The sequence below is a fragment of the Pyrgilauda ruficollis genome, unplaced genomic scaffold (assembly GCF_017590135.1).
Source record: "Pyrgilauda ruficollis isolate IOZ18807 unplaced genomic scaffold, ASM1759013v1 scaffold164, whole genome shotgun sequence".
NCBI lineage: Eukaryota > Metazoa > Chordata > Aves > Passeriformes > Passeridae > Pyrgilauda > Pyrgilauda ruficollis.
The window spans coordinates 1,780,120-1,852,208 of record NW_024515209.1 but is presented as its reverse complement, the minus strand read 5'-3'; the positions used below and the strand labels follow the sequence as shown (position 1 = coordinate 1,852,208).

Here is a 72,089-nt window from a genome sequence, read left to right as displayed (position 1 = left end):
ACTGATGGTCACCCACACAATTTAGATAGAGGCACATTCCTAATTTGCCTCTGGCTTCCTGTGCTGGGATCCTCTCTTGCCTGCTCAGAGGTCCATGTACTCTTGGCTGATTAACGCTGTTGACACCCAACAAAACCTAAATTAATAATTTAAGAAGAAAAATTTGGCTATCCAAAAGAGAAGTACCAAGGATTTGGGTGAAAATTGCAATCCCAAAATTATCCATTGCTCTAAATCAAAAAGAACTGTGGTATCCATATTTTTACTGTGTGTATCCCCAGTGAAGACTCTAGGTGAATTTAGCCACCTAGAGTGTTGGGTGGTGAAACAGTTGAATGCAACATCGAATGACATAAGCAACCGCCTAGCAGACAAGGAGATTACTAGGCAGGCCACCCTTCAAAATTGGGCAGTCATTGACTTCTTGCTGCTGCTGGAATCATGACTGCAATGAATTCAAGGGTCTTGGCTGTTTAAACTTGACATCTAAGAGTGTGGATGTCCATGTCACCCTGAAACTAATTAAAGGGCCGATTTATAGCATCCAACAAGAATCTGAGGACTGGCTCAACATCTTCCCAGGACAGGGACTCTCTGGGTGGCTGTCTTCCATGATAAGGTCTATTCTTCTGTTCACCTTAGTTATCATTATAGTTTTGCCTATGTCTTCCATTCTGAAAAGACTTTTTGCTTATCCCCAGTTATGAAGATCACCTCTCCCAAAATCAATGTGACTGAAACCCATGCCTCCCAACTCCCTCCATCCTGGTTTCATGATGTTTACCCCAACTACAAACACTGCCCTGATCCCTCTTTTTGAAAAAGAAATGGGGAGATGTTGTGGTTCGTATTTTATTTAATTTATTGTTAAATGGTTTGTTCTATTGATCCCCTGTGTTCTCCCCAAAGTTGGTTTATCCCTAAGTCATACCCTCTCTCAAAACTGTACCTCAAGCCATTCCCCTCCCTTTGTTCCAGCCCCTTCCATGCCTGTCAAGGTAACTCTGCCCCTATTTCCTGAACCTTGCCTGACACTCTTTCCCTGGCCAATCTCTGAATTAAACACCCATTTGGAAATCCCCTAATCTAGGATGTGCCATTGGTTCATGTGACCATTCCCTCTCCTCCCCCTACCCTCACCATTCCCTCTCCTTCCCCCTACCCTGACTGGTCCCATGTTACTGATGTAATCCCTTTGCTCCACCCATGAAGTTTCCCTATTGGTTGTTCTTTTGTATCCACCCCCTGGTTTGTGACAGTATTTAATCCCATGCACTGAGGTGCTCGGGGGTCTTTGGCTCTGAACTCTTAACTCAGAATAAACCTTTCCCTGTGGAACCTTGCCATCAAAGAGCCTCCTCCTTCTCCTTCGCCCAGTTCCTGACATTGCCGGTTCTGCACCATATAGCATCTGGTTCTTCAGGTTCATCTGTGGGCAGAACGCAGTCCCCACTTGTTCCCCACTCCTGGCACAGCACCGGAGTGCCAGCAAAGCTAGCTGAGGCTCTGGTGGGCTGTGTCACTACCCCTTTTGGTCATGTATGTCCCAGTTCTGGAAAGTTCCTAATTCCCTGTTTGCTTATTGGCCCTCATTCCTCTGCATTTCCACTCTGGCATTCCCTATTGGTTGTTGCCCTTTTCCCCACCTCTGTACTGCCCCTGTGCCCTCATCCATTGGCCTTGATGCTCTGTACCGCCCTTGCTTGCCCTATACTTACACCTGGACCCTCCTGTGCTGTGGCAGATGCAGCAATGATAAGAGAGCCACCACCTTTTTGAAGAAGCGTCCTGAGAAGGAAGGCTGAATGGCACAGGCATGTCCTTTGCTCAGCCCGGCGAGTGATCTTCAGCTCTTCTAGGCAAAGGAAGAGACGAGAGCCTTGTATGGCATTCCACAGAGGTCAAGCCTTTATTATGAGCAGGGGCACTCTGTGAAGGATGCCAGGGACATGGGCTCCAGAGAGTCAGAGTGAAAGCAGGGGTTTAGATAGGAATAGCAAGAGGTGGGGCAGAACACTGGAACAAGTACGGTGAGGGCACAGGGGTTGAGCAAAGGAGACTGGCCAATGGGGTGTAAAGGATTAACATAATACAACAAATGATTCTGGGGCTGATTTTTTTGGCTCATCACAACCGAAAGGGTTGTGGCTTAGGGGTCAGGCCTCCAAGAGACAGCAACAAGCTCCTCCCCTAGTTCTCAGGACCCCACACTCCTGAACTCCTTGTCTTCTATCCCTGGACCCCTTAGACGTGTAGATGAAATAAACCCAATCAGAACTCCATATAGAACACCCTTCCTACCTTTTTTTTGCCATGGCGTATGTGTGTGGAATGTGTGACTGTTTGTGTGCCTACCTAAATGCCTTCTGGTGGAGATGCTTTTGAGAAGGTAGTGGCAATTCACCATCTACCCATGCTGATACAGCTGGTCACAGTTTTGGAGACAGACACATGACAAGACAAACGGTGCTCATGCAGCAACAGCTCACTTTATTGAGATCTTACTTCCTTATATGCCTAAGAAGCCCATAAGGTTAGTCCTCATTGGCTGAACCAGTTACCTCCTGAGTCCCCAACTGCCTGGACCTGCTCTTACTGGCTGAATTATATAAGGTAATAATGTAATTGATCACATATTTCTGTTACAAATTTGTAATTATTTATACTTTGAAGCTTACAGGCCAGCTGTAGGCCACCACAGTTACCCCTTTTTTGTTTTTAAATACAAAAGCAGTGTCTGTCATCCTTTGCAGGGCCCTTGCAGACAAGATGACAGACATGGCTTTGTGTAAAAACCTCAACCTAAGTCTTGAATGAGGCCTTCAACTCATTTCAACAGGCCCAGGCCCCTTTTTAGGTGGTGATGTATCCTATATATATTCCTGAATTTGTAACAGTCACTCTAGGGAGCTGTCAGGTGGGACCACTAGCATTACAAGGTATCAATACAGCATGATGCGGGTTTATTGTTTAGCAGTTACAAACTTACAGCTTAACTCTAACAATAGGAAACAGCTCAACAGTTACAAATTTACAACTTAACTCTGAAAAGAAGAAACAACTCAACAGTTACAAATTTACAACTTAACTACAAACAAGAAACAGCTCAGTCTAAAAACAGGAAAACCAACAAGAAAAAACAATGTCTCAAAATCTTGAAAAAAAACTCCTCACATTCAAATATATATCAAACCTTGATGTTCCTGAATACATAAAACTTCTTAAATAGATTTGTCATTTCAAGAAATTCCAGTCTCTGTGTGGCACATGTGCAAGTTGTTTTAGTCACTGCTCCTCCAGTTGTTTTAGTCACTGCTGAAGGATCATCATGAGAATATTGTCTCTGGTTCTGAGCACTATGTAGAGCAGGACGGGCACACCTGGCAGGAATCCACTGTGTTCCAGTGTCTGCAGAAACACATGCATACCCACATCCCCATGTAATGTGGTCCCATGAACCTTCCCACGTCTTTGTCATAAAGTTGTTTATCATTACCTTAGGTTTGGGTGAATGGACATCACCAGACAATTGCAGTGACAGAAAATTATTTTAAATTATTGGATTTTGAGATTGCTCAGGTATTATTATATGATTTAATGTGTAAACAGCCTGGGCCACTTTTCTTTGTATGATTTCGCCAAACATTTCCCCTTCCTGTTTTTCTAACATACGTTTTAAAGTGCCATGTGCCCTTTCTACAATGGCCTGTCCAGTTGCTTCTTGGGGAATACCATTTTGGTGGGCCACACCCCAGAACTGTAAAAATTGTTTAGTTTTATGTGATGTGTATGCAGGTCCATTATCTTTTTTTTATGTTAGGAGGGATACCCAAAGCAGCAAAGGCTAATCGCCAATGTGCAATAGCATTCGGACCTTTCTCTCCTGAATGTCCTGATGCCCATATGGCAGAAGAAAAAGTATCAATTGACACATGCATATATTTTAATTTTCCAAATTCTTGAATATATGTGACATCAGTTTGCCATATTTGTAGTACTTTTAATCCTCAGGGATTAACCCTCATCTGTAATGGAGCAGTGTGACCCTGGCAATCAGCATGTGTTTACTATGCTATGAGCCTCTGAGGGGAAAGCAGAAATTGTGTCTGTAGGGCTTGAATGCCTTGCTGGAAGAAGGCATCTGATGCCTTTGCCTGAGCCAGCATATCTGGCTGTGGTGCTGTCCAGGCAGGCCCAGCCAGATGGTCTGCTCGTGCATTGTCCTCTGTAATAGAACCTGGGAGATTTGTATGACTTTCAATATGGACAATATAATAAGGACAAGGTCTAGCTTGAATAGTATGCCACAAGATTTTTAGCAAGCCAAATAATTGTGTGTTGTTAACTTCCTTTAATAGAGCTCAGTCCATTTTTTTGCATTATATCTGCAACATATGCAGAGTCAGTAACTATATTCAAAGGACTATGGGGAAAATGCCGAAAAGCCATGGTTACAGCATATAGTTCTACAAACTGAGGTGACCCATTCTCTTGTCCTTCCAATATTTGCCAGTCATCTCCTTCCTTCCATGTTACAATGGCCTTTACCATTTTCCGAGATCCATCAGTTAATACAGTAATTCTCTTTAAAGGTGTTTGACTGTTCAGCAGTTTTAGGGATAGCTCAGTGGTCTTACTCATTTGCAGCAATATATGACTCGGTAAATAGTAGCCAATTTGCCCCTTGAAATTTTGTAAAGCACTTTGTAAAGATGTGCTGTTTCCATAGCACCATTGAAATTCCCCTTGCTTTACAGGCAAAATTATTTTGAAGGGATCTTTTGCATTCAATTGCAAACATCTTTGGTGGCATTTAATAATTATTTAATCCATTAATCTATTATTTCATAGATGGTAGGGGCTGTCTTTTTTGGTTGATGGGGCAAAAACATCCACTCTAAAACACGTATAGGGTCAGACCACTGGGTATGCTGTTGTCCAATGATAGTGGTAGGATGGGAATTGGCATTGGAAAAAAGCACAGTAATACACACTTCTGGGCACACCAGGTGGACCTGTCTGTTTGTTAGAGCCTGCTCTGCTATTTCAAGAGCAGCTTTTGCCTCTGAGGTCAGTGTCCTGGAAGAAGTTAAATCAGGATCATCTTTTAGAAGGTTAAACAAGGGTACTAATTGCTGAGTGGTCAATCTGAGACAAGGTCTGAGCCAGTTTATGGTACCCAAATGTTGTAGTGTGCTTTTATACTTTGTAATAGTTTTGGCTTTGTATCCCTTTATTTTCCCCAAATGGTGTACCCCTGATTGTACGCCCTCCCTTTACCTGTGTAATCTTTCTCCTTTGTTGAGATCATCCCCAAATCCCCACCCTGGCTCTCTGTCAATCACTCAGCATCCCATCCTCTCTATCTAGAACTTTCGGTCCAAGTTGTCAAGTGATTAGTCCGAGGCCAGGAGTCAACTCCCCAAGTGTTATTCTATACACTATCCCTAATGTCCATCCCTAAGGTTGCATCCTTGGAGGGCCTTTATTGGTCAACAAATGTATCTACCTTTGGTTTCCTCCCCCTCTTTAAATGTAACCTTGAGATTCCTTTTGTTTTACTCTGGGCAAGGCACACCACTGAGGTGTGGGGCACCTGAGGAGCTCTGAATAAATCTTGGACTGGCCCCCTGCTGAGAGTTGGCCTTTTATCATCTACTGATGTCTCCAGTGTCTCTTCTGATGCTAAGTCAACTAGCCTAGCTGCCATCAGTACCCTCGGGGCACCAGAGAGTGTCCCCCGCTGTCAGCTGCTTTGGGGTTGCCCCCCCATTGTCTGCAACCCAGGGCTTGCTGGGGTTCACTGAGAGGCTCCCAAAGAGATGGAGACACCCAAAAGTTTTTAAGCATCATTTAAATTTTTAATTTTTGTTGAAAATTGAATTGTCTGGTACCGTATTCATGATTCATGATTTTGAGTCCAAGGTATTTCCAAAGCGGTTGCTGCTGTACATTTTCTGGCGTCACTTGTAGTCCAAATGCTTTTAAAGCTTGCATCAGGCTTGGCCAAATTAGTGAAAGATCTTCTTTAGTTGGGGCCGCTATTAAAATATCATCCATTTAGTGGTAACAGTATGCCCCTAGGAATTTTTCCCTTATTGATGAAAGAGCCTGTGCAACATACCATTGGCAAATTGTGGGGTTGTTTATCATTCCTTGAGAAGTACTTTCCATTGATAACACTCTACTGGTGCAGCATTATTAATGGAAGGCACAGTGAAGATAAACTTCGGGGTATCATTTGGATGCAGTGGGATGGCAAAGAAGCCATCTTTGAGATCCACAATTAAGATATCCCAGTTGGCAGGAATCATTGTAGAAGATGGCATACCTGACTGTAAGGCTCCCATGCTCTCCATGACTGCATTGATTTTTCTTAAATCATGAAGCAGCCTCCATTTTCCAGATTTCTTTTTTATAACAAACACAGGGGTGTTACAGATGGCTCTATGTGCCCTTGAGCCAGTTGTTCCTGCACCAAGGACTTGAGGGCATGTAGCTTCTGTTTCTCGAGGGGCCACTGTGGCACCCACATAGGCTGAGTGGTAAGCCATTTAAAGGCTAGTGTGGGATATTTCATGCCCCTTAGGACAGTGACCTCCATTACAAATCCGTCCCCACCTGGACTCCCCAAGCAGATAAAACATCCCTTCCCCAAAGGTTAAGTGGTGCTGCCATGATGTAAGGTCTAATGGTAGCTGTTTGACACTCAGGATTTTTTACTAAGACAGGCTTACTGCTCAAATGGCTCTGTATGATCCCTCAGAGGCCACCAACAGTGGATCTTGCAGGCTCAGTGGTCCATGGTCAAGGCTAATTGCAGGTAGAGATGACATGACGTCTGCTCCCGTACCAGTCAGCCCACTAGATTTCATCTGGGAGGGCCTTGCCTGTGGCGTTGTGATGATACATTCCATGTTGGGCCTCTGCTCACCTACAACCTGGGTCCAAAATACCTGGGGTTTCCCTGTCAATCTGAAACCCTGGCCTCCTCCCACCTTGGGATCTGTACGCGGGACGCAAGACTTAAATGGGATAAGCTTAAACGAGATAACCAATTCTGGTTTTCTCAGGGACAGTCATGGGTGGAGTGGGGGTGGAAACCATAGCATACATTTGTCCGGTAAAGTCTGAATCAATAACACCAGGGTTCACAGATACCTTGCATCACAGCAGTAGACCTTCCAATCAATAGTGCACTTAATCTTTTCCCAATAGGTCCTTGAGCTTCAAGAGGAATCTTATGCACCTTTGGGTTGCATATGGTTATTTTGTTGGATGTGAATACATCCATTCCAGATGCTCCTGAAGTCCTTCTTGTGTGCTGGTCACATAAGCCTGCACAGGAAGGCGAGGAGAAGCTTTTGTTTTTGCACTGAGTCTTTCATTTCCCTGGTCTTTGAGAGAATGTCTGTTAGCATGAAATTTTTATCTCCATTGTTTAGCCACATGACCACATTTTCCACACCAGTTGCAATTTATGTTCATATTCCTGTGTCTGGAAATTGTCTCTGTTAAGATGGGTTTACAGGAACAATTTGATTTCAAATGGCCTTGCTGTTCATATCTACAATACTGAAGTGACACTTACAGCGCCGCTATTGAATTGCCTAGTAAGGTCATACTGTGGGAATAAGAACCTACTTTAGCACAGGCATTTATTAATTCATTTAGTGATGGATTTCCACTGGTTAGTAGTTTTATGATTTTTCTTCAGTCCTCGTTGGCGTTATCTTTCACCAATTGTAAAATTAGGTGATTTCAGATCTCTGCATTAACAATTTGTTTCTCCATTGCATCTTGCAATCTCTCAATAAACTGCAGATATGGTTCATTAACTCTCTGCTTAATCTTTGAATATGTTTGGGTCCGATTTGCCATATTTGCTTCTTTAAATAAAGTACTCAATTCCCTGACCTGTGCTAGCACCAGTGGGTGTAGCCTAGCCTGGAGTCGTGGATCACCCACTGGTGGCAGCCCAGAAGTTGTGAGATCCCTGCCTCATAAGGTAGATCTTCATTTGGGAAATCCAGATTTTTAATTGCTGTTTTTCCACCCTGCTTTTCCATGCCAATTCAAACACCATATATTGGATCATTGAAAACATTAATTTCACAAGCTACTTTATATCAAATGGAGTTACCTCCTCTGTTGTTAAGGAATGTACCATATTAGCAACGGCAGGCTAATATAGTTTGGTAACGAGCTGATGCAGCTCAGAAAGGGAAAGGGGTGTATTTGTCTAGAGCAGTTCTGCTGCCTCTTACTATGGGGAAAACTGCTAATGTCCCATCCTCCATTTCCCAGCCCCTGGACACAGGCACATCAATGAGTTCTGCCCCTTCAAAGTCCTGACCGACAATAGCGGCTTGTTTCACCTTCTGCCAAACAGACACAGGATCAAACAAGGTTTTTGGCAGTAAGGCAAGGGTAGTGCTATCACAGTGTCCCACAGAGGGACCCAGCCATTCTCGGTCTCTTTGTGAGCATCCCTTGCTGGTATACATTCAAGGGCCAGCTCCAGCTCCAGTGAACTCTTGGCAGCGGCAGCATCAATTTGGGGGTTGCCGGACTCTCTGCTGCTTCCGCACATGATGTTTGGTTGGGACTCGGGTCTGGGAGGAAGCAGTTCTGGTGTGCTTGGGGTCTGTGCAGGCACTGTTAGAACTGTAAAGTGCTCCATCGCCATGGGAATCGTGCGGCCAGCACAACAAAGTGCTGCCTCAGAATGTCCACTTGTGACAGCTGCAGAGCATGGCTCAGTGGCAGGCAGGGCTTGGTGGCAGTCACGCACCTGGCAACAGCCAGTGACAGGCACCATGTCACCGCAGTTGACAGCAGGGCACAGAATGGCAGATACGGCTTTATCGTAGCCAGGCATCCTGCAGCGGCTAGGGGTCTTACTGTGGCTGGCCATTGCCCAGCAACAGGCTTGGGCAGATTTATAGAGGCCAAGAATAGTTCCACAGCCAGGCACTCCCCCACAGGGGCAGGGCAAGGTCTCACTGCGGCTAGGTACGGATGTAGGGGGGTTTTCAGGCACGGCAAAGCACGGAGAGGTAGTGTGCCTTAGGCAGATACAGATACAGAGACTTCAACCAGTGCATCATGGTACAGAGGAGCTGGAATCTCACAGGGGCCAGGCGCCGCTTCTGTTATCTCAGCCAGGGTGGCAGGGCACTATTGGAGTGTACCAATATTACTGACGGGACTGCCTTGGTCTGTCTGGCCTCGGCTGCTGACCAAATAGCAGCACCTGTGGTCCTTCCTCCCCAGAGACACTATTCAGTTACCTGAGACACGTGGAGACAAGTCCAGGCATGCCCTGAGCTCCAGTGCTTGCGGGCTGGAGCTTGCTGTTGAGGGGGTCACTCCTCAGGCCTTCTTGAGCTGGAGAAACCTTTGAAGCGAGGTGAGGAAAGGAGTGGGTCCTGATGGAGAGTTTTTAATCCAGAGTTTTTATTTTGGTGGCACGGCCTCTGAATCTTGCAACAACTCCAACAGCACTCTCCAACCGAACTCTCCAACAGAACCCCGACTGTGTGGTCTGCTTGCCCTTTTACCTGGGCACGACAGAGCGGCAGCAACCCCTGCTTTGCAGCCATGCACCATCCCACAGAGGCAAGGCATCTTGCAGTGGTGGTGGTTGGGTGCCCTGCAGTGGCACCCCTGCAGCAGTGATGCACCTCCCCTACCAAGTGCCACTTCTGGGGACTCAGCCCAGTTAGCAGGGTACAGTGGAGTGGCAGAGTGCCTGTTCAATGAGGCTTTGTAGCATGGCATCTCTCCACCCTCTGAACTGGCAGCAGCGCACTCTGCTGACAACACACACTGCTCTTTGGTGGCTATGAAGGCTTCTGCCAGCATGGCAGAACAAGGGGCAATAGCACGGGGTGTGGGAAAGTGGCCAGTTGTTTCAGAGGTCTTGGCAGCTGCACCAGGGCACAGAGTGGCTGTAGAATGCCCATTTAACACAGCATGGATGCTTGGGGCGGTTCCACTGACAGCCCCAGGGATCCTAGTCCCAGAGGGTGTCAGGGTGCTCCCCAGGTAGGTCACCCTCACCTGGGAGGCTCCATGGCTCCGCCCGTAGGCCTCCTGGCACGTTGTGCTTTCTGGACCCAGTCTTTTCTTTCGTGCACCCAGCACAGCGTCTGCCTACCCCACTGCCTTCCTTGGTGCCCTGCTTTTGCCATTTGCCTCAGCGGACAGTACCAGCTGCAATCCCTCTGCAGTCCTCACCACCCATTCGGTCTGCAATAGTTTTATCATGTTCATTATGAGTCTCCAAGGTTTAATACCATAAATGGCAGAGTCATCTCCTGTAGAGGCAGCTGTGAGGATATGTTGGCCAGCCCGCTCCCAGGTTTTTAAATTTAGAGTGGCCCCTTCTGACATGTCCAGTCCTTGGCTCTCACACCATGTCATTAGGGCTAATAAAGCCCCTTCCTCTTACTTTTCAAATATTTTCTTTAAAATGGGAGTCCATACCTTCAGGAGGGGGTCCTCTGGTGTTGAAGCTCCTGCTCCCATGCTGGTGGTGCCTTCCACTTACAAAAAGAAAAAAGTGAAAAAAAAAATAAAGACCAATCCAGACCAATCACGGCTCTATACGCCATTCTTTGAAGCTCAAAGGCTGTGGGCAACTCTTCCTGGTTGCCCCACAGTGCTGTGAACGCCGCTCTTTGCAGCTTGAAGGCTGTAGGCAACTCTTCCTGGTTGCCCCGTCTGTCTCCCCACTCTATTGGTAGCAGCTGTTGTGGTCACTCTGGGGTCCACCAATTGTCATAGTTTCAGAGACAGACACATGACAAAACACACTGAGTTCATGCAGCAACAGCTCACTTTATTGAGATCTTACTTCCTTATATGCCTAAGAAGCCCATGAGGTTAGTCCTCATTGGCTGAGCCAGTTACGTCCTTGTCAACCACTCAATAGAAGCCTGAGTCCCCAGCGGCCTGGGCCTGCTCTTACCGGTTGAATTATATAAGTAAGGTAATAATGTAATTGATCACACATTTCCGTTATAAATTTGTAATTATTTACACTTTGAGGCCTACAGGCCAGCTGTAGGCCACCACAACAGCTAGCTAATCAAAATACAGAAAAGGATTACAAGAGAAATCTTCCGTCCTTGGAGAACCAGTCGATCATACATCCAGAGGTAGTCACAGGTCTGTTAACTTTCTTTCCCTGATTGGCCTGTCACACAGGGGATCATCAAGTGTGGACTCGGAGTGTCAAAGATGTGGTATTAATACTTTGGTATTGTTCATCTCATAAAAGAAGAGCTGATTCCCAGCATTGAGACCCTTTAAGGAACAGTCAGAATAATATACAAATTAAACAGGCAATGTGTAGGCATCATTATGGCTTGCCCAAACATCAGGAATTATGAAGTGAGCAGTGGCTTGCTGTTGTTAATAAGTTTTGCAGTGTTAGTTCCAACTCTTCCTGTAGTAAATAATGGGGAGCCTTCTATTGCCATTGCCTCAAAGTAATATTTGGCTTACACTAATAAATGCTTTTTTATTATTTCTTCTTCCTCCTGTTACTTCTACTTGGCATGTTAATCAGCCAAAACCAAATTTATGGATAACTTTTGCCAATTTAACAAGACAAGATACTTTATGCTTGGTTATGGCCTCTCCCGAAAACCCATTTTCTACTTGTCTTGTTGGGTTACCTTTAGATACATGGCCACATATCCCTTCAGCTCATGTTCTTAATTTTAAAAATCATGCCAAAGCCTGGGATCAATGGGTTCCATATCTCCCTCATGGAACCCTTGAGCCCCATGAATTAGAATTTTTGGGATCTGTAAAAACGAACTTCTGTGTTAAGTTTAATTATTCTGGGGTCAACCAATCTAAAGCATGAGATGTTTCTTTGAGGCAACCCATACTCAGAAATAAAACTGACTGGTATAATTACACTTCCACCAACATCTCTCGCTGTTGTAGTGTGTTGTTAAATTTAATTGAAGTTGGCATGTTCCGTTTCCCCCATGATGTCAAATGGTTCGGTCTTGAGATCCTCCTCCCTCCCCATTTGGTCCCTCCCCTAGTTACAAGAGCTGTCAGTTTATTGCCTCCTCCCCTGTTTCTATGGATTTATGTTGGGGCATTCTGTTGACCCCTCCTTGAGTACCTGTCCATCACCCAATGACTCCTCCCTTTGTTCTGGAAAGTTCTCCTCCCTTCAGTAAGTGATTGGACCAGGAACTAAAGTCCCTCCCTATTATGTTTCCCATTAGCTAGCCGATGTTTTAATCACAAGTATGTTCCCTCCCAAGTTCCTCCTCATTGGTTGTAGTATTGTACCCACCCGATTGACCCACCCTCTTTATATAGCACTGTATCTTGTTGCTCTGGGTCTTCTCTTGGCTAGCCTCCCTGGAAGCAATAAATCTCTGGAGTTTGCCCCCAAGAGGAGTCCCTCTTTTCCTTTCTGCTTCGCCTCTCTTGCCATACACAGCTGCCTCTTGCAGAGGCATTCCCAGGATGCCCCCAGCGCATCTGGGTAGTGCCCCCCCCTGCTGCTAGCTGCTGTGCCTCAGCCTAGCAGGTGTGACCTTCTCCCCTAGCCTGGGGGAGTAGAGGATTTCAGACAGCAGCGCAGCATCTTGCTCTACTAATGATCCATTATCATCACCAGAAGCGGTGGTTTTTATTTGTGGAGACAGAGCTTGGGCTGGTATTCCGTCGCGTATTAAGGGAGGCCCCTGCAGTCTAGGACGACTCTGTCAGTACCCAACACATCCATGATTTCACAACATAGACTTCCACAGAGAGGGAAATATAGTATTCATGTGTTTACCCCTGACTGCAATAATAACCTCTGACTTTACGGTCCCTAATGTGGTGTGGGGCTGCCTCCTTCTTTGTTCCAGTAGTGTCCAGAAAGGCACTGGGATTGTTAAACAGACTAGGCTGCTGGTTAGCTCACCAATCTAATGCTGCTTAGCTTGCTTTAAGAGGATTGTTAACCATTGTTAATTCACTTAAGACAAGCTACACTGCAGAATCGAGCTGCTATTGTGGTGTAGTTTTATCCTCAATGGTTTGTTCCTTTCCCCCTGCATTGTTGGTTTAGTCCGAGTTGCACCCTCCCACCTAGTTGTCTTACCCTAAGGATTGCCCCTAGTTGTAGAATGTTCCCTGTCCCTCCTCCTACTCAGTTGTCAATCACCCCTTGTACCTGCCCCCAGCTCTGGAAATCCCCTTGGAAATCACCTAATATTCAAAGCCCTATTGGTTTATTTAAACTGTTCCCCTCCCCCTGCATGATCCTATTGGTCTGAGTGTTATAAACCTTGCCTGCTGCTCCTCCCCAATCCTTTTCCTATTGGTTGAAAATTTGTACCCTCCCCTGGATCCTCCCTTGTATAAAACATCCTGCACACGTGATCTAATGGTCTTTTGTCCCCGGATCCTCCATAGAATAAACCTCTTTGGAACCCATACAAAAGACCTCTGCCTCATTCTCGCCCTTGTCTTCAACCATAAATACTGGTGACTAGTGTAATAAACTGGCTTTGCTTGTATAGCATGGTCTGTGTCTCTCAATCTTTGCAGGGACCCAGGGCTGGGTGACCGGAACCGGTCAGGTCCAGGTCCAGGTCTAGTTATGGGCACTGGTGACATATGGGGCTGGGTGACAGACACAGGGGCGTCTGGGACTAGGTGACAAGAGTTTATCAGCTCCAGATCAAGTTGACAGCAACTGAAAGAGGGTGTCACTTCACACTTCCTGCCCTTTCTTCCCTGGTTTCCAACACTTCTCCCTTAATCATATTCAGATGAACAGTCTGGTACTGCCCCATCTGTACCAGGAAGAGACAGCCCATCTGTCAGCAATATAGGTAGCAGCACTCCTGCACACACAAGGGACCAATGTACCGGCAAGCTGCCTCCTCTGACAGCAGCAGCCAGAAGCTGACTGCTTCTGCCAGGGGCAAGAGAACGGCCAGCACCACAGACAGCAACAGCCACCCACTGCTTGTTCACACTGCTCAGGGTATCCACAGTGAGCAGGATACAGCTACAGATGTTCAGAACTTGAGGAGTGCACCATACCACCATGAAGTCTGTGTTGCAGGTGTGAAGGACAAGAACCAGATCCCTATGCATGACATTCTGCACAAGAACTAAATATGGAACCAGAGAACTGGCCAGCATCCAGCACAACAGTGCGATTGGGCAGACAACATGGCTTCATCAGCTTCCTTGGGCAGAGATGCAGGGACATGGCACTGGACAGAGCAGTATTGTTAAATGCAACCTCAGCAGCAGGTCTCTGCTGGTACACCACAAGACTGCCAAGGATCTGAGCATTGTGTCCAAGAGAGAGCCTTCACAGGACATTTTTCACACTTTTCCCTTCATATTTCTTGCACTTCACTTCTTTTTTTTTCCTCACACCTTCCCCTTAGTGTTTCTCATGCTTTCCCCTTTTTTCACTTTCCCCTTTACATTTCTTGCATGTTACCCCTTTTTTTTCTCACACCTTCCCCTTAGTGTTTCTCATGCTTTCCCCTTACTTTTTTCACACCTTCCCTCTCACATATCTTACACTTCTTCCATCACATTTCTTTGCCCTTTTCTCTCCTCAGTTTCCTGCTCTTTCCCTTCTCACATTTCCAACACTTTTCTCTCACGTTTGTCCCACTTTGCCCTCCACATTGGCAACCCTTTTTCTGCCTTCACCTACCCTTTCTCCTTATATTTCTCACACATTTCCCCTTGTCTTTCTTTCCTGTGACATTTTCCATGGCACATTTCTTGCCCTTTCCTCTCCTAAGGTTTCCTGTCCTTTCCCACCTCACATTGTCCAGCATTTCCCTTCATCCTTCTCCCACTCTGCCTGTCAAAATTCCTACCCTCTTTTTCCCTCATGTTTCCTCCTTCACCCTCACACTTCCCACACTTCTCCCCTCAAATGTTTCCCACATTTGTCCCCTCACACTTCTCAAAATTTCCCACTCAAGTTTCTCATACTTTTTTCATGTTTCATGCTCTTTTCCTCTCCCATTTCCTGACCTTCTTGTCCTCTCACATTTCTTACTCTTTCCTCCTCATGTTTCCTGCCCTTTTCTCCCCTCATGCTTTCCTCCCCTTTTTCACTCCTGTGTCCTGCCCTGTCCCCCTCACATTTCCTCCTTTTTAAATAACTGGCAGATGAGGTTACGAATTGCCTTGTGTTATCTGTGTATACAGAACAAAGCTGCAATACGCATTAATGAACCTATTGTCTATTCATCATTTAAACATACACCCACACTGCTCCAGGGCAGAGAGACACAGGATCTTGGGCAGGATGGCCCCATGGTGGTTCTGGGGACAGCAACCCCAGGAGGCTGAGGCCAGGACAGGAGCAGCTGCAGGGAGCACTTGGAGGCACCACCTCTCTGGAACAGCATCCAGGCTGGCGTAGCATCAGCCCCTGTATGGCAGGTCTCACACTGGTCCCAGTGGCTGCAAGTGGGGACACCCTTCCCAGATGGGGCTGACATAAATACTCCAAAGTCATATTGCTTACAGTATCTCAACTGGATCAAGAAAAACTGAGTCACATTGTTTAAACTTTTAAAAACCATAAACAAGTTGCCTAACCAAGGCAAGAGGCAGGGCAAGCCAGCAGGGCAGGAGACAATGCTTGAGTCCTGTTCTCAGGTAACGTGATGATGAATGGAAAAAGTAAGGTGGGGGAAGTTCCCAAAACCAGACCATTTCCCAAACTGCATGTGCATGCTCCACTTTAAGGTGTACACCTCTGCATATGTAAATGGCTTCTGAGAAGCAGAGAATTCTGGGAATTTAGACATTACATACGCTTTGTATATAACTGATAATTTTGGAACTTCACATGTGTTGTATACATCAGGAGGAGCAGTGTCCGCCACAACGGACACCAAAATAATATCTGCTTCCTAATACTGAAATTACAGTGTTAGAGAGTTTTATTCTTCCTGGCATTTCAGTGACATGACAGGCCCTGTTTCTCATGTCTTGGTTTCCCAGACTGGGATTTGGAAATGTTTCTTTGCTGTGTTACACTGCTTCCTCCTTGTACATAACATGAGTTGCCTTCTCATTCATTTTATTCTAAGAAATGGAACTAAGAGTGTTCAGATGAGCATTCAAATGTTCTCTTGGTATCATCCTGCAGAGATTCCAAGCCTCAGGCAGCAGACACAGTGAAGTGTGGAAGATCTGTTTGTTGGGGGGCTCCAAGGTGACAAGCTGACACTATGGCAGGAGCTGGTTCCTGAATGGTTGCCATGACCTTTGGCAGCCTCTCCATCTGATCCAGCCTGAGGATGCCTGAAGAAAACTGGCCAGTCACGGCTGCTACTGCACATGGCACAGGCTGGGCATTTCCTGGATAAGGTCACAAGGGTTGTGGAGCCATGGGGCCACTATCCCCTCAGGAGCTTACCAGCCAGAGCCTGTACTGTGGTAAGGTAAGATGGAAAACACCTTATGGGTCAAGATGGTGGCAGTTTTTTAAAAGAAATGCAAAGGTCACACGTGCAAAGAAGAAAAGCACTGCAAAAAGGGCTGACGTGCCACATGTGTGACTGGGAGGAATGACTGATGTCCCTGTGGGTCCCAAAACTCCCTCCAACCCCATAAGGGACACTGGGGACATGGGAGACAAGGGGGATGTTTGGAACATGGGGATCAGGCGTCCTGATGGGTCCTCATGAGGACACAGGGACAAAGGGAGCTGGTGGATCCCCATGGAGACAAAGAATTAGGGGGGCTGGTCGGTCCTTCATGAGGATGCAGGGACAAGGATGGCTGATGGATCCCCATGGGGACATGGAACTGGGGGCAGAAGGGCAGGATGCCTGGGTGAGGAATGGTGCCCCTAGCCACTGGGAGGCCTCACCCCAGAGATTTTTCTGTAATGTCACAATCATGGCTACAAGCCCTGTTCTGAGGCATGAAAAAACAGAAGAGCAGGATGCCTGGGTAATGGGCACATGTATCTTGGTCTTTGAGCTGAATAGAGGTGTTTCTGAGCTCAGGAACATCTGAGCATCAGCTCCAAGCTTCACCAGGACTTGGCAGCCTTCAGCAGGCACCAGATGAGGAGGGACCAGTGCAAGGGGCATCCGAAGGATATTTAAACAGCTCTAGGAAGTCTGAGTGACCTGGAGTGAGGCGAACAGGAGTGCATAACCCAGAGCATGGCATGGAATGGCAGTGAGTGCCTGGCATGGCAGCTTGCACAGCGGTTCACCCAGGCAGGGCAGGCAGTGGGGCAAGCAGGAAGAACTCCTCTGTGATCATCTGAGAGCAGCCAATAGTCAGCAACAGACTCAGTAGCTGGTAAGGAAAAGCATGAAGAGATCCTTTCATCCCCAGTCTTACTAGCTTACCAGTTATGGTACTGACATACCCAACCTCTGTGGATTCCTTCCAACTCAGAATATTTTGTGATTCTGCATGTCATAGGCACCACATGGGGATGGATGACATTAGGGACTGCAATGGGCTGGGGGGAGATCTGATGGCATACAAGGGGGACCCTATGGGGCTGACAGTGGCTATGAGGCTTGAAAGTCTGTATGTGGCTGCAATGTGGGGTGCCAGCTGAGTTTGGGGGGACATAGGGGACCAGGGGAGCCATATAAGAGCAAGGGGACATATGGGGGAACTAGTAATGACCTTCGGGTTCAGTGTGTCCCCTGGTGTCACCACATCCTGAAGAAAGCATTTTATGCAGACCCTGGTCTGAGAGGCCTGCTTTAGAGGCTTGCTAAAAAGGGAAAACCATCAAGTGAAAGTTTTGGCCATGCTAGACACAGGTGCAGATATAACTATTTTCAGCACCCATTTATGGCCAAAAGGATGGCCTTTGGTAAATGCTATTGATACTGTTCAGGGGGTTGGGGGTGGCATGGCACCACAGCAAAGTCTGTCTGTTATTCAAATACAGCTTCCTGAAGGCCAGTGCATCACTTCAAAACCATATGTGATGCCGTTACCTGGTAACCTACAAGGTTTAATTGGTCGTGATGTTCTCTCACAAGTAGGTGCAACTTTAAACATCCCTCAATCACAGTTTTTATCCTAAAGGTCACTGCTGAGCAGCCACCCATTCCACACATTCAATGGAAAACTGATAAACCTGTATGGGTTGAGCAGTGGCCTCTTACAGAGTAACGGCTGCGCATTGCACATCATTTAGTGGATGAACAACTTAAAGCTGGTCATATCAAACCCTCTATCAGCCCCTGGAACACTCCTATATTTGTTATCCCCAAGAAATCTGGGAAATGGCGTCTTTTGCATGACCTTCGCAAAGTCAATGATCAGATGTGGCCAATGGGAGCTTTGCAACCAGGTATGCCTTTACCTACTATGTTAGGATACAGATCCCCAAAATAGGTTAAATAAAGCCCTATTTACACTAAATTATTTAAGTTTAGCCACTGGAGCAGAACAGCCTCCTGTTGTAATACATAATAGTGGCACAAAGATGCAAGCCATTCCTGAAATTCAACTGCGATATAAAAATCCCTCTACAGGTCAGTGGGAAGGGCCAAGTCCATTGTTGTTTACTGGTCGAGGTTACAGTTGTGTCTCTACAGATCACGGACCATTATGGGTACCAAGTAAATGGACTCGCCCAGCACCAGTTTCAGACCAAAAGACCTACGAGACCCTTCTGAGTGATGACAGTGAGTAATCCTGAGTTCAATTCTAGGTTGTTAGCAAATTTGCCTGCCCTGCATGTCATCCCCAGAAGAACAACGAAAATATAGAACACAACGTTCGCTAGCAACAATATTAACAAATCAGCCATTTAGACTATGAGCTTTTAACCCTGTGCTAAGACAGCTATGTAAAGTAAAAAAAAATACTGCCTGTGTAAATTGTAAAGAGTTAACAAAAATATTATTAAGTTGTGGCAATTGTAAACAATCGTTTGTTATTCATTGTAACAACTTGCAAAATAGTCATGCTTTATGCGTAGAATGTCAGAATAAGTTTGCTGATATTACTTTTGAAAATACTTGCAAAAAAATTGTTAAACCTTCAGCCAGACCAGCATTTTCCAGAAATCTGATTATCAGAAAGTATTTGCTTGCTGGTGGGCATTGACAAAAGGATTGATTATTATTTTAGCTACTAAGAAAACATCATTCTGAATCTATTCACAAAAAACTTTCTCAGCTGCAAGACAACTTGAAAAAACTTACTATTGTGGAAAATCCTTTTGACAAATGGCTCAAAGATTTAAGAATCACTGGCTGGCTGAAAACTTTATTAATATAAGGTATTTGTTTTATTGCAATTGTTTTTTCTGTAATTGTAATACTTTGTTGCATTCTTTCTTGTATGAAATTTTAACATCCTCCACGCCTCTGACGCCATCAAAGCCATTTCCTTGTTTAACTTCATTTTCAGGAGTGTGACTCCGTAACGATCCATCATCAACTGATGGGAGCTCAGCCACAAGGCCAAGTGTGGGGTATCCCCCCAGCACACTCCTCCAGCAGCTGTCACCCCAAATCTGTTTAAGGGCCATGGGGAAGGATTAAAGTTCATAAGGAGCAGACAGGGAAGGGCATGGGGAATTGTGGAGCTCGCAGGGGGAGTACAGGACTCAGTGGGTGGCAGGAGTGCTGGACTGGGGGTGTGCCCAGGTTGAGTAGCAGGTGTGTCTGAGGTTTCTCCCTCAATGCATGCAGTGTGGGGTGCATTAGATGCCACTCCATGGACTGTGAAGTAGGGGCGTGAAAGCTACCTCAGGAATGCCCTGGGAAAGTATCATTGTCTAAGTCAGGGAAAATTCATTCCTCTCCCAGTACTCGAATGCTGTACTCCCTTTCACATCCCACTCATCCTGTACCCTTTGTATCTTTCAATGGTTACTCCTGTGAAAACTTTAAAACTTTTCCCCTCCCATCCCCCTCAACATGTAGTTGTGCACAAAACTGTAACTTCCCCTAAAGACAGGGCACTTGCCCTGGTGTCCTTCTGCTGGTTGCTACCCGTCCCTGCTGCCCCTCCGACTCACCGTCTGTCCCTCAGCCTACCCTCTGTGTTTTTCTATCCCTTTTGGACCCTGCAATAAATCAGTTGAAATTGTCCAGGACTCGAGTTGCCCTCCTTCTATCTGGTGAAGAAAAACATCTAGCCGGGGTCCAGCAGGTGAAAATCCTGACCCCAGCAGGGCATCATTCCGCTCATGAAGACTGAGGCACGATTCAGAACACTGCATGTGTGACGTTTCTGGTGCTAAGGATGCTGGGACATTTGGAGTTCCTGGGAGCCAAGGGCTGGGGCCTAGGTGCTTGCTGGGTCCAGAGATGGGTGATGGGAGCTGACTGGGTCCTGATGGGAGCTAAAGGGAGCTGAAAGAAGCACCAGGGTCCAGGGTTGCATGACAGAAGCTGGGCAGGTCCAGGACTGTTGGTGGATGCTGGCAATATCCAAGGCTGAGTGATAGCTGGAGGTCTGGGGCTGCGGTGAAGTCCAGAGTCGGTGATGGGACCTGGAGTGGGAAGTTCACGTTTTATGACCCTTCTTCAGTCATATTTTCACTTTTCTTTTCATATTCCCCACAATTTTCCCCTATGTTTCTCACAATTTTCTTCTCACATGTCCCAACCTTTTCCCCCTACATTTTCTAGGCCTTTTTCTTTCCTCATGTTTCTTACAATTTGCTCCTCCTGTTTCCTGCACTTTTCTTCCTTCACATTTCCCTCCCTTTTTTACCTCAGGTTTCCTGTCCTTTTCCTCATATATTCCCCACCTTTTAAATAACTTGACAGATTGCAGAAGAAGCAGCCTGCTTGGGCCATCCTGACCTTGATTAACAGCTCTTCTCCCATGGGACAGTGCATACCAAAGGATCAAATACAGCCATAAATACCTGTGCTTTGACATACAGCCCTGAAAACTGGGCTGTGAATGTCTGTGGGATTAATTTTAAGAGCTATAAACATCAGCTCTACTCTTCTTTATCTTGTGTGGTTCCTTTCTCTCTCCTACCGGCTGACTGTGTAATTGATCCTAAAACTAGTACACAGAAGAAACATATAAATACCCAAGTGTGTTTAATAAAGACAATCCTGCTTGATGACAAAATGGTGGTCTATTATTCTCAATTGCTACACAGACAAGGATAAAAACTGACTTCTGTATCTTTGTACACACTGGGCATCATGAAGCCGTCTCAGGGCTCTGCTCTGGCCAAGGCAGCCACTTCCATCCCATGCTTCCACCTTCCTACAGGTGGACCTGAGGCAGATGCAGTTGAACCACAGGCAGATGCAGTCTACACTGCAAGGCAGCCAGAGCCAGGTTTTATCTCTCTGTGGGGGCAGGGTGTTGAGGCGAACACTCTGTGTGTGGAGACACAAGGCTTGACTTCATTTTTCTCAGAAGGCTGATTTATTATGTTATATATTATGCTAAAATACTACATTATACTAAAAGAACAAAGAGAAAAGAAAGATCAGAAGGTTACAAAGAACAGGAATAGAATAGAATGCATAACAAAAATCTTGCGACTGCTCACAGCCTCGGCACAGGCGGCTGTGATTGGTCATCAATTGAAAACAATCCACATGAACCAATGGAAGATGCACTTGTTGCATTCCACAGCAGCAGATAGTTATTGTTTACATTTCTTTCCTGGGGCTCCCAGCTCCTCAGGAGAGGAAAAATCCTAGGAAAGGATTTTTAATAAAATATCATAAGAACAGCAGGGTGCCAGGGAACATCACACCAATGGATACTGAGTGAAATAGGACTGAACATCTTCCCACCCCAAGTAACTGCTGACAGGCAGGTAGGAGGAGCAGGCAGGAGCAAGGGCCACCTTCAGGCAGCCTCTCTCTGCAGATTCTCTTGCAGATGAACAGTCTAGTGCAGTGTGTCACTGCCTTGTCACTGCCTTGTCCTGGAGTGACACTGGAAGAGACAGCCCATCTGCCAGCAATACAGGCGGCAGCACTTCTGCACACACAAGCTGCCTCCTCTGACAGCAGAATCCAGTAGCTGATTGCTTCTGCCAGGGTAGGAGAACAGCCATCACCACGGCCAGCAACAGCCACCTACTTGTTCCCATTGCTCAGGGCATCCACACTGAGCAGAGCACAACCACAGATATTCAGAGCTTGTGGGCTGCACCACACCATCAAGAAGCCTATGTTGCAGGTGCAAACAACAAGAACCGGATCCCTATGCATGACATCCCTCACAAGAAATGCATGTGAAGCCAGAGACACAGAGACAGAGCAGAATGGTGAGACTGGGCACACAGCATGGCTTCATCAGCTTCCCCTGGGCAGAGATGCAGGGACATGGTACTGGAAAGAGCAGCATCATTAAATGCAACCTCAGCAGCAGGTCTCTGCTGGTGTACCACAAGACTGCAAAGGATCTGAGCATTGTGTTCAAGACAGAGCCTTCACAGGAAGTGGAGATGAGAAGCCCAGCCTGTGCAGAGCACAGACTGCCCCTGCTTAGGAAAGCCAGACAAATTTTTCAGTATTTTGAAAAAATCATGAGAGGGTGCTAGAGCTTCTGAAACCAAATTTTCCAATCATGCCACTTTATCTGAGGAAGAGAAATAGTGGGAAAATGATGGATAGCACAAGCTGTGCCGAGTGAAGATATCAAGGACAAAGAGCTGTCCCAAAATGAAGACAAAAGATCAAGAACTGGCTGAAAGGCAATAAAACAATGAGAAAGATCTGTCTCAAGGTGAATACAGGAGATGAAGAGTTGGCACAGTGAGAAAAATATAGTGATAAAGAGCTGTCATAATGGGAATACAACAATGACAAAAACATTTCCCAGGAGGAAGATGGGAATGACAGAGATATCCCAAGGCAAACACAGGAAAGACAAAGATCTGTCCAAAAGGGAAGAGGTCAATTTACCCAGCAGGAAGATAACAAAGACATGTCCCAAGATGAAGATCATTTTGACAAAGGCATACCCTAGTAGGAAAATGACAAGGACATAGAGGTCTCCCATAGGAAAGACAATGTCCTAACAGGAACAGGAGAAAGACCAAGACCTTCCCAAGAGGAAGGCAGCAATGACAAAGAGCTCTCCCAAAGGGAAGATGACAATGAACAAAAACTGTCTCATTGACAAGACAAGAAAGACCAAGATCTTTCCTAATTGGAAGATGATGTCAGCTACAGCACCTGGCACAACTCCTTGGGACCAGTGAACAATAAGGACCCTCACACTGCTTCCCAGAGGAGGCCTAACTGTCTCAGCAGCATGGTCACAGAGGTAGCAGGAGAGGCAGCTAGTGAGCTAGTGACCTGAGCACCTCTTGTCCCAGTGGGTGCCACATCCTCTGAGCCAGCTCTGGTCTGAGCTCCTGAGGAAGGGGAGCACCATGCATCTCTTGCTGCTGAGGCATAAGAGGCAGCAGTAACAGCTTCTCCCTTCAGTGTGCAGGTGACAGGTGCAGGGGCAGAGCCAGGCAGCTGCACTGCACAGCACCTGCTGCTCACCCAGTCCTTTACCTTGCTTGTTGGAAGCCCATGCCCACAGCAGGCAGTGGGCAGGGACAGTTGGAGGTATCAGTCCTGTTAGTGCCAAAGACCAAGGATGGAGCCTTTGCTAATGAGGAGGAAGAGTGGAAAGACTACATCAACTAAGATCTGTCCCTAGAGGAAATCTACAGTGTCTAGGGCCTGTCCCAAGTGATAAAAGGTATCCCAAGAGAACAAGACTATGAACTTCTACTGAAAAGGGACTCCCTAATCCTGTCCCCTAGAGACACAGGCATTTTGCCTGCATAGCCACATACCAGTCCAAGCTTTGCCTTACCAGATGGAAGTCTATGCCCTCAGCAAGCAGTGTGCTCTTTGCTGGTAACAGTCATCCCGCTTCAGGAGGGCATTCCAGGCTCTGCACAGACTGTTCGATGGCTCTGTATAGTAGCACAAGGATGGGACAGAGGATTAGCACCCTACTGCCAGGGCCAGGCTAGTCTCTAGAGATATGGCTGGCCCAGAGCCTGTGCAGCACCCTGAGGGAGCCACGCAGGCTAATTTTGCTGTGAGTATTTTGATAAAAGTTGATGACTTTGCAACCCAATTTCCCCCCATGTTTCCTGCCCGTTTCCCCTCACATGTGCCATACTTCCCTCACACATACTTCTTGCATTTTCCCCGTACTGTTTCCCTGCCCTTTCTTCTCCTCAGATATCCTGTCATTTTTCCCCTCATGTTTCCCACTCTTTTCCCCTCATGCTTCTCACACTTTTCCCCTCATATTTCCTGTCCTTATTCTAGTCATGTTTCCCACTCGCTTCCTGTAAAGTTTCCTGCCCTTTCTCCTCTCATGCTTTCCTCCAACCACGTCACCCTCATATTTCCTGCCTCTTTAAATAGCTGGTAGACGGGGGTAAAAACTGTCTTGTGTTTCTTCGCGTGCACACAGGAAAGCTACAATACTGCATTAATGAACTTATTTTCTATTAATAGTCATCTAAACATATACCTCACAATGGAGACTCCCGCCTGCCCCGCGCTGCTCCGGCCCGGAGAAACACCGTGTCTCGGGCAGGCCAGCCCCAGGACGCCCAGGAGCGGTGCTGGGAACGGCAGGCACGGCCGGCCAGGGCTTTGGCCGGAAAGTCCGCGGGGAGCGGCGGCAGGCACCACCTCCTCGGAGCAACGGCCTCACCCGCCATCTTCTGCCTGGCGCCAGCCTCTGCAGCGCGGACCCGACTCCAGTCCCGACCGCTGCTCCTGGGTACGCGCTTTCTGGGAGAAGCAAACGCTCTTTTCTGTCTCCGTAGGGATTGGTCTCGGCTGAGACCGCCCCCGTTAGCAGCCAGCCGGCAGCAGACACCTTCCCACTCCGGCAGCCCCCAATCCCTGTCTCCCTCCCTCACGGGATAGCCGTGCCTTCCACGCCCGTTCCGGTTTGGCGGCGCGCGGAGATTGGCTTTTCGATCCCGGCGGCCGGAAGCGGGACATTTGAACGGTAACGGACTCTCTAAGCTGCTCCGCTGTGGGGTCTCTGCCTCGGGAAGGAGTAACACTCGGGACGGCTCCTGCCGGCAGCGCCCCAAGGAGCGGGGTGGGACTCGAGGGTCTTCTGGCCGCTGCGATTTGGGATCGCCGCGCTCCCGCGCCTTTCTCCGGGGAGCCGTGACAGGTCTGTAGGAATAGCAGCCGCTCCGCCTTCCCCGGGGGCTGCTGCTGAGTCGGTTCCTGTGCCCGAAAGCATGCATGAGCGCAATCTGCGGTCTCCCCTTGTAGGTGCTGAGAAGAGCTGCCCGCGTCCTACGGGTCGCAGAATGGCCGGAGATGACTATGAGGAAATTCTCAAGTACTATGAATTACACGGAACAGTCGGCACAGGTGGGCTCAGTCTGTGAATGTAAATAAGTGTATGTGATGTGTCCACTCATCTCGATGTTTGAGAGATTAACTGTTATTTCAGAGTCCGTGGTTCACGTTTTCTCGGTGTATTTTGTGGGCCACAACTGTGGAAGTGTAACTGGAAGGTGGTGGCAGCAATTGGTTCTTCCTCTAGCAATGATGCTACATGCTGTGCATACGGTATTTGCTTCAGGGCGACTGAGATCAGGGTGAGAAATCTTGTCATCATGCAAAGTTTTATACATTTCTGTTTCAAATTCTAGGTGGGTTTGCAAAGGTAAAACTTGCGCGACATCGTCTCACTGGTGAAAAAGTTGCAATAAAAATCATGGACAAGCTTGCTTTACAGGTAATCCAAAAGATACTTCAGAGGTGGTAATGTGCTGCTCCTATGGAGCTCTCAGGAGCACGGGTGCAACCTGTGTCACTGTCAGCTAGTGGTAGATGCTGTAAACTTGAAAGAATTTTAATGGCGCCACAAATCCTGTGCCTTCATGTGAAGAGGGTAATATTCCCTGGCTGTAAAACTGAAGCAGTTACAGCTTTAAATATTAAGTAATTAAATAAACTACTGTAAGTCAAACGGAGTGCTGATGAGAACAGTAGCAATGTATATCTGCCTCTTTGGGTTTTACTGACCAGTGTGTGAGGAGAGCAGGTGAGCTGTGAGAGAGCTGGTGCTGGTTTGAGTTTGAGCAGTTCTGATGTGTGGGCTTACTTTGAGGTATAAGCTGTCAAACTCCTTGGCAATTTCATACCTTGCTGTTGTGATCTTTTAGGATGACTTGCCTCGTGTCAAATTAGAAATCGATGCCATGAAGGACTTGAGTCACCAGCACATTTGCCGGTTGTATCATGTGATTGAGACACCCAAGAAAATATTCATGGTTTTAGAGGTAACGAATGGTGTTTCTGCTATGGCAAAAATCTCTGGGTTTAGCCATAGCAGTAGATGGTAGTAGAGTCCAAATGAAACAATTCTTAGAAAATCATCTCAATTATGAGTGTGTCCAAGGTGCTGTAGTTTTAAAATGAAGCTGATAATGTGTTCTGTCTCTTCGTAAGAGCCACTTTTCACTGTTTGCAATAAACAAACTGACTAATTCCCACCTCACACTGCAAAAAACAGCACCGGCAGGATATGTGGGACCTGAGAAGTGCCACCGAGTTGTCACGTCTTGGGCAGTTTCTGTCACCTGTGCTGGTAGTGTGATACGGCTGTGGCAAGCATCAGGCAAGAGTTGGGCAATCTTGTTGGATCTGTTGCACACTGGCCTGGGGCATGCCTGGGTGCTGCTGGGATTAAGCAGAGGGAAGGAAAGAAGAGTGCCTTCCTGCTGTCCAGTGCCCTTGTTCATGTTCACATTTCAAGACTCTGTCCCAAATGTACTTTTTTTTTTCCTGCTTTCATGCAGTACTGTCCTGGAGGAGAGCTGTTTGATTACATAATTTCTAAGGACCACCTTTCCGAGGAGGAAGCTCGCATATTTTTTCGGCAGATTGTTTCAGCAATTGCGTATGTGCACAGTCAGGGATATGCCCACAGAGATCTCAAACCAGTAAGTCTGAACAGTAGTTGAATTTGCACAAATAATAATGAACACCCACGTTTATTTCTCTGAATGGAGCTGGTGTGAGTTGTCTTCTCTGTTCTCCTGTGCTTAGAGCTCTTTAGTTAGCATTTGCTGAAAGAGCATTATTTCTACTTATTGCTTTGTTCCTCAACTGAACTGGATGTAGCTGTATCTGAGGAAGGAGCTTTCTCTGGAAGAGAAGCAGAATAGTGCATTCCAGTTGAGAGTGGAGCAGACACAGATTTGATTTTGACTGCTGGTTAGGCATTTTCGCTATCCCCTTTATTCCAGCATATACCCAGGGAGAGTTAGGGTTCCTCTCTATTGTGCAAACTGTTCTGACATTCAAAGGAAAATGTGACTCCCACAGTGTAAACAAGTAAGGATGGAGAAGAGATGTGCCACAAAACTCATCCTGTGGCTTTGCTGTCACCACAAGAATCAAGCATGGGCTTAGGGAATGGAAGCCTTGAGGCTATTTCTCCTAGAAGGGGCTAGAAGTTTGCATGTTCAGAGACACTGATAACTGAGAAAAGCAAGTTCTTTGGGTACAACTCTTTTACTACACAGCTTATGAAATCCTTGTCTCCAAAGAGCTTCTCTGCAAGCAAAGCCTTCTGTGCCCCTCTTGGTAAGATTTGGATTGTAGCTGGAGACCTTATGGATTCATAGGATTGTGAGATAACTTGGTTGGGAATTGACTTCTAGTGGCTTCTGCTTTTATCTCCTGATTAAAACAGTGTCAGACCAAACTTTTCATCCAGGCACATCTTAGACCTCTCACTAGGATAAGGCACCGTAATGTTGCTGGGAAACCTGTTAGGCTCTTTGCTTACTTTTTAATGAGAAAGGCATTTTCTTAATACCAGTCTGAATGTCTCCTGAAGCTTGTTGATTGTCATCCCACCTTGTGCCCTCTGGAAGGGCCGGTGCTGTCTCTATGCCCCCTTTGTAGGAACGAAAAGGCTGCCATGAGGTCTCCACTGGAGCTTTGTCACCTACAGGCTGAAAAACTATCTCTCTCTCAGCCTCCTCATGGAAAAAGTGCTCCAGCACCTTGGACAGGCTGGTTTCCATCCACAGACTTTACCTCAGTTTGCTGTCTTCCCAGTGCTAGAGGGTGGGCAGAAACTGAATGTGCTGTTCTCACTGTGGTGAAGAGAGGGCAAGTGGCTTCCCCCACTTTGCCAGCTCTGCTTCTTTTCACACCATCTGGGATATCACTGGCTGCATTTTCTGCCAGGGCAGGCTGCTTCCTCACAGTTTTTGCTTTCTGTGTAGCAGCCCCCTAGGCCACTCTGAGCAGATAGGAGCTTGTATTCCCTATCTGGGATATAGGATATATTCATTAGCAACAGACCAAAATCTCCAGAGGACAGCTTCAAGTAAATTACGGCTGGTAATGGCAAGAAGAAATAAGGTGAAAGAAAGTGTGGTTTCTTGGATACCTGGCGTTATGTAAGAATTCATTACCACTTTCTCTTTTACTAGGAAAATTTGCTGATTGATGAGGAACATAACCTGAAGCTGATAGACTTTGGACTCTGCGCAAAGCCAAAGGTAAGGGTGTCAGTTGCTATCATAGCAGAACTTAATCAGCTACAGTGCATACATAAAAGTTGGAGGTGTGACTTCAGGGTGCAGTGCAGAGCCTTGCCCTGAATTCGAACTGTTGGTATAGTTGTCCCACTGCTAATTGCTTAGTAGGGCCACACCAGTGTGAGAGTTTTTTTGTGCAGAATATCAGTTTTCCTCCTCTCGCACTTCATCTTTCATCCCAAAATAAGGAACAGATTGCCTTGTGTGTAGAGTATCTACTCCCACAAAGGCTTGCACTGTAAAGCTAATGTTGGTGTCCATTTGCCCCTAGTAATTTTTGATGGAACATGTCATTTTCATAGGATTTGTCATGTGTGGAGATTGTGGATCAAATCAAATAGATTCCCCTTACCTTTACAAAGCCTCTGGATCCACATGGTAGTACTAAGTAAACAAGTTTAAAGTTCATTTCTATGTTGCTGCTCTGTTTGTCATCTTCACATACGAGATGGGTTCTGGGAAGAAGAAATTTCATGGAAAGAAGATCTTACTGATCCGAAGTCTGCAGATTGTTTTAGCTGAGTCAAGTTAAAGCACCTTGCAGGAAATCGGGAGTGTTAGACCACTATCTTGGTGGTAGAATGTCTTCTCACTCTGATCTGCTTAAAACAAAGTCCAGGCTAAGGAATAACACATTTTTAATATGGAAGCATTTCAGTGGCTCTTCATGAAGTTATTGCCTTAAATATTGATACAAATATCCAACCAGCCTCATGCCCAGTAGCTCTTGGATTACTGATTCCCATGTTCCATCTGTTTTTTTTCTGGTCACAAAGGGAAGTATTCCTATCACAGGAGGAGCTGCAGAAAAGGCTGCTGGGAGAACATGTGAAGGAGCAGCTTTGAATCTTGAACGTTTATAGGAGTCTCCTGGTTTTGGACAGTTTTTGTTTGGTGAAGCCATATATTATACCAAATGTATGCAAAATGTTCATAGGTGACTGTATATAGACAGCATTGGAAAATGGAGCCTCTGAGGCCTCTAATATGTTGCTACTAGAAGACACTGTTTGTGCTACAGCCAATGCTTCTTTGTCATCAGTTTTGTCTTATTCTAGGGTGGCCTTGATTACCATCTGAACACCTGCTGTGGAAGCCTAGCTTATGCAGCACCAGAGCTGATTCAGGGCAAAGCATACATTGGCTCCGAGGTAGGTGATACAATTGTGGGTTAGGGTATTTTTTTTCTGTGTGCACCATGTATTTAAAGCTGGTGAGATTCAGATATACTCCCCTGGTGTCTTTCTTCTCTGTCATGTTACCTCAGTGGCGGTCAAAAGCTGTGTGACTGAGAGCAGTCACAGCCTGGAATAGTTCCTGACCACAGGTTCTGCACCTGGCTTCTTGATCTCTGACTAATCCTTCACTGTCCCCAGGTGTTGCTCTACAAAAAGTAACTGCCTTCTACCACATTATTCCAAGCAGCAATTTGTTCTGTTCATTTTCCAAGTCTTGTGGCAAATTTCAATGCAGTCTTAGTATCTTGTGTACTTTGCCTTTGAAATCTTCTATGAAAACTTGCTCTTTTTACTGTGCAGTGTAGTAAAATTAAAGACAACAAGCATTTATTCAGCTTTGAATCCATATCTAGAATATTGGGGTCAGCTACATGCCCTTGTCAATCCATTAAAAACGCTGCAATTTCAATCTCCTCAAACTTCCTAACTGTCTCTGCTGTTGGATGGAGTCGGTCTTTTTTCCTTTACCTCCTTTGCACCACTGTCCCTGGCCTCTAAGTCTTGCTTTCTTTTAGTTTTTCACGAAGTCAGTGCTTCTCAGACCTCCTTTTTGACTGAAGTGGGAGTTGCAGTATGAGGCACATAGACCTCATTGTCATGTCTATACAGAAAAGAAACAGTGGGGCTTTAAATCTGACTGTTACTGTACTGACAGCTGTCATAATCATGAACACTTTTGAGACAAAAGCCCTTCAGATGAATTTGATTTCCTTTTTGTCAGTGAATCCCTTGTAGGTTGAAGATAATGTAGCAATTTGGTGACCTAAGGAGAAGGATAATGGTTTTATTAGTGCTCTAGTTTCAATGAATTTAAAATTGTGTGCTTTCACTTGGACTATAAGAGTTCTGTCCAGGGTTAAGGAACGTACTTTCCACAAGTTTCATGTGGGCTTTGCCAAAAGGAGACAATGTGATCAGTCTCTAAGCCATTTTAAACAGATGAGGTTTGTGAACTCTCACTTTTATGTTTTAGGCAGATATTTGGAGTATGGGAGTACTACTGTATGCACTGCTGTGTGGCTTTCTCCCCTTTGATGATGATAATGTCATGGCTGTCTACAGGAAGATCATGGTAGGTATTGATGATACTAGAATACATGAGGAACAGGAATCAGGAAGCATTATGGGAAATTTTTACTTTCTGTTTTGAGCAAAAAAGGCTTATCTGCTGAATTTTGTTATGCTTTGCTTCTCTTTTGATCAGTATTTTGAGGATTTGTTTCTGTTTTCCCTCAGCCTGTGCAGTACTCTAGCTTGGTCCTATGATACAGTAGAAAAGTGAGTTTCAGGAAAAGCATTTTCTTGCTAGTGGGCTGGACTTTTATATCTAGGTGTTTATCTATCTTCTCCCTAAAAATTACTAAAAATACTCTTCTTTGAATGTCAGCCACTCTCATGTCTAGGAAAAGCAGGATTCTGCATCTGCTATTGTACTTTCCTCTTCCAAAAGGAGTTGAATAAATAGTAAATAGTATAATTAAGTTATTGATTCTTTCCCTGTAAACTCCTCTTGATGTGGCTAAACAGCTGTTGTTCCTCAGCACACATGCATCTCTGCCAGCCACTTCTGAGCTACCATAAAAATCTGTGCTGATGAAGCTTGGTCTGAGTAGGATGATGAACAGCAGTGTGGAGTAATGGCTTTGTATTCCTCTACCTCATTCTCCTCTCACCAAGAGTCTGATATGTCTTTAAAAAGACACCAAAAAAACCCTCCTTGAGAGTATTCAAGGACCACTTTGGCAGAGGGCAACTGACACTGGTTTGCACAGAAAATGTCTTCAGGGTGCACAACAGTCTGAGCTCTATGAAGCACTTGATTATTTCAACAGAGTGTGGATTTTTAATCTGAAATTGGAGTACACTTGAATACCTTGACAGAAGAAAGTACCTTGACTAGGAAGCTTAGTTTGAGCTATTGAAGAGAACTTTAAAATATTAAGAAAAGGGAAAAACAAGCAAAGACTACTTAATCCAAAGAGATTGTGTAAAGGTGCTAATGTTCAGCTGAGGTGCCAGTAAAATTACATGACTTCCCAATTCATATAGTCATAGAATATCGTGATTTGGAAGAGAGCAAAAAGGGTCATTAAGTCCAACTTCCTGCTCTTTGCAGGACTACCTAAACTAAACCATGTGATTAGGAGTCTTGTCCAAATAATGCTAGCAAGCACTTAATTTCTCAGTGAAGTTGCTATGAAGTGTAAACAACGCGGTTGTTGAGCTGCTTTTCCCTCTCTGCTTGTGGTGTGAACTGTGTTGTCTACCCAGAAGGTCAGAGCACATTGAGAACGTGTCTACTTGTAAGCATGCTGTCATAGGATGACAAAACCCTTTTTGGTGCTCATTACACCAAGATGCAGAACCTGGTAAATGATCCAACTGCTTAATGCATTCACTAAGCTGAGAACTCAGATGTGAAATGGAGATCTTAATTAAGAATATCAAAAATGATTCTGTGTAGTTACCATTATCCAGCCTGGACAGGAACTATAAACGGAGTTGTTTGGAGCAACACAGTGTCTGCCAGTGGAATGTGTTGAAGTAAGCTGAAACTACAAATGAGGTTTTAAAGCTTAGTCTGGGAGCATTCAAAAACTAGTCATGTCGCAGGTGTTAAGATGCATACTTGCTATTTCCACTCTGAATTTGTTTTTAATTTTATTAATTTTATGTGGTTGTGAATTCAAATTGTTTCAAATGAGGACACCCACTATTGTTGAATTAGTTTCACACATTTTAAATGCTGAAATTTATTGTAATTTCATCTCGAACCTGTTGCTCCAAGTCAAATCTGCTGCTTGAATTTAAATAAAATCACATGCCTTACATGCAGTGTTAATTCCCTGGACTGTTCTCTTCATTTGTGAATCAGTGGCTTGACTTTTTGACTGAAAAATTAAGCTATGGTATAACTACTGTAAAAAAATAATTACATCTGGTATGACCTTATGTGCCTGGCAGATATCATAACCTATTTACCATCCAGTATTGCCCACAGTAAGAGATGAGAATTGCTCTTTGTTATGTTGTGTTCTGTGGCATTATACTAAAGCCAAAATGTAGATTACCTGTGTTACTTAGTTTCATAGTAAAGCTGTGTTGTAAAACAACCTATAGAACTATTCGTAAATAACTTACTTGTAGTGTCTTTAAAGATGTAACTTAAAGTCTTTAATCTGTACTGTCAACGCAATACATATTGTACTTAGAAATGTGGCTGCATATAATACCAACAGTTTTGTCATTAAGGCATTTGTCTGTAGAAAGAAAACTGCCATTACAAAATGATAGTTATGTTACTTGACAATGACTTTGTACTGATTTTTATTTTTATCTCAGTTTTCATTCAGAAATAAATGATTCTTGGTGGTGAATTTGGTTTGGTTTCCAGCTACTGTTAGACCTCACATCTGGGAGTTGTTTTTTTTTTCCAATTTTCTTCTAAACAAAAATTAAAGTAAAACAACTGTAAATAATAACTGTAAATCTTTTTTATCTTGAAAAAATCTCACTTGCTAGGTCTGTAACCTTTCTCCTGTCTGCTATATGAGATTGAAAGTTTAGCATTAGATGTAACCTATTCAAAAAAGAATATCCTAATACTGAGGATAGTGTAATTTTACTGTCTGAAAAGTAGTGATTTCAGGGAATCTTCACATTGCTAAGTGCTAATATCATAATCCAGTATGTTTGCACTTCTAGAACTTCAGTACTAGGCTGACAGGATGAACCAAGGCAACGGAGAAAGGAGCAGGTTAGCTGCAAAAGTGGGCAGAAATGGGCACTCCATTTCATCCACATCCACAGAGTGGATGAAAACTGCAGCTGGTGATCCAAATATGGTATTTTCCTTACTAATAGTGCTGGGTTTTAGTACTGCCATGACATTTATGCAAGTAATTCTTTAAACTAAGTTCACATCTTCCTGCTGTTCTTTTTTTACAAAGCACAGATATCACTATTGTCCAAATAATTTAGTAGTTCCTTTTGAGGCTCAGTGTTAGTTCTAAATTCTCTTCTTTTTTTGCAGAGAGGAAAATACAGTACTCCAAACTGGCTCTCTCCTAGCAGTACACTGCTCCTTGACCAAATGCTGCAGGTAAAGATTATTGTTTCTGTTCAATAGATGTATAAAGTACTGTTTAATTGGTTCAAAACATTACATCAATGAGATATTTAAAAAACATGATGTGTTTAAATAAGAAGTTTAATTCTTACAATTTTTTGAAGAAAAGATTACCATTGCCTTCAGCAAAAAAATCTTTGGGAAAAATGTTTGATTTCAAAAATATTTAGTAAAGTTTACATGATTTAACAAAGTCTTCAAACAGCATGCATTTGGTTCTTCATCATGTGCTATAAAAGTAAGAGTTGTTTTGTGGCCCAAACATATGTTTGGGCTACACCTAAGGAATTTAGCGAATGCTGCATATGCCTGAGAGATCTATTGTACCTGTAGGTTCCATAACTGCTCTTCACAGCTAAGACCTTTGAGTGTGAGCTTCATTTTGTGAAGCTGTGAAAAAGTATTGATTTCTGGTTTTGTTGCTAACCACCCTAGCGTTCTGTGTGGAAGATCAATTGTTTCTTCACTTTTTCTCCACAATTTAAGTATCACTTTGATTTTTATGGCATACCAGGTCAACCCAAAGAAGCGGATTACAGTCCAACATCTATTAAGTCACCCTTGGCTCATGCAAGGTTTTTCTGATGCTGTTCAGTGGCAAAGTAAATACCCAGTAAGTACTTTGGTCAGATAGATACTAAAGTATTTCACGTAATATTTGCTGACTAACTACCATCCTTGTAGTGCATGGTATGAAATCGTTTGTTACAAGATGAACTTCAAGATGATTGTGGTTCTTTTCTGATTGTTTTAGCTGTCAAAATATTGTTACTTGGTCTTGATTTCTCTTGAGAAGAAATTTCAAATATGTTTTCCGTATATTCTGCAGCTGAATATGCAGAATAACTGAATTCTCATCAAAAAGTGAAGTACCTCCACATATAAATGAGCAGCTCCTTCCCTAGGCTGATTCATCAGTACTTTCTTTAGTGTGTAAAACACAAATATTTTGAAAGTCATGCTAGATGTGGTTATGGTTCATCTTGTATGTAGTCCTCAATGAAAATTGGAATTTTCAAAAATTCCAATGAAATTAAATGAAATTAAAAATTTTTCAAATTTTAATTGGAAAAGTAAAATTTCATTGAAAGAATATTCATCCTGTCTTTCTGTCACTTGTTTTATTTATGTGAGAGATGAAGACATTATGGAGAGGGGAAAAACCAAAATAATCTGGCTGTCAGCCGAACGTGCTGCAAAGTTCCTGCATGTTGACAGCCAATGCTTCCCATTGCCACCAGATGCCACTGTTACCCTAGATAAAGACAGTTTGACTGTGCTCACACCATCAGAGCAACCTGACTGTGGTGAGATGGGCATAGCTTGTAGCTTTGGATAATTATAGGCAGATGAAAGGGTACCTTTCTTACCGGCTTTTGGGTGGCTTATTTGAATTTATAAACCCTCACCTGTGAGGATTAAGGCTGTGAAGTTGTTGAAGTTGTATGACTTTTTCAGTCTGTTTCCTACAATGTTTAGCTGTGATGCTAAACATTTGAAATACAAGGTGTAAAATCATCTATTGACTATTGACTCAGCCCACTGGGTTTCACAACAGTGTCACTGGATTATGGGGTAAATTGAAAACCTCACCTATCAATATCCATTGTGTTGTTGCAGCTGGGAGATCTTGATGAGGACTGTGTAACAGAGCTTTCTGTCTTTCATGAGCAGAGCAGGGAGACTATATTGCAACTAATAAAAGAGGTAAGAAGTTTGTCAGTAATTTACAGTGATTAAATAGAGTAATAGAGTACATAAACGTACTGTGTTATCAGACCAATACTTACATATTCCGAAGTATGACATTTTACATATATTTCAGATTTAAGGAGGCCCTGCAGAACTCTAGAATCTGGCTGTAGCTTGTAACTACAAGCTACTGGTTTGGAAGTTCAATTTTATTTATTTCTTTTACTTCTTTAATTGTGATCTTCATGTTTCCTAACTCTTACTGTTTCCTAAATCTTACCACTATGGTAAAATCTTTTGAATCTCTGAAACTCAGAAGAGACTTGTAGAAATTTATAGTTTAACAACAGATACCATTTGCTGGGTTAACTCTTTGCTTTGAAATTGTTCAATAAAGAGTAGGAAAAAAAATCAACAACAGCCAGGCAGTCTACAAAATACAGGGGCTTTTTGTGTTGCTATTCACAGATTTTTAAAAATAGTGAGTATGTTTAGTCATTTTTGATGACAAATGACAAAAGTTTAACTGAATACTTCTGGAAGAATTGTGCAAATGTTAGCAGTAACATTGTAGGCTGTTAAAAAGACTTAAAGCATAGTGTGAACTCCAGCTTTTACCTGAATCTGAAAATTCTATATTAAAACTGAATTTTCTGCTTCTTTGTACTTCTTAGCAGTGACAATAGTTTTGGGTTTTTGAAAACACTTGGGTTTTCCACATAACAGTAGCAGAAACAGACTTTTAAAATGTGTGTGATACTTATAACAGACTTGTGGAGTTAATTCTCTTTGTTCTTTAGTTATAGCAAATAATCAGAATAACCTGTTTACAGTGGGGAAATAAGTTCCAAATAAGTTGGTGATATTTGCATAGTCCTTTCCTGGAAGACTTCTAATCCCTTATAAGTTATTCAAACTAACTACACTATGCTGCAAACCCGTCAAAAGTGGTGTCTGTGTTCCTCACACACAGAGTTGCTGAAAATCATGCAAAGAGTTGGCAGGACTGTTTGCATGATTTTCAGCAGGAAATTGACAGGAGTTACTTCCAAAAAATTTATACTCTTGTTGAAGTATTGGATAAACCGAATTACTACATTTGCATTTCCTTCAGTACATAGATCTTCACTCCAGCATTTCCATGCTACTGCATGAACTACAAACTAACTTGCAAAGAACAACCAACATAGTGCCTTTTTCTTGATTTCAGGCATGTAATGCAAGTCACTTAAAGTCTGAAATTACAGTTATGTGTAATTAAGGTGGCATATCAGGTAGAAAAACTTGAAGATATATAGAAATACTCAGAAGGCTGAGCTTGACTTGTACTTGCAATGTTTCCAATGAGATTTAAATACTTTTTCTTTCTTTCTTTCTCCATGACCCCACAGTGGAAATATGACCACATGTCAGCAACATACCTCTTGCTTCTATCCAAGAAGGCTCGTGGCAAGCGTGTTCGTTTAAGGTTTCCATGTCTAACAGAGCATGCCAGTACCGTGACGTCGACAGTAAAGAGTTGGCAGGACTGTTTGCATGATTTTCAGCAGGAAATTGACAGGAGTTACTTCCAAAAAATTTATACTCTTGTTGAAGTATTGGATAAACCGAATTACTACATTTGCATTTCCTTCAGTACATAGATCTTCACTCCAGCATTTCCATGCTACTGCATGAACTACAAACTAACTTGCAAAGAACAACCAACATAGTGCCTTTTTCTTGATTTCAGGCATGTAATGCAAGTCACTTAAAGTCTGAAATTACAGTTATGTGTAATTAAGGTGGCATATCAGGTAGAAAAACTTGAAGATATATAGAAATACTCAGAAGGCTGAGCTTGACTTGTACTTGCAATGTTTCCAATGAGATTTAAATACTTTTTCTTTCTTTCTTTCTCCATGACCCCACAGTGGAAATATGACCACATGTCAGCAACATACCTCTTGCTTCTATCCAAGAAGGCTCGTGGCAAGCGTGTTCGTTTAAGGTTTCCATGTCTAACAGAGCATGCCAGTACCGTGACGTCGACAGTCCTTGAGGTAAACTTGAGTTCTGCAGGACAGCATCTTGCTTAAAATCCAGGTCTGCATTGACAAAGCTCTGCCTGGAGAGACATTCTGGTGCTCTAAACATCAGGAAGAGAGCATAAGCCTGAGTTTAGCTCAACTGGTTAGAGCATGGTGGTAATAACACCACAGTGGTTTTGATCCTTGTACAGCTGTTCTGGTTTGAAAGCAAAACCAGTGAGATACTCCAAGTCAGATATACAATTTATTAGGAAAAGGGAGGAAAAAAACAAACAAACAAACCAAAATACATGCAATAATACAAAAGAAAAACCACTTGACAGAGTCAGAATACAACCTGACACCCTGTTGGTCAGGGTGTTGGTAGCAGTCCAGTTGGATTGGTGCCTGCAGTCCTTCTAGAGTGCCAGATGTGGTTCTGTTGGAGCAGTAGAAGGGTGTAGTCTTCTTCTGAAGATCCAGTGGAAAAGGCGGCCTTTCTTCTGGGATTCCAGTGGAAAGACTGCTTGTTGTGTCCCAAAACCCCAGATTATATCCAGAAGGGGATGCTTACTTAGCTCCTCTCCCCTGGGTGGAGCATCTCAGGAAGCGCTGTTATCATTCTATTAGTCATGCGATGGGTCGATTCAACAGAAAATGGCTCCTGCAGGGAGTTGTCTCTGAGTCATGCGGAAAGGTGTTGTTGGGCCCATTAACAGGAGATAAGGAAAAAACAATGCCCCTCCTGGTTTCAACAGCTCTTGAGAATGGGAATAGATTACATCTGTATATTGTAACCTAGGACAACAGCCCATTCACTTGAGTTGGACTTGGTGATCTTTGAGGGTCACTTCCATCTCAGAATATTCTGTGAAGTCAGAATACAGTCAGCCAGAATCTTGGGCATTAAAGAATTCAGTCTCATTAACATAATTTAGCAAGCTAAGCTGCTTCTCTGGATTGGCTTTACTAGAATAGCCATCTGTGAGGATTTGATGCATCAAGTGTCGCACAAAATCTCTCCTTGTTAATGAGCTCAAGTCCCCTCTTTTGTGGCCTGGATGATTCCAGATCTTGTTCTGTGATGACTAACTGCTCTCTGTCTTTTTTTTTTTTTTTTTTCCTGGAGGTTTGCATTTGGCAAGGAAAATCTTTTGCTACCTCATGATACGTCACCTGGGCGGCGTTCTCTGAGATGACATAGGCACTATGGGGGCTGGTGATCAAATCAGAGGTAGTCATCCCTTTCTCATCTGTTTCCCTTGAGAACATAATCCTAGACAGGAAGCTGTTTACTTTGAGTAAAGTAAAGGTGTTGCTGCTGTTTTTCTGACGATTGGGATTCTGAAGTAGTTTTGTATATCTTAAGGAAATTTCTATTCCTGTAGTTTGGTTGTGATAGGGCCTTTCAGAGGGTGCCTAGAGTTGCTAAACTCCTTGTAATGTTGTATATAATACACAAATATATGTGACATTCAGCGATAATAGTGTATTCGACAAATTCCAAAGCATTCAGTGGAGTTCCAGACTTGTATAAGTTGTTTCCCCTTGAGACAAAACATCTGTGACATGGTCTGAGTATGCTGCTTTCTGTGTTAGTGGCAAGCACTCAGAATAAATACTTTGATTTATTCTGTGTATCTGATTCAGCTGCATGTAAATCATTTCAGTTCACCCATACAGCTCTTTTGCTATGAGAATTCTAGGACTACTAGAGCTGCATAATAGATCATGAATTGCAAGTTTTCCTGAATATGCATAATATGATTTCTGTGATCGTGGTGGGTTAGCCTTCTACACTCTGATGATTAAGGTGGAGGTTTGCTAGGTTCAGTTGTGCTGAACTGTTAAGCTACTTCATTTCTAGTAATGTCCAAGGTAAATTGGCAAATGCTACCAATTAACATATGCATTATGCCTTCCCAGATGATGCTGAAATTCATGTCTACACAATGCAGCAATCCGTTAGTCCTCCTGCAGTGCTCAGAACACGTTTAACTTGCCTACATGTATCTCCTGGGTGAACATCAACTGAATTTGCTAAAACACTCAGCTAGCAAAGCTCTCTAGCTGGACCTGATCTAATGTGAAGACAACCAAGCAAACAGAACCTTTTACTTGGCCATTTCTGAATTTGGTGGCACAAACTTGTATGTAATACTGCTTGACTTCAAGCAGTTTAATGTAGAAGCATATTGCAAAATAGTCACCGTGCCATGAATTACATCTAGAACACAGCAGCCAAGGTATCCTAATCATGCATTCATGTTTAACGGAATGTGCTTTCAACTACAGTATCAGCTTCTTGTAGTTAGCAAACCTCTGGTCAGGGCTTTTGAGTAAGGCATCATATAAGCTCTAGAGTTTATCCAGTAGTAATGAGAGATCTGCTCATTGTGATATCCTTGATCATGGGGCCACAGAAACTTACCTACCAGCAGAACATAGGTTACTAAAATGTCATCCATTCCAGCTTTTTATAATGGTGTCCATTTCAGCCAAAGACTGACAATTTAAAATGACTGTGTATAGTTTTGCTGTAATGGTATGAAGTCCTTGGGAAGAGCTTCCTGTAAGTAACAAAAAGATGTTAGAGAGTAAGGATGGTTTGATGTATACCTGCTTGTATGTGATGTGAACCATGAAGGTTAGCAACCTTGGCTTAAGTTACAAATCCCTTGATTTAATAACTGACAACTTTTGGGGAGGGCAGAGCTAGCCATCAGATGAGGGTTTCCAAATGCTAGTTCCAATTAGTATTGTGGATTCAGTAGTCGTATGTTTTGGATATATGTGTTACCTTTACCCAGCCCCCTTTTAAACATTACTCCATTCTTCTCTTGGACTCTTTCCAAATTATTACTAGGAGTTTTGATAAAAAGAGGTTGTGGTCCAAGCCTTGAATTCAAAGGTGGCTATTTCTGTGAGTGGCTTCTCTTCACGACACCAGTCAAGAAAGATGATTTGGCAATGATGCTCTGAGAATAGTTTCACATTTGCTTTTGATACAAATGACAAATCTACAACAACATTAAAGTCATATTATAAAACCTAGGTTGCCAGCATGAGAACTTTCATTATTAGGAACTGATTTAGACTTTAATGGCACTCTTTTCTGATGAAATCTTACTTTTAAGTGTGCAGTAGAATCTCAACTGAATATTTCTTTCCAGTCTGAAAAAACTGTGATGTGTGAAGATATGCCAAGTGCAGTGAAGTGTCATGGGCATTTGTATTTATGGAATTTACAGATACAGCTTCACTGTTTGAAGAATCTCCATTAGAAAAATTTGGTATGAATACTCATGGAATGAAGCAGGTGTTTGATACAGTGTTCTTAATCCAAAAGATCTTATTTTCATTCTACATAAAAATTACTGGATATGTAAATATTTGGTAGACCCTAGCCTAGTGTAGTTACAAATGGAGTAAAGAAGTGTTTTAAATATATAGGCGAACATACATTGTGCCTTTCTCTAGCTGTAGGTAATTTGACTAAAACTTGAGCTTTGATCATCTAGAAAATGAGTAAATAAGGATATTAAAACCAACTGGAAAAAAATAATATGCAACAAACAAGGTCTCAGACCTAGGCTAGGATTGGACAAGTCTCTGAAGAAGTGCAGCCTCTCTATATTGGACGGGAAAATCAAATTAAGCAATTAAAATTTTACAATTAAGCCAAATGGAAATTCCTAGCTGTGCTTAGGTGAGCTGGTGAGGAATAGCCTTAAATGTGCAAGCTAAAGGATTTAGAAGAGCTGGTAAAGAAGCGGCAAATTACTTGCAAACCTTATGAGCAAGTCGTAGAGGGAATCAGAAGTATTGAAGAGTTTTTAACCACTGCTCTATAGTTAAGCATTGTATGATATTTTTACCCTGCTTCAGAATTTCTGTGCCTGTAATGTTCCTGAATGTGATCAGAATACAGCAAAGAATGGCATTTTTCTTTTTGTTACATCTCTTGTAGCATTCGAGGCCTGATGCCCAACTGGAGGATACAGAATTCACACTGTCAACTCCAGTGACAAGAAAAGTGGCATCAAAGAAGCATAAAAACAAAGAGAATGTTGAGACAGTGTCAGCTTTAAGAAATGAAATGCCCTTTGCGCTTCCTGCTCCTAAGACTCCTCTTGCAAAGAGTCAGATTGAGACACAGGTAGAAGCCGTTCCCTTTCGAGCACCTGCTTTCAAAGGTATGTAGAATGTAACTAATGAAAGCATAGAACATGTATGTTGCTTGGGAATCACTGAAACTCAAATATAAGCACAATATTTCCTCATCCAATACATCTATTTCTGGAACACTTAAATTTTTTTGCCCATTGCACCACCCAGTTTGTTCTAGTGCATCTGGTAGGGTGCTGCAAGAGTCTTAACCATCCATCAGGGCATGTTGTATTGCTGCTCACAATTATCATGTGTGAGCCCCTTTTGGTATACCCTAACATGGAGCCAAACACTCCATTGTTGTTAAAGCTTGCACCTGGTTCCACTTTTCCATGAAGATTGAGATTGAAGTTTCCTCAACACTGTTTTTCCTTTGTGATTACCTGGAATGAAAATAAAAACATACTTTTAAAAATTAAAGTATACTGCTTTAATTGCTGGTTCTAAGAGAAATCTAGCTTTTGAATTTCTTATGGTTGCATATCAGCATTTTCACAGGGGCAGTCCAGTATAGCAGTGAAAATGCTTCTGTGAACAACCTGCAGGTGTTGCAGCTATGCAATAGACCACAGAAATCTGTACAAAATATGTCAGCTTTTCTGAGTTACCAGAACTTTCTGTCATCAATATATCTAGTCATGTACATATCCCATATGTTCATTACAATTTCCTTCAATTATTACCATTAAAGTTTTGGTGTTGATACTGTAAATGCTAACTCACCTTCAAATGCCAAAGGCTCCTTGCAATAGGAGACTCATTTCAGGTGCTAAGGAGCATTGGTTCAGGAATAGTAAGTCTTTGCAGGCTGATTTGAGGAATAAGGAATTTTGAACATACTGCTATGAGAGTATGTACTTTAATGAGATCATTTATAAAGAATAGCAATACAAAAACTAGTTTATGAGTTTGCCTTAAGGTTGTACATAACTTATAAGTCTGACATCTGTGTATATCTAAAAACAAAAGAGATACTATCCAAAATGGGAAATGTAGAAACACTTCTAGCTCATTTATTTATTGACATTTCTGAGGATTAAACAAAGAAAGCTAATTCTTTGCTGTGTAGAAAGATCTTTGATTCAGGAAATTGAGAAGTGGAAGAATCCACTGGAAATTTTGAGGTTGTTTGTCTGGAGCCAGGTGCAATTCTGTAGAGAGCTGAAACTTTGAACATTGAAGTTGGGTTTAATTGTGACAACTTCTTTGCTGACTGTTTCACTTGGTGTTTTCTCCTGCGCATTTAAAACCATGGTCTGTAGACAGTGACTTTTTAGACCATTGTGTGGCATGTAAATTGTATATTAAACATGATTATATAAATTTACACCCTTCATATAAGGCAAACAGATCACTGAAGAACACAACTAGTCAATGCAGTGGATTGCTCCGTATTTATTCATGGACCAGCAGCAGAGCAAGAAAGCAATTCTAAGTCCTCAAATTTCTAATATTGAACTGCAATGGTTATTTCTAAGGTTTGACTTGTAGAGTATTTTCCCTGAGGAAATCAGTCACACTTCTAATTTGTAGAGTAGAGGTAGTATTAAAAACATATTTTATAATTCCCAAAATATAGACCTGAGATAGAAAAGGGGGTCTGGTGTTAGAACTAAGTTATTAATAATGGGAAATCATCAGTGAAGAAAAGAAAATCATTTTACACAAAGACTTACCTAGTTTGGCTTGGACATTTTCTTTCAGAGACCCAGTACACTGCAGTCACCCCAATTAAAAAACCTGCTAACCCAACAAATGCAGACGAATTGTCAGCAGCTGAGATACTTCCTGAAGGAAGGTAAGTGTTGTGTACATTCCTGATTTAGAGCAGGACTACCTTAATCCATGTGCTGCCTGGGAAGCCCTGTTACAACAGCAAGCTGTTGTTCCTATTCTTTTGGTAAAAACCTTTCCAAAACCTCTTTTTACAGTCACTAGAAAATAATGAAGGTAGAAAAAAGTTTTAAAACTATGTAACTCAATATCATCTATTTTTCATAATGTAGGTGCCTTCTTATTCCAGGTCCCCCAAAGGACTGCAATTTCTACATACATCTCTGGGTTTAAACTTCAACAGACTTTCAAACAGAAACTCCTGTAATACATTGCACTTGATTTCATTTTCTTTGTTCTGTCATGTCTGCTAATATTTTAGTGACATCTTTGAAATAATAGTTTTTTAACACTGAGGGAAAAATAACTGATTAATTTGTTCATGTAACAGGTGTCAGTCACTGGAATTAGATCTCAACCTTGCACATGTGGATAGCAGCCAAAAGAAGAGAAAAGCCAAAATATTTGGAAGTCTTGAAAGAGGCCTAGATAAAGTGATCACAATGCTTACACCAAGCAAGAAGAAACGATGCACTAGAGACTGTCCAAGGAAACTTAAGGTATGGTTGCTGCAAAGGTCTTACATAAAGAAGGTATTATTATAATATTAAGTAATTATATCAGCTATGTATTAATTGTTATCTTATAGTAATTATGACTGAAAACATCTAGTAGCTTCAGAAACAGTTTTGTGAAAGCTTCTGTGACCTGTCTTGCCTGAATTCTACAGTAAAGTGTTCTTACAGTATTGCTGATAAGAAGACAGTGCCCCAGTTACCACATTCAGTTATCTGTTAGTCTGGGTTCAGGCAACTGATCCAGGTTGGAGTTTGGCCCTTGTTGCTTATAGCCCATCTAAGCCAAATATGAAGGAAGCAGCATGGTTTGAAAGGAGCCCTACTGACCAGTTTTTAGTCATGTTATTTGTATAGACATCGCTCACTAAAAGCCTTTTCTTATTCTACTGGAGAAAAGGTACAAAGTGTGCACAGGTTAATGGCCTGTGCACAGGTGGGTGGATAAGAAGAGACAGTTAACAGGCTGTGCTGAACTGAGGGGCTGAAATGGACATAGTTGTGGCTTCAGAACCATCCACCTACAATGGATACCACTAAGCAGGAGACACCTTGAGTCCTTGTGACCCACAAAAACAGTGCTCCAATTCCACTTCCACATGCCAACATTCAGACTGAAACCACATGTGGTGCTTTAAAGGTTTTAGATGTCCACAGGCAAGGTTACCATAAAAAGAAACATTGAGTACTTGCAGTGGGCAACTCTCTATTAATGGGCACAGAGACACCCATCTGCTGGCCTGATAAAGAGTGACAAGAAGTTTGCTGCCTACCAGATGCTAGGATCCCTGATGATGTTGCTGAGAGGGTACCCCAACTTCTCAAGAGCATGGACAGCTACCTGGTACTAGCTTATCATGTGGGTAGCATGATAAGCTAGTAGCTGCAAAGATGCTGCAAGCCAAGCAACAGACAGGATCAAGGAAGACTATTAATACCTGGTGAGGCAGGTAAAAACTGGTGCCCAAGTCATCTTCTCATAGTGAGAGAAAAGGGGACAGCCAGAAGCAAATGCATAGTGCAGATCAACATCTGGCTTCATGGCTGGTGCCATTGAGAAGGTTTTGCCTTTTATAACAATGCGTTGTACTTCAATGATTGTAGCCTGTTAAGCAGAGATGGAATGGATCCAGCTGTCTAAAGCAGGCAAGAGAATCTTTGGCAGCCCCCTGGCCAATTTGGAGAGACAGACTTCAGACTGAAGGACTCAGGAGTGGGGTTCAAAATGGTGATGCTTTTGCCATTACTTCCTTTTTTGTTAGGTCATTGGTGATTAGGTCATACCAACCAGTGCAGTGACACATGTTTCTTGGCTGCCTCTCAAGATGAGGATCAAAGAGCAAACCACGCTGAGAGTGTGCATTGCTGTTGTGATTGCTCTTATACCCATTCTGTGCAACCCAATTGCTTGATAACCTCTATGAAATGCCTAGACACAAACATGTACAGCATGGGGAATAAACAAGTACAAAAAATCTATGTGTGGTCACAGGGCCATAATCTCAGTTCTCTCAATGAGAGAACATGGTGGAATAGCTTTTGGGGCTGAAATGTTACCAGGGATGGCCAAGTCAGTGTGATGAGGAAGTGGAGTTGCTCATTATGTAAGAGACCAACTGTTAACGTATTGAGCTCTACCCAGGGTCAGGTGAATGAGGTGAGAATTTAAGGGAAAGGTTAAAATAGGTGACACTGTTGCAGGTGTTTACTACAATTCACCTGATCAGAGGGAGAAAGTTGATGAGCCTTGCTGTGGATAGACGGAAGTAGCCTCATGATTACAGGCCCTGGTTCTCATGGGGGACTTCAACCACTTTAAGATTTGTTGGAGGGACAACACAGCACATCATACACAGTCCAGGAACTTCCTGCAGATTATTGAAGATAACTTTTTGATGCAAGTGGTGGAAGCGCCAACAAGGAAAGGTGTGTTGCTTTACCTTGTACTAACAAAACAGGAGGGACTGAGTGAAGATGTAAAGGCTCTAGTGACCTTAACTGTAGTGACCATGAGATAATGGGTCATGGGATCTATGTGGTGGAAGCAGAGTGGTAATACGTCTAGAACCCTAAACTTCTAGAGAGTTAACTTCAACTTCTTCAAAGATCTACTTAGAGGAATCCCATGGGATGGGGCTTCAGAAGAGAAGGGAGTCCAAGAGAGCAGATCAGCAGCACTTCTTCCAAGCTCAAATTCAGCATATCCCTGTGATAAAGAAGTTAGGCACAGGGAGTAGGAGATCTGCATGAATGAGCAGAGAGCTTCTAGAGAATCTCAAATGGAAGAAAGAAATGTATGATATAGAGAAAAAGGGACAAGCCATGTAGGAATACTAGGAATGTTGTCAGAATATGCAGGAATGAAACTAGGAAAGTTAAGGCCCACTTGGAATTGAGCCTGGCAAAGGATATCAATGAAAACAAGAATGTATTCTATAAGTACATCATCAGCAAAAGTAAGATAAAGGAAAACACGGGAATGCTGTTGAACTAGATAGGTGTTCTGGTAATGAAAGATACAGAAGAGAGAAGGCAGATTTACTGAATGCCTTCTTTGCCTCAGTCTTTAAGCTGGGCATCTGGCTGATCCACTTTGGGGCTGTAATGTCATTCAAGTGGGAACCTGATAGGCTGTAAAATTGGGCAGAGAGAAACCTAAGGCGGTTCAACAAGGACAACTACAGGTCCTGCACCAGGGGAGGAACAACCCCAAGTACCAAAACAGATTGTGAGTGACAATCACAATCACAAGAGACTGGCTCTGTGGAGAAGGACCTGGGGGTGCTGGTGGATGGCAAGCTGACCATGAGCTGACAGTGTCCTGGGGACCAGGAGGGCCTGTGGGATCCTGGAATGCATCAGGAAGAGTATGGCCAACAGGTCAAGGAGGGGATCCTGCCCCTCTGCCCTGCCCAGCTGAGCCAACATCTGGAAGGCTGTGTTCAGTTCTGGGCTCCAGGTTAAAGAAAGACAAGGAGTTGCTGTAGAGGGTCCAGCGGAGGCCATAAAGATGATTCAGAGGCTGGAGCATCTCTGAAGAGAGACTGGGAGCTGAGCATGTTTAGTCTAAAGAAGAGAAGGCTGAGAGGGGATCTCATCAATCCATATAAATACCTGAAAGGGGTGTCAAAGGATAGTGCCAGACTCTCTTCAATGTTGCCCAGTGATAGGCTGAGGAGCAGTGGCCATAAAATAACCTCACATTCAACGTCAACATGAGAAAGAGCTTCTTTACATTGAGGTTGGCAGTGCACAGAAACAAGCTGCCCAGGGTGGTCATGGAATGTCTCCCTCTCTGGAGACATTCCAAGCCCACCTGGATATATTCCTGTGAAACCTGCTGTAGGGGACCCTGACTTGACAAGGGGATTGGTTTGCATGATCTCCAGAGGTCCCTTCCAACCCTAGTGATTCTGTATACATCATTCAAATGCAACTTATATACTTCAGAAGCTATACAAGAAAAAAATTGTACTTGAATCTTTAGGCAACATAAAATAGCATCTTTTTGGAAAACATAATAACCATGAAAGAGGGCAGGTTGTTTATCAAGGCATAAGCAGTTGTGTAGAAGCCAATGATGTGCCCTTTCAACTGACTGGCTGCTGGAATACCTACTACACACTGAGAACTGTCTGTCAATCATGCATGTGCAGGACAAGATGTTGGGCTACGAACCTGACCAGCTGATCAGACAGGAGTCTAGACTGTGCAAATAATCCAGGAAGCTGAGCAACTGGAAGCTAGATATTCTTTCTCTAAATGCCTTTAGTCTCCCTCCTCAGTTTCTCTTGTCTATAGTCTGTGCAAAATTCCTGAGGCATGTCTAGAGACACTGCGCTACAGTATGGCAAGACAGTGTTACAGCAGTTATGTCAGAGAGTTGCAAACCTTTAAATCCAAATAAGGACCATAGGAAGCACTCTTCTACTGACTTTGCATCCTCAACCTATGTTAATTTTTCAAGCTTTTTTTCAGTCTTGTCTTCTCTTGGCTGCTTCTGCGACTTCAGAAGCCAGATATAGGACATGTTGGTATGTTACCATTGTCATACTCTTCCTCCCAATATGTCCGAGCATCTGCTAGTTGTTCAAGAGGGGATTTAGTGCACAAGATTGTTAAATGAAATACTAGATGTGATTAAAACCGCCTATAACAGGAAATTTAAAAGTAGTAAGTAACCTCTTTTCTTTACACATGAAAAGTTGCCTGGTGCATTTCCTGCTCCTTGTCATCAGAAGCACTCTGTCTCAGCTTTCGGCCATTTCCCAGCTCTGGACCATACAGCAGAATGATAGTTTTGGGATGTTGAAGCATTTGTCACGGTTAGCTGTCATGTCATGGTTAGCTGTTCTGAAACTTAGAGAAAACTTTTTGCAATGTCCTCAGTTTTAGGAGAGAGATTTTTATTTTTTTATTCATTGTTTTAACAAGCCGATGTTACTTTTAATGTTACTTTTAGGCACACTGCAACATTACCACCACTCATCTGCTGAATCCAGATGAACTGTTGAATGAAATAATCATTGTTCTTTCTAAGAAGCATGTGGAATATGTTCAGAAGGGGTAAGTGTAAAATATGATTAGTTCAATTTGTATTTGCCTAAATGGTTGCTAGTCCAGTCCTTAAAAAGCTTTGAACTTGGTTTCTTGACCCTATTGTAAAATAATCTTTATAGAAAGTGTACAAAGCACTAAACAAATGTGTGCAATAAAACATGCCCAAACAGTGCAAAACTATGTTAAGTGTGTTCTAGCAGAGCTCTTTCACCAAAAGGTATAAACCAATAGTAGCAGGGTAGCGCTTACAAAAAAATCACATCAGCATCTCATGTGAAATTTTAAATACCAAAAGTTGTTTTAGATACAGTCACATGAACAAATGGGACAGTTTTGGAAAATAGTGTAGATACCTTTTAACTCTCATTCTTGGCAGTTAAAAGACATTAGCCTTTTAGGCAAGAGGTCAATCTGTTTTAAAAGGTGTGCAGAAGCCACACAGCTTTTTGTGGATTATTTGAATGTGTACTGTTTACTAGTTACGCTAAGCTACTGATTGGTTAGATTGGTTCTTACTTTTGATCAAACTGAAAGACTATTTCCTGAGTTCCCAATGCATGAAATAACCATTGTGCTCGCTTTTCAATATGCATTTTCTCAAATTCTTGAGTATTTCAGTGTTGGGTATTGGTAGAACATCAGAGTATACATCAACCTCTGATGCATTTCCAAACTCATAATATAAAAGGATTGCACAGCAGCACCTGCTTCCATTGTAATCATTCAAACACTGCATTCAGTTTTTCCTATTTTCACACTGGCTGAGCTGCAGCCAACAGAGAGGAGAGTGTTCTTGTCTAGGAAAAACATGGAAACTTTCCATCGTTCCCGCTCTGAGGAGAAGGGCCTTTGGCTAGCAGGGGCTCTTGTGGCAGTGTAGGACATTGATGCTGCATATTGGTCCTAGGGCATAATAATAAATGTGGTGCCCTGAAACCACAGTATTTACAAAGCTCACAGGTGACTAAATTGTGGACTGCTTCACAATATTCTGAAGAGCAATGGGGTATTTTATTTAAAGTGCTTCTATTGATTTAAAATAGCATTGCAAAACAAATATGAAATTTTTCTGTTTTCCCTTCTGTTTTACAGTTATACCCTGAAATGTCAAACATGGTCAGATTTTGGTAAAGTAACAATGGAGTTTGATTTAGAAGTATGTCAGCTCACTAAGCCTGAAGCAGTGGGTATCTGGCGACAACGGCTTAAAGGTGGTGCCTGGGTCTACAAGAGGCTGATAGAAGACATCTTATCTAGCTGCCAAGTGTGAGTGGCAGAGTCTTTTATCACAATGTTTTAGAAAGGTCTTTTCAGACAAGTAATTCTTTATCACCGTCACATCTATATGTGAAAAATCTGTCGTCTTGGGTTTTTAACCATCGTTCCTTGTACATATTCCTTCTGTGTGCTTCCTTTAATATTAGGTTTTAATAAATATTCTGCAGCTGCAACTTTTCTTAAGCAAAATTCTGTAAGCCATTCCCTTGCTTACATACTTTTCACATGTCCGGGTTTAAAAAGTGCTGGTTTTATGTGCTGAAGCTTATTGTGGGATGTCTTCAGTTATCAAGTGCATGGTGCACAGTAATAGTCATTTGCATAATTCTCTTCCTGTCTCTGCTTAAGTAGGATTTATTGATATCATTAACTAAGTCACAGCTGTGGTTCCCAGAGTTACACTATATGCTCAGTCTTGTACAAAATAGGCCGGGCTTCAGTAAATGTGAAGTCAAGAGTGATAGGATTTAAACTGATCCCATATAAAGCATTGTGCTATCTTGTTATGAAGCCTCAGTGATGCTTAACAAGCCTGTGCACTTTGTCATGCTCTTGTGTTAACATGATGATAGGAGGATCTCTGAAGAACACCACCACCTTTGAACTGTTCTGAATAGAGAAGGCATTTGTCAGCCAACTGTCTACAAGGAATTCAGTACACCTTTAAGAGAACTTAAGCACCAGAAATAAAACTAGAAATATGTGGAACAAAGCAAGAACATCTAAGAGCTGGTTGGGGGGGTTGCTAGCATATCTTAAAAACAGATGCGTGTCTCCTTATGCTTGTGCTGGGTGTTATGTGGAGTGTTTAATTCTGCCTTTAGTTGTGCTACAGCAGATACCACACCAGGCCTATCCCAAGCAGCAGCAGCAGGAAGACACATGTTGAAGCCTTTCTCTATGCGATGACATTCAGTAATACCTAGACAGGTTGACAGTGTGCTGAAGCTTTTTCTTACTTAGGAGTTAGCTGCCATTTGCTGCATGTAAACCACACATTACTCCTCCTTAACTAAAGCCTGAGGATATCCACCAAAGGGTTTGGTGGGTGAGAGGGCTGAGCATTGCTGGAAGCTTGTATTGAGATACGTGAGATCTGGCTGCTAATGAAAGCTGTCTCTTTGTTCTCTGTGACCATTACCTCAGGAACTGGAGGGTTATTTTGTCTGTATCAAAATAGAAACATTCATCAATTTTGTTTCCAATGCCAGCTTGTCCGGTTGCTGTTTTATAGACAGGTGAAGGAACAGGAACATTTATAGGAGATTTCAAGAAAAAGAAATGTTGGGAAGGAAGGAGAGCAAAGAGAGAACTGCTGCTCCTTGAAGTATTTCTGGTCAAGAACATTTTAGGTGCAGAAGGGACTAGTAGGAAAAGTGGGACAACATGAACAATGACACAAACCCACCAGAGAGAAGGTAAGAGAGGTTGTATTGCGAGCCAGGGGTGGCTGGTCACATTAATTAATAAGAGGGTGTGGAACATTATCATGTTCACTTTGGAAAGGTTATCTAATCAAGGACCTTGTCAAATGATCCTAACGAAAAAGGGGGAAAAGTCGGGAAAGGGAAAGTCAGAAACTAAAATAGAGGGATGTAAATCTGACAGGCAGTCCTTCAAGAGGAGTAGGACTTGATGGTTTTGTATGTCTAGTCTGTGACCGAAAGACAACAAAACAACCCTGTCAATCACATCTAGTGCAGGGGCTCTGGGGAAACTGCGTCAAAACAGAACTTTGCACTTAGTGAGGCTGGAATCTTGAAGGTCTGGGGTGTTGAAAGTGCTGGTGCAATGGTGCCAGCTGATGGGGCAATGCACAGAGGTCAGCCTGGTGCTGGCTATGCCCTCCCCAACCCAGGTCTGTACATATATTCCCCAGCAAACAAGAAACGACCAGCAAGAAAGTGGGAGGCCTCAGGTCTGGGCAGGGGTGTCACATGGGCAGACAGTAGGTGCTGGTTTTGAGGGTTACACAGAAGCCTGGAGTGTGCCCATGGGCCAGTGTGCAAGTGCTGCATGCTTGCAGTGAGCACCACACTGAACCAGATGGTGAGTAGGGGACCCATATGGGGTCAGTGTGTCAGGGTCCAGAATAGGTTCTGGGGTACCCTTGTCTATGCCTGTGTTGTAGTAGGCAACTATGCTCTTGACATCCATTAACTGCTAGTACTGAATTGTGAATGGTGATGCTATTCCTCTTGCCAGTGCAGATCTCATATGTAGTGTGTGACTGGCACATGAATTAAAAATTTTTGTTGGTAAAAGCAGAGCTAGCTTATTTTTCCAATAAATTGGTACTTAAAGATTTACATGAGCACTTAAATACTTTCAGTATTCCCAGCAGCAACATGACACTCCTGTTTGGTTTCTGCATGCTGAAATTTGAATCTGCTAAATATCAGATATCCATTGGAAATCAGCTAAAACTGTCGCTGGAACAGCTGAGGGTTGTAGCTGATGTGTATCTGGAGTGCTGCAGTATCATGTGATCTCTGATTTTCCTTGCTTTCTTTTTTCAATACAAACTTCTCCCCAAGATTTTAGCTTCTGCCTGGAATTTGATCAAAATGAAGAAAGTATAGAAGAAGGAAGGGCTGTTAGAAGGAGGCATATTGATAGCAGTTTTGCTAATGAATAGCATGACATTTTAAATTACCAGTCACAGTCACAAAGCACAAAGGCTGAAGAATTTAAACATTTACTTGCCTTTCCATTCCTTGAGTTTTAAATTCAGGAATGACTGCAGAAGTATCCTGTAATACCCCAACTGCCACTGCTCAAAAGTACATTCTCTGTGTGTAACTATCTTCTCCCCATGGTGACAAAACTGATGTTGTGAACAGACAAGAAGTAATTAGCATGTCTTGTTCTTTCTTTTTGAGCTAAAGATCACTGATTTGATTCACATTGTCTTACCAGCTTTGATGTGTGAAATAAGATTCTACTTCATAGGCTACCATCCTGACTTTTTTTACTAATATTCCTTGCCGTGAATGCATAGCATTTGGTGATAGGAATTAGAAAACAGGCAAGAAACAGGAATTACATATGCCTTTTTTTTTAAACCGAACTGCTGCTACTACATCACTAATTCTTTTTTACTAACATTTCTGGAAATCTATTTCCACTTGACATCAGTATTGCTGGCCAGGTGTCTATGTAAAATCACAAACAGGATGGGACTGACGAGGAACACATCTTGAGTTGTTTATTTTCCAGCATCAGTCTTATTACATGGTTATGACAATGGGAAGGTGCCAGCAGCTCACGTCCCCGGCAGCAGACCAAGAATTCAATGTTACAACTTACTTTAAAAGTTTTTTGACTAATCACACAAATCAAAAGCATATTGACAGTAGTTCTATCCAACTACTATAAGCACATGTACCTTTTGTTAAAACATGCTTGCTTATTTTGAATATACTTGTTTGTAAGTCTTAAAATGTAATGTACAGAGAGCTCCATTATCAAGCTTAGAACTTCCTAATATCCTGTTAGATATACTTTTCTGTAGCTTAGAGAGTTATTCTAGACAAGCGTTAATACATAGACCATTGTTCTATTTGCCCTTACTTTCTACTTATATAATTTTTCTGCTCATAAATCTTATGGCTGCTGCTTAGCTCTCATCTCAGTTTTGCTGTCTCTGAGGCCTGTCTTTTGCAACTTTCCCAAAACCCTCTGATTTTAAGGATTCCCACAATTCCACTTCCCAAAGACAAAAGCAAGGATTAACAGATAAAGGAGCTATGTGAATGAGAAGAAGCATGGGTTGTGTGCCAAGCTTGTGGAAGCCTTTGCACAGACAAACACAGGTTCAGAAGGTTTGTCTTCTTTGCCTGCATTCACTCAGCCAGGTGATATAATGTCACAAGTATCTGTCAGCCTTTAAAGCATGCTTGCTTTCCTATTCCTAGGGATGTGTACTAATGTCAGTCCCTTGGAATTTCTTTTGGAATCTAAACTCCATTTACATTCATTATTGTCCTGGTTTGGGCTGGGATTGAGTTTATTTCTTCCCAGGAGCTGGTACAATGCCATGTTTTGGGTTTAGGAGGAGGATAACTTTGGTAACACACATACATTTTAGCTATTGCTGGACAGTGTATAGCCTAAGTCAAGGGCTTTTCAGCTTCTCATGCTCTGATAGTGAGCAGTCCAGATGGCACAAGGATTTGGGAAGGGGCACAGCCAGGATAGCCAAACCCAACTGACCCAAGGGATATCTCCAGCCATAGGGTGTCATTGTCAGCCTTTAACCCTGCGGGGATGTTGTGGTTTGACACTGGCCAAATGCCAGGCATCCATGAAAGCCACTCTCACATCCTCCCCTGCTGCAGCTGGGCAGAGGAGAGAAAAATTTAATGAAGGGTTCATGAGCTGAGATAAGGACCAGGAAAAAACACTCCAAGGGCAAAATGGGCTGAATTTAGAAATATTAAGTGAATTTATTACTAACAAAATCAGAGCAGGAAAATGAGAAATAAAATAAGCCCTTAAAAATACCATTTTTCCCCTAACACTTCCCTCCTTCCCACCAACAGTGAAGGGAGACGGGGTGAGGGTCAGCTCATCACACAAGGTTTTCTTCTGCTTGGCTTAAGGAGAGAAGTCATTCCCCTGTGAGACCATGGTCTCCCTTCCCATGGGTCCAGTGTGGGTCCCATCTCACAAGCAGCAGTCCTCTGATAACTGCTGTGGTGGAGGGTCACTCTTCCGTGAGGTGCAGTCCTCCAAGGACAGGCTGCTCCAGTTTGGAAGCAGGGGTCCCTTCTCTTCACCAGGTCTCCCACTGCATCACAGCCTCCTCTGGGCATCTACCTGCTCTGGTGTGGGCACCTTCTCCAAGAACTGCAGGTGGATCTCTGCATCCCCTGTGCATCCCCATGGGCTGCAGGTGGATCTCCACATCCTCCGTGGATCCCCATGGGCTGCAGCCACACAGCTGTTTCACCATGGTCATCACCACGGCCTGCAAAGGAATGTCGGCTCCAGTGCCTGGAGCACCTCCTCCCCTTCCTTCTGCATTGATCTTGGTGTCTCCATGTTGTTCGTCTCACAGGTTCTCACCCGCTCTTCTATAGCTAGAATTTAAACTGCATCACCACCTTTGTTTTTGATTTCTTCTTAAATATATTATTACAGAAGCGTTACCATCATCTCTTATTGGCCTTGGCCAGCACCATATCCATCCTCAGAGCCATCAGGGATTGTTTCTGCTAGACATGGTGGAATCATCTAGCAGTTTCTCACAGAAGTCACCTCTGTGACCCCCACGCTACCAAAAATCAGTCCATGCAAAACCAACACAGACAAGAAAGAAGAAGGGAGGCATTTGTATTCTTGAGTTCTGGTTAGGCATGAAGGAGTCTTGTTGTCATGGTTGAGCACCTTCCTGCCCATGGAAAGTGAGGATTTAATTCCTTGATTTACTTTGCTTTTGTGCTTTTTCTTTGTCTAGTAAACTGTCTTGATCTCAAGCCAAGGGCTTTAACTTTTGCCCTTCCATTTTTTTCCCCCATCTCACTGAGAGGAAGTGGCTGTATGAGTCTGAGTTGTCAGCTGTGATGAAATCATGGCAATTGTACATGAACATTGTCTTGGCATTACCATTATGCTCAAGTCTTATCTCTTGATGATGCTACCATTTGTCCAAGTATATGAGTCATTACAACTTACCAATGAATGATTTGTAAGACTGAATTTGCCAAACTTTGGGGCCTTTTCTTGACTCTCCATTTCATCATCCTGGTGTTGAGGTGATCTTGGTTCATCTTGTTTTAAAAGCAGGTGGTCCCTATTCTTCTAAGTCCCTGTATGGATTTCATGCAATAGCCATGCAACTCTTTGTTGTTTTTCCACTGCTTCTAGTGCTTTGTGCTGTGGATATTCATGTTCTTTCTGGTGTACATGTTCTCTGTTTCTCCCTTCTGTTCCTATCCGATCATCTTCAATTTTGGGTCCATCATGACCAGAAAGATACTTTGTTACTGAAGCAGCATCAGTGGCAACTGAGATAGGTCTAAGGGTGACAGTAAGATTCAGCTGTACAGGGGGGTACCTGATCTCAGGGCTACTCAAACAACAGCCACCCGCCCCATCCAGACATGGAAGCCCTTGGCAGCCAATGAGTAAAGAGGGGGCAGTGCCAGAAGCAGCAAGGGAGATTTAAGTAGTTCTAGGGAGTGCAAATGATCCAGAATGAGGAGAACAGGAGTGAACAGGCAAATGGGAACGTGCCATGTCAGTTTCTGTGGACAGAATGAGCAGGATGCACTGCTCTTCAGCTCTCTGTGAGCAGCCAATAGAGGAAGAAAACAGACCAAATAGTTGATGAAGGACATAATGACACCTTTTCAGCACCAGTCTTTAAAGTGTATCCTCTCTCAGGTATAGTTTCAGGCATGCCACAGAGTTGACGTAGTTTTGGCATGCCCCTGTGGCTGCTGAAGTCACTGCACCAGCCATGTCAGAGGCCTCTAGACAGCCAGACCCACTGACGCTACATACAGCTCTCCAAGTCTCAGGTTATCAGGAGTGTTGGATGCCTCTCTCTGAGGCTCTGTGATTCCTTTTTCAGGTGTTGTTGATGTGCTGCATCACCAGATGAAGAAACAATGAGGGGAAGTGAATACATAGTATCCAAGAGAATGAGAGATTGATGAATTCTCAGAGGTGCTACAGTCTAAGAAGTCCTGAACTTCTGTTTTAGTAAAGAGCCAGATGGATTCAGAACACTGTCATGTATCTAGTCAATGGTCTGTTGAACAGGAGAGCTGGAAACTGGTCTCTGCCAGTTCTAGGAGAAAAGCTCCTCCTCCTGAAAACATAATGATGACCAGTAGGACTGGCACTTTTTATAACAGGCAGGAAGGCCAGGAACTAGAAAGACAGTCAGTGGATGAGGTGTATGAAGGTACTTCTGGGATGGCAAGGGGCCAACTAGGGCAACACAATCTACCTCTGCATCACACCCTGATTTGTTAAGAAGAAAAGAATAGTTCTCATTATTCCTTCTAAGAGGAACAGAGGGTTTGATATGGAGCCTGGACTCAATTTACAGAGAAGTATACTGTTTCACAGAAACAAGTAAGGGACATTACTGGAAAACTCTCCAGTGTACTAAGGCTCTCTGATTATTATGTGTTACTGGTTCTTCAAGTCAGCAGTGATGAGACAACAAAGAGAAGTCTGAGGGTAAAAGGAATTTCAGGACCTAGGAATGATTGACTGAAGGATCAGGACCACAGATAATGTTTTCCATGGTCCTTTCAGTACCAAACAATAATATTCAAAGGAACAATATTCAAAGGAACAGGCAGATCCATCAGATCAACACTGAGCTTTGGGGCTGATGTCATTAGAATAATGTTGGGGTTTTGACCATGGGATGGTCTATACAACACCTGATCTGCTGACACTTGATGGGATGCACCTCTCAGAGGGGAAAAAGGTTTCTAGCATAGGAACTAGGAAGATGAGTTGATAAAGCTTTAAACTAGTTTGGAAAGGGGAAGGGACAAATCCAGGTAGTGAGAGGCAGTGGGGTGATGCATCAAAACTTGGAGAATTGAGTGCTGGTGGGAGGTGTTGGCTACAACAGACCAGAGCTGAAGTGTTTCTGTTCCAATACATCCAGCATGAAGAACAAACAAGAAGAGCATGGATCCTTGGCCCAGTCCCAGTAATTTGACATCACTAGCATAAGTGAAACCTTACCGGGGTGAGTCCTGTGATTGAAGTGCCCTATTGAAGTTACAGACTCTTTTGGAAGAATAGGCAGGACAGATGAGGCAGAGGGAGGCATTGTATGTAACAGAAGGGTTAGAATGTAGGGAGGTTACAGCTGAGAGCCTCTGGGTAGGAATCAGGGAGCACTGAAAGGATGCAGATGTCTCTGTGGGAGCTTAGATCTCCCAGCCTGGAGTGTTGCCTTTTTCCCAGCGTGGAAATGAAACTCAAAATAATTTTAGAAAGAAGGTAAATAAGAGTGGGTCTTTATTTGAAAGCCTTCAGAGGCAGTTATAGAAAGATGTCCACACAAACCCACCCCCAGAGGGGTGAGTACCTTTCATAGGTGTTAGGAAATATGTATAATTGATAAAAAGCACCAGTTAGGAGGACAAATCGGGATGTAATTCTCTCCCAGGTTAAGTCCCTTCTCTAGAGGGGGATTACTAAGATTAGTAAGACTCTAAGATTACTAAAACACCTGGATGACAACTTCATATACAAGTACTAGGAGAGCTGACTAGGAAAGATGCCCTCCTTGATTTGTTGCTTGTTAACAGAGAGGGTTGCATGAATGACATTATTGGTAGCTATCTTGCTACAGCAGCCACAAAGTGATTTAATTTAAAATCTCTGTTGCTAGGAGGAAAAGTGTCAGGAAATTTTCAATTTTCACCCTTGGACATGAGTGTAGCAGACTTTAGGCTGCTCAGGGAAATAGTGATCAAGATCCGTGGGAAAATTCCTCTGAAGGTGCTGGGGTCCATTAGTGTGGGTCGCTTTTTAGGTATCACCTCTTATGGGCACAGGAAACAGCAATTCCAAAATGTAGAAAGTCAAACAGATGAGACAGAAGGCTGGTTTGGCTGAACAGGGATCTTCTTTCGGAAGTGAAGCAGAAAAGAAAGGTGTATGCCCAGCAGGAAAAGGCTGGGTGACATGGCAGTACCACAGAGATGGCGCTCTGCAGGAAGACAATTTTTGCAGCCAAAGTGTAACCAGAGTTGAAACTTGCCAGAACTGTGGGGGACAATAAAAAGAAGCTTTTAAAATACATTGGCAAAAAACAGTGGAGGAATTACCTTGCCGTATTCCAGAATGAGGGTGGTCACCTCACAAATAGAGAATTTAATAAGACAGGGATATGTATTGTTTTCCTTACGTCTCTTCAGCATGGGCTAAGGGAGTCCCAGTGCCCAGAGCTGAATGACCATGGCTTGAGAATGGTAAACTCACAGTTGATCCTGAGGTTGTAGAGATCTGCTATACCAGCTGCATCCCTATAAATCTATGGAGCCTGATGGGATTCATCTGAGACTACTCAAAGAGCTGGCTGATGGCATTGTGAGGTTTCTCTCGATATCTGAACACTCTTGGAAATCTGGAGAGGTCCCAGTTGAGTGAAAGTTGTCATAAAGCACAAGAAGGATGACCCTGCAGTGCCTGATAAGGTTATGGAGAAGATTATTCTAAGAGGTATTGAAAAATACCTGAAGGGCTACATAGGCATAGGTCACAGCCAGCATGGTTAAATGAGAGTTAAGTCCTGCTTATCAAATCTGATTCCTTTCCTTGACAAGGTACCCCACCTAGATGATCAAGGGAAGCCAGTAGAAAATAATCTTTTTGGATTTCAGTAGAGCTTTTGATACTGTGTAAAGAGACTTAAAGACCACAATTTCCTCAAACACTAAAATTGCTGGAGACTCTACTGTAGCAAACTGTGCAATCTGTCACCACCAAAACCCACTCCCCCCATTTCCCTCCCCACCATTCCCCCTCCCCTTTTCTACCCCACCCCAAATATGCCTCCTGGATTCCTGGAATTTGGACTGTCAGTTAAGCCACCTAATGGGAACCTGAGATAACACAAAGGTGATACTATTGTCCATTTTTCTCAGGCCTGAGAAAAGGTAAACAAGTCTTTGAGAGACTGTATCCACAAGGAAAGTGCACGCAGCAGCTAGGGTGAAAATCATCTCTGACTGGTCTTGCAGGGGGATACTATAGCCCATTGATTAAAGCAAGAAACCCACTGAAATAAAAGAAGAGAAAGACTGAACATGGGACTAAGTAGCATTAGAAGAGAAAGAATCATTTAACCAATAGGAGAACCGTGTAGCAAATGAGTATTAATTTCATTGTTGCTAAAATGTATAAATGGTGAGAAGTTTTGAGCAACCTCAGGAACCCTACCATTAAGAAGCCCAGGGTGAAGAGGGATGCTGTCTGCATCCACAGGGATAGTGACTATCTTTCTACTTCATCTGTCTCTTTCTCTCACTCTCCTTCTCTGCCCCCCTACCCTCTTTTCTATTTTTTTTAATCTCTGTCTACCTCACGTTTATTAAATAAAATCCATACTATTGACTATTGAGATGTTGCTTGCACCTTAATTCGGGTACAGGCATCTCCCTCTGATAATCAGATGGTAACATATTGCAGCTCAACATCTTCATAAACATCTTGGATGCAGGACTCAAAGGGATGTAAAATAAGTTTGCAGATGATTCAGTTACAGGCTGCCCAGAAAAGTAGTCATAGCACCAAGCCTGACAGAGTTCAAGAAGCATTTGGACAACGTGCTCAGGCACAGATGTGATTCTTGGGACTGTCCTGTGCAGGGCTAGGAGTTGGACTTTGATCATCCTAGTGGGTTCCTTCCAACTTAGAATATTCTACAGATCTGCAGGATTGTGTCCAGAAAAGGGCAATGGAGCTGGGGAGAACTCTGATGAGGAGCAGCTGAAGGAGCTGGAGAGGTTCAGCCTGGAGAAAAAGAGGTTTGATGGGGACCTTTTTGTTTTCTACAACTCCCAGACAGAAGGTTATAGAAAGGTTGGGGTTGGGCTCTACTCCCAGTCAACTAACTGCAGGATCAGTGGAAACAGCCTTAAGTGACAACAGGGGAATTTTGGATGGATATTAGATAAAATTTCTTCATTGAAGTGGTGTTAGGTCACACATACGGTGGGTGAGGGGAAAGGAGACAGAGACCACTCACCCCACATGTTCGTGTGGCACCAAGAGCTTTATCTCCCTACTCCTCCTTTATATAAGGCATTTGAAAGACCCAGTCTGGAAGTTCTCATTCGTTTGAATCCTGTGCCCCTTCAGGTTCTGGCCAGTGAGGTGGCTGCAGCATTGGGAGATATTTGGTTGGCCAACACCCTTGTCAATCACTGTAACAGAGTGGTTGTCAAGCCTTGGCACAGGCTGCCCGGGACAGTCATGAAGTCACCATCCCTGAAAGTGTTCCAAACGTGTGTGGATATGGCCCATGGGACCATGGGTTAGTGGTGATGCTGCATTAACCCTTTTATGCATTTGATCTTAGAGGTCTTTTCCAACCTTAATGATTGTGTAATTCTGTCATCTCTCACTTACTATGCATATTTCTGTAGTGCCTCCTACAGTTTGTGTCTAGGCCACTAATAAATACACCTAGCAAAAGGAGTCCCAGACCAATTATTGAAGAGCCTACCAGAAGTTCTACCCTCTTCAGCAGATGATCTTTAATCATTTTTACTCCCTTATCTTATTAATTCATGGAGTAACCTCTGTCCTTCTGGCAATCACGTTTACTATCTATTGCAGTATGAAATGTCTTTCGCCTTTTTGTTAAAGATTACTAAGAAAACCAGTTCACAAAGCAGGACTGGAGTAATTTTGATATCTTAAACTGTGATACGTTGATCTTATTTTGAGGAACAGAAAATAGGGAACCCTCTCTGCTTTACCTCTACAGCTCACCAGTTCACATGTTTAAATTATTTTTCCATTCAAAGCTTGATGTGCAGATCCTTTTTAAAAAACTGTGCTTTAAAATTAAAACAAGGAAGATATATTTCATACAGACTGTCACTCTTGTTGCTTTTCTTTGTCTCTTCAGAACTTGTCTAACTGGATGGCTTTGCAGAACAGTAGATGGTTCAGGTGCAAGGGTCAGAAGAACTCAAATAAGAAATTGCAGCTGGTTCACTTTAAGATAGAAGCATCTGCATAATCTAAGTAGACAAAAACAGAATTAAATTTTGAGAAGGGAGAATCAAAATATGTTTTCATATTGAAGTTAAGCTAATTATTGAGATCATAAAACGAGTTTTGGTGTAGATGCAATGCAAAGGAAAACCACACAGACTTGGCTATCCAGGCTTGGTCAGGGTTGAGGCTATTAGTCTGATTGTTGCCTTTTGTTTTACTAAATTAAAGTCAATATACTAACTAAGGGAATTACAATACTGATATATGAAATTTATGAAAATAGCAAGTTGAAAAAACAACTGGGAATGCCATATGGAAAGTTCTTCCAATGTCTAAATGCAGCCAATTTTTTGTTGGGAGAGAAGCAAACAGGCTTCAAAAAAGTTTTGCATTAAACTCTCTTGTTCCTAAAGTCTGCTAAATGTTTGGGAGATGTTTCCCATGACCTCAGAACATATCTTTACATTCACATCTGACAGTTGCCATCCATCCCACATGGCACATCCCACCCTTCTGCAGGTGCAGGCATTGCATGAAACTGCACAGCACAGTGATCTGTTAATGATGGTGCAAGAAGAAACACCCCACTGACAAGTCTCTAGCTGGGCCTGAGAGGTATGAAGGCGCTTACAGACAGGATGTGTTCCTTTTCATTTTTGAGCACAGAAGCAGAAAGGAGATTCTTCGCTTTAGGTGTGAAGGTAGCTGCACTGCTCAGAGCATCAGGTCAAGGGAGAGTATTTCCCCCACAGCTGATGTCCTACCTGCAGCACTGGGTGTCAGAATGAGTGAGCTGCAAGTTCCTAGTGTTTCTCTGGAATCCAGGTACAGAGGTGGTGAGTAAAGCAAGCAAAACACATTGTCCTGTTCTTTATGAAAACTGCCTAGTACACCCAGCACAGCAGGTGGTGCTCCCAGATCCCAAGTACTTTCTGAATTGTAGAAGCCATCCAGGCTCACCTGAAGGCTGTCTTTGTCTTGGTGAATGGGTACATTTTGATCAGTCAGATCTTAAAGTAGATTTGAATAAAGCAATTCAGAAAAAAACTCTATTTCTGAAAACATGTTTTGCAGTGGTTAAACCTTAAAGATCAATCACTAAGCTAAAATCTGAAAATATAAAGAGTAAGTCAACTTTCCCTACATCAGAGATATTGGATAGATCATAGTACTTATTTTGCACATTCTAGGTGAATGAGGGATAATTGTCCATTTCAACAGCACCGTTGTAATTTGTTAATAAAGTATGCAGCGTCATTCACACAGGCACCTGTCAGGTTAGAAAAATATATCTGGCAGACTTTTATTTATTTTTATCAGTCAACTCTGGTTAAACCATGTAGACTTGGATACCTTGTGAACTGTTTCTTTGATTTAATATGGGTGCTGCACTTCACTAGAGAAAATAAACTCATCTATTGCTATTTTTTGTTTTATCATATTAGTGTTTTGGCAAAGAATTTATTCAGTTTCCAATACTTAGTTATTTATGTGCTACTAACTAGCTTTGCTACATTCCCTAGAGAAAAGTCCATTAAAACTCTTAATGTGACACCACATATTTTTAGTAGACTAGGAAATAGTTGCAATTTTAATTTAAATTGAAATGACTGTGTAATGGCTGGACAAATCACTCTCCAATCCCTAGAGCTCTTAATTGTAATTCTCCATTGTTTCCATGCATAAATTTTCTTTTTAAGTGCTCATTCTGAAATACTAATTTTTTTAATGTATTATATTCATTTAATAGTTTCTTTATGGTTAGCAACTTCATGATTAAACTTAAACGTTAAATATAAAAAGTGGAAATAATATGCCTAATCAAGTGTTGGGAAAATAAACTGTGTTTGTATCTTTAGATGACAATAATTTAAGGACCTTCTCTTTGAGGAAGGGAAGGGAAGGGGGAGAATTTTCTGCTGGGAGTAATGGGCGGAATTCATTGTGTTTCTGCAGCAGAGAAGCAATAATCATAATGAGAAGTTCCTCTTTAGCCCTTCCTACTGCCTTGAGTCATCATCACAAGAAAATAACCATTTGCTCCTCAAAATAACCAATATCTCCTCAAAAAGAAATCAAGTAATTTATATGTTGCATCAACAACATTCTGATTTGTTTTGGGCTGGGCAGAACCAGAGGCAGCTTTTACTTCCTGGGAGCTGGGCAGCTATCCCAGTCCAAGGCCTTCACAGAAAGCTGTCACAAAGTCTTACCTCATCTTCCAAAGTCCATCTAAGACATACAGCTGCCAAACCCTGTCCTTGGCATTAGCTCTTGGGGTGTTCGCTGTCATCATTGATCACAAACCTAGAGATGCAGACTGTGGCCTTTCTCTACTCTCAGTACTACTCTTTTACTATAGCAAATTTTCCTTCCACTCAACCTCCTGCCTCACAGCCTTGTGGCCCTTCTTATCTGTATCACCTTCTTTGTCCTCCTCCCTGCCTGTTCCACCAGTTCCCCCTTTCTTCTAGAACTCTTGTACCTTCGCAGTTCATGACAGCTCTTAGGTCCTTTGTCTCCCACTCAAAGCCTTCCCGTGAAGGATGGTCTTGGCCTGCCTTCCCCAAGGGCTCATTACATCTCAAAATCTCTCCGGGTCCTTGGCTGCTTCTCATGGATTACAGTTTTCTGTCTCTCTTTCCTGTCCACTCCCCTCATCCAGGCTTGAGTTTTCTGAAGTGATTGCCACTTTTCCTGAAGACAGTACAAAAAAAGTGAGTTAACAACCATCCTTTCTGGGACAAAATTCTCCCTTTTATCTGCTGGTAAAAGGAGAAAAATCTGTCTTGGACAAACTTTTGGCTTCAACAGCAAGATGAGGTTAAACAGAATACATCACAATCCCAAGGAAGAACTATGAGTCATAAGAAACTCTATAAAGAAAACTAAATACCCCAAAATATCCTTCAGGAGACAATTCCCATGTCACATTGCTGATGCCAAGCAATATTCATAGAATTAAAAAAACCTTCAGGTTGGAAGGGACCTTTAATAACCATCTAGTCTAACCCCCCTGCAATGGGCAACAACATCTTCAAAAGCTTTATTTTGTGATATGTGATATTTTATGATGCTCATAAAATCATATGTGAACACTGGTCTATCCCACATCAGGAGGCAGCTTACTCATACATGTGGGAGAGGTGTTCATTTCAGGGGATTTGGACAAAATAACCTTTAATATCCCTTTAGCTCAAACTGTTCTGTGATTCTATGATTTTATGCCGGCCAGTGGTATTTGCAAGTTGCAGGTTTGGGACCTCCAGCACTGGAACTTCTCTTGAACTCTACCAGGCCTTCTCCTGGAGTGCCAGAACTGGATGTCCCCATAAAGGTCTGGCCAGGGAGAGAACTCCCCATGTTTAAACTCAGAGAAGGTCCCCATCAGCACCAGACAGTATACTCATGGTGCTCAGGAAACACCAGGGAAGTTTTAAGGGGTTTCATGAGGCTGAGGAGCAATATAGGAAGCAAGCACTGAGAATTACATGATTCGGTAAACTTGGCCCTAATAAGAAAAAGCAATAAATATTTTCCCAAGAAGAGAAATTATTCAGATTTACCTTATAAAATGGTGCTAGCAATAGTGAAAATCAAGTTTTTATTTGCAATTTGAAATTCCTCATAAGGCCCATAGCTATCTTGGAAAGGAGGAAGCAGAGGAAAATATTCAGCCTTGGTCCAGTGTTTATTTTCAGGGTTTCAGCTTCACAAGCCAGCTAGGAAAATGTGACTGAGTTGCTCAATCTGCTGACCTCGAGTGCTGGCAAAGGGAAATTTAGGTAGGATAAAGGAGAGTTCCCAAATGGGAAACAGTAAAGTGGCTTCCTGCTGTTGGTAGCAATATCTTCATTTTGAAACATGGAGATCTGCACTCAAATCTTCTAAACTCTCTCTATATCACTGTGCAGCAATACTTTACAGCCTCCTTATGCAAATGATCAGGATAATACAGGTTTTCTTTTAATTAAAAGCTCAGCAGCTAGGAACTCATCCATTTTTAATTAATTGCATAGTAATAGATTTTCTGTTTTGTTTAACTTGTGGGATAAAAGAGAGTTTTAACATTGGGATCTGGGCTGCTTAGATAAAATCCTGTTCAGTACACACTTACAGAAAAAAAATAAAGCAAAAACCACCCTGTGATGTGTGAATTCTGAAAGGCCAACTGTAAACCTATATGTTTCTAGCTGAACCTGCTTATACCATAATCCTTTAGACACAGACTGTGACCAGATCTGAGACTAAGTAGACCTAGACTTCTCTGGAAAGCTCAGACAAAGAGAGGGTCTCACCAAGGCTTGTGACTCAACAGGAGAGACTGTGACTCAATGATACTGTCATCTATTGCAATAGATGGCTTACTATTGTTATGAGTTGTTATTTAGATACTTTTTTAGATAGTTTTATGTATATATCAGTAACACTTAGATAATCTACTAGCAATAAATTTAATCATAATCATCCCCAGATTGTGTCCCACTTCTCATGGATGGCTAAGAGCCTCCCCTCAGCTGCTCAGCCACAGCACCACTACACAGACATATTCAGTTTTATAGAAATAGTTCTGTGACAGGTGATTTTGTGTGTGGATAGAAAGGAAAGGACATTGCACTAAGAGGGGACCTGACAGGATGCTGGGTAATTCCAACCTACTGCAGCACAGGAGTGAGATGAACAATGTCAGATGCAGAACCCCAAAGGGCAGCAGTGAGGCACAGATCCAGAGTAGGATGCTAGACCCAGGGGCAGTAGTGGGGACATTCCTCCTATGCCCTCCTGAGAGCTCATGGTACAGAGGGGGTGTTGCAGGCTTTCTCGTCAGAGGCTGGCAAGTGTTTTGGGAAAGACAGGAGAAGAAGGCAGTGTGCTGCAGCTGAGAGCAAGCTCCTGTTTTTCTGTTCATGCATGACCCTCTGCTCTCCCCCTTGGCAAGCACCAGCTTGCAAGGAAAAGTCTTGTGCTGAGGAGAGCCTTGGTGGGGAAAGTACCTGAGACTAGGGAGAAGCTGCAGAGTGAACTGATCCTGAAGCAGAGTACTGAAAAAGGGCTAGCAGCCCCTGTGACAGTGACAGTGCTTTGGGTCAAGTTGCAATGGCTTTATGGATGTGTGAATTTAAGTCTGGAGAAGAGAACTGCAAATGCACTTAAGGGGCAGAGTGGGTGATTTCTGTACCCCAAATCCTGGAATCCTTGTTTCCTAATACTATGAGTCCACAGCCACCCAGCCACACTAATGACATGGGCTGCAACCAACTGAGCTTCCATAAGGCTTTGGGAATAGGGCTCAGACTCATGGATAATCTGTCCCTGGAAGTGGTCAAGACCAGGCTGCATGGAGCTAGGAGCAAGCTGATCTAATAGAAGTTGTCCCTGCCCATGATGGCCATGATGGAAACATTGGAACAAAATGATCTTTAATGTTCCTTTCAACACAAACCATTCTGTGATTATTTTATTAACTTTGGTTTACCTTTGATTACCTTGGTTAATCTTTGATTATTTTGGTTTTCATGAGTCAGGGAATGGTGAGCATTACCTGCATGCTCATCGCTGGGCCTCCAGTGATATGGGAAGTGGCCAAGCAACATGGCAAGCTGTGGTAAAGGGCTGTGCAGGTCGCTACACTACTCTGGTGTGAAGCACTCACTCCTTGGCAGGGGTTTTCCCTGTGACTTCTTCGGGATCAAGCCTGGCCTGCCCATGTAATAAGCTGCTCTGTACACCTGGTCTGGGTGCTTGGTTTGCTGATCTCCTTTCCCCATGAAAATTCAGCCAAAACTCATCACAAATCATTTTCCCTGACTGTTTTCAGGGTCAGGGCAAATGTTTTGTTCAACCTGAAGCAAAATGCATGTCTTGACTTCAAGAGATCTCCCTTAGAAAGGAGCTTTTGCAGTAGCAGGAGGAGAGAGGTCATTTCAATGTAACTACAGGGGGTGATTTAAAAAAAAATAAAAAATGACACCATAACATTTAAAGGAAGCCTGCTCTGCAGCCTTGCAGCCTGTGTTGACTCTGGAGATGGCTTTGATGAGGGTGCAGTGGGCAGCAGTTCCCCCTCTTGGAGGTACCGCTGTGACAGGGACCAACATATCACAACCTGCTGGGGATGGTGTCTCAGTCACTTGGCTTGCTTCCAAGTTGTGTGTCACCCTGTGTGTAGCTTTTTTCAATATGCTGTGGCTTTGCAATTTTGACCAGTTTATAAACTGTATAGTCAACTCTTCCTTTTTCATCTCTTTTCCTGTGATTTTTTTGCAATTACTTTATAAACTCAAGGACTGGTATGGTACTTCTGCCCCTCTTTCACATTTCTAAGTTGGAAATCTTGCTAAAAATGAGATGCTGACACTCTTGAACTATAAATCATTATTTAGTGGGAGATTATTTAATTAAAACCTTAGTAAAGAAATGGCTATCTTACTATACTCCTCCATGGACATTCCACACTGGGATGATCCCATCACAATGAGATGGACTGAATAGACTTGGTTGCTCTTACTGTTTTCCTTTTTTTGAGAGGAAAAAAAACCCCTATTCTTCACGGGTATGGTTTCACTTAGAAAAGGTCATAGAGAAAAAGCTAATTTCTTCTTAAAAAGACAAACCAAAGAACTTTTACAACTATCTTGGTTTAGGACAAATTTTGGAGGAAACTTCTGAATTGAGGTCTCTTTAGAAAGCAAATCTAAGTGGCTCCTCTCCCTAAAGGAGGTTTGAGGGAAAAAAGATTTGGCAAAAGATTTCTTTGCAGAAAAGTGAAAAGAATAGTCAAAGCATTTACTAGCACAAAAAATGAAAAATATTAAATGATAAATCTTCACACCTCTCTGAAGGGATGACAAACTCAGGAAGTCTTCTCTGTGGGCTGCAGCTTGGCTCAGTCTGTTATCAGTCTTTTTGGCATTGGAAAACTGCTGTGGCCTAGGCTAGGCTCTGATGGGCTATAGGTGTGAGCTCTCGGTGCTCTTCTGAGTTCTCAGTCTAGAGCAGGTTAGAACAGTTCTAAGAAAAAGAAAAATATAATCTAGGGAACTTCTCTGCTTTAGTTAGCTAGAAACTAACTAAAAAACAAAGGAGAGTTCTCTCTGCTGTCTGTCTGTAGACAAGATAGTCTAGGAGAACGATGCAGGGGAGCAAGTGCAACTTCTGAAAACAAACTCTGCGCTTCTTCTCTCCTGCTCTTTGCTCACGGAACCAGTCTTAAAGGTGCAGAACTTATTTCTGGGCTAAACAGACAAATGGGGATACTAGCATCATAAAGTCATCCCAGGACATTAACACACACACACAAACACACACACTCACATCTTCCACCAGATGTAACAAGAGCATCCATTGAGTTTTTGGTGTATCAAATGGATTTAAATGTATTAAATGGATTAAACTTGTTTTCAAGGATTGTGTAAGGTAAATTCATTAAATCAAGTAGGGCTCAGGTGGTCATGGGCAGGTCACAATGGTCTCCGGAATGCTGCTGGCATGGCAAGGTTTATTAAAATGATAAAGTTACAAGAGGAGATGATCCTGCTTGCTATGTACAGAACAGAAAGGAAAAAAAAAGGTTAATCAAAAAGTCATAATCATACAAATGAGCACAAGCTCATCCTGAAAAGCAATTACTTTTTATTTGTCCTATCAAATGTAAACAACAACAACAAAAAAAAAATCACTTGCGAATACATCCTCTTTGGTGATTTTCATGTATTAAAACATTTTATGATAATTTAATCATAGAAAGGATCTTTAAGGATATGCCTTGTAAATAATTAGTAGAACTCCATTTAATAGCAGTGTGCCAAACCTGTCCCCATGGATTGCAAGAACTGTGTTCTATTTTCTGCAACCAGAGATGTGAATATCACTTTGGATGCAACTCCTCTAATATCAGCATCAAGCCCTCTGCTGAAGGAACTCAGCTAGGCTGTTGTCCCTTTTGAAGTTATGAGGGATTTGCATTTTACCTGTGGTTTTGAACATGTAACACAGGAAAAGAAACATCTTTACATGCTCTGTCTACTCCTGACCAGTTGACTTACACTGCCTCCAAGGTGTGAGAGATGTTGTTTGCCCATGCAAATGGTTTGAAATGGTCTTTTTGTTTCTAGGAGGTGTATGCAGGGCAGAGAGGATTTGAGCTTCAAAATATTGATAGGGAGATATGATAAGGTCTGTTTGGGATAGCCCACCTCTCCGGACATGTCAGTTGTTGTGAAAGACAAAAACCTGGAACCCTCTTGAGTGTCTTAGGATTGAAAAATGCTCCTTCCCATTACAGCTATCATTTGGCATGATACAGGAAGACAGGGCACATACCCACAGACCATGTTGTGGTGCACCAGTTTAGTTGTTCTCTTGCACTGGGTGATTGGGAATTTGCACAGAATAGTTTTATATTGCACTGTATAGCTTATGTTATATCATGTGGTTTCTTACCCCTTTGCCCCATCACATGGTCTTTCACTCACTTATCCTGGTACCACCTGGTGGTCTCTCCCCTGGGTTACCCCTCCCCTAGCCACTCCTCACTGGTGTCCCATTGGCTGTGGACCTCTCCCTCTGTCCCCATCCCGGGGGGCATAAAAGCTCCCTGCCATCAGGGAACGCCCTCTTTCTCCCATGGGTTTGTCCACCTGATGTGTATCTTAGAATAAAGGACAACGTTTCCCATATGGAGAAGAGCACTTCTCAATCTTTTATCTTCGTCTATGAATTATCGTGTGGATGAGGGTCTATAGCTATCCGGAGTGGACCCCAACAGCCCAGACAACACGATTCTTCAAGACCATATATTGCAATGAGCCCTGCAAGGGGCTGTGCTGAACTGCTGTCCAGACACTGTCCAGACATGTTCAGTGAGTATTTTTCTAAGTGTGCAAACTGAGACTTCCTGTTCCATCCTCATAGTGTCACACCTCTGGTAAGACCATCTCTGTTTAGCTGACTAATACAAATGCAACTCCAGATATTAAATCCTTCTCTTAGGTGGGCTTTTTTTTCACTCTGACTAGATGCCAGAAAGCCAGAGAAGAACCTCATGAAGTTCAAAAAAGTAAAACGCCAAGTACTGCCCATGGGGAGGGATGACCCCGCATCCCAGCTGGAAAGCAGATGGCACAAATAACATTAGGTGTCCTGCTGAACACAAAGTTGAATCAGTAGAGAAGGCAATGGCATCCTGGGCAAGAATGTCTCCAGAAGGCTGAGGGAGGTGAGCTTTCCTTCATACTCACTCCTGGTGAGACACATCTGGAATGTTGTGTCCAGTATTGTGGCCTCCCGCAACCACAAAGGTGATGAAGGGATTGGAAGCATCTCTTCTATGAGGACAGGCTGAGAGAGTTGGGACTATTCAGATTGGAGAAGAGCAAGCTCAGGAGGATCTTACCTGTGTGTATAAGTGATGGAAGGAATGATGATGAGGAAGCCAGGCTCTCGTCAGCAGTGCCCAGTGACAGGAGCAGAGACCATAGGTACTGGTGTAGGCACAGGAGATTCCTTCTGAATATCAGCAAACACTTCTTCTTTGTGAAGGTGACTGAGCATCATCCCAGTGGAGCTTCCATCTTTGGAGATGTCTAAAACCCAACTGGGCCCAGTCTTGGTAGCCCTGCTTGAGCAAGTAGGTGGACTGGATGATCTCCAGGGTCACTTCCAACCCCCAGAATTCTGAGATCCTGCCCTGAATTTTTATGGGAAGATCCATTCATAGAAACTTTTGCTTTTTTCCACCAGAGAAGTAAGCATGACGGATTTCTAAGGCAATGGAAAACCCCTGATGCAGATGTAGGTAGCTGAGTCTGCTGACAGAAAGTATATGTGGGCAATATTTGGTAGCTCTATGAAAGCAGTGTTTTTTCCCTCTCAAAGTATTACTATCCGAAAAACATGAAAATCTGGAACAGAATCCATGCTCCTCCATATCTGGTATTCCTGGGCACATAGATATTTATGTTGGAAAAATGGGACTGCTGACCTGTGTTGTGTATGGTTATTCTGGCCCTTATTTGAAGACTGTTCTAACATTTTCAGGGAGGTGTAAGTGCAAAATGTTTTCTATCCTCTGGCTGAGCTTGCCACAGCAAGCATGCCCATTTCTTTCCAATGCTGTGAATGCACTCATTTTTCTGTCTTCATTCTGCTGGTAAATGGAAACTTGTTTTCTGTTTCAGGTAGCTATATTGGCACTGAACAATGTCCCAAGCCATGGGGTTTTTTTCCTGGAACTATTCTGTAAGTCCCAGAAACTAAATTATTATTCTGCTCTGACACAGATAACTGTGCATCAAGAGGTGTGCACTTCAGTTACTACCATTACCACAT

The 72,089-nt window shown here is 43.0% G+C and overlaps 1 protein-coding gene and 1 long non-coding RNA gene across 2 annotated transcripts; one reads left to right on the top strand and one right to left on the bottom strand.

Moving 5' to 3' along the window:
* Positions 1 to 19,368: 19,368 nt before the first annotated feature.
* Positions 19,369 to 24,885, bottom strand: LOC121351293. Its single transcript, XR_005954775.1, has 3 exons — positions 24,499 to 24,885; positions 23,824 to 23,926; positions 19,369 to 20,515 (listed from the first exon to the last, which is right to left on the bottom strand). It is a non-coding gene; the product is annotated as an uncharacterized LOC121351293 (long non-coding RNA).
* A 778-nt stretch (positions 24,886 to 25,663) lies between these two features.
* MELK (maternal embryonic leucine zipper kinase) lies at positions 25,664 to 50,037 on the top strand. The gene is made up of 15 exons (XM_041463322.1): positions 25,664 to 25,737; positions 26,168 to 26,284; positions 26,804 to 26,947; positions 28,454 to 28,522; positions 29,620 to 29,712; positions 30,773 to 30,871; positions 33,833 to 33,901; positions 34,443 to 34,541; positions 35,549 to 35,635; positions 37,534 to 37,662; positions 41,600 to 41,825; positions 43,504 to 43,597; positions 44,024 to 44,192; positions 48,670 to 48,773; positions 49,860 to 50,037. Exons 1-15 carry the CDS (start codon positions 25,717 to 25,719, stop codon positions 50,035 to 50,037), a joined length of 1,698 nt encoding a protein of 565 aa, XP_041319256.1. The 5' UTR covers positions 25,664 to 25,716.
* The last annotated feature ends 22,052 nt before the right edge of the window (positions 50,038 to 72,089 follow it).

What these genes read in the sequence shown, in the direction of transcription:
- MELK (XM_041463322.1), top strand. Translation starts at nt 25,717, where the DNA reads ATGGACAAGCTTGCTTTACAG. An exon ending in CCCACAGAGATCTCAAACCA is followed by an intron (nt 26,948 to 28,453) that starts GTAAGTCTGAAC and finishes CTCTTTTACTAG; the next exon opens with GAAAATTTGCTGATTGATGA. An exon ending in GACTCTGCGCAAAGCCAAAG is followed by an intron (nt 28,523 to 29,619) that starts GTAAGGGTGTCA and finishes GTCTTATTCTAG; the next exon opens with GGTGGCCTTGATTACCATCT.